Genomic DNA, 72,089 nt, shown 5'->3' on the forward strand with positions numbered 1-72,089 from the left:
GACCGTAGATACTCTTTGATATCAGCTGCTCATGAGGGTGTTGCGTCTGCGCATGCCGGAGTGTCGGCTACTGTATCTCTGTTGCAACAACGTTACTGGTGGTACCGTTTGTACAAACAAGCGCGGGCATATGTTCTTACTTGTGAAATTTGCCAGCAGATTAAGCCTTCCACTGCAGCACGTACACCACAAACACAGTTGCATATATCTAATCAACCACTCGCGTGCGTTTATTTAGATCACTGCGGTCCTTTTACCTCTGATACTGCGTACAAATACATCTTGGTTGCAGTTGATTCGTGCACACGTTTCCTGTGGGTATGGCCACAAAGGAGTGCTGATGCCAGAACTGTCATCAAGGATTTGCGTGTCTTTGTAGGGAGTTTTGCATGTGATACCCTTCATTCTGATCAGGGTCCTGCATTCGCCTCTCGGGCATACAAGGAGGCCATGAGAGATTTGGGGGTCCAAGTCAAGTTTTCGTCTCCATACCGGCCTGAGGGCAACAGTGTTGTGGAGCAGATGAACCGTGACCTAAAGCAATCTTTGACAGCGAGGGTATTAGGTACAGGCCGGAACTGGCTCTCCCACTTGTATGACGTACAACGTGCACTTAATAATCTCCCTAGAAGGTCTCTGGGTGGGAGGACCCCGTACATGATGCTCTTTGGAGTAAGAATGTTTGTCCCGGACCTTGATGGTCTAGACATGGCGGCAGCAGCCGCCCCTTTTGACCTAGATGACCACTGTGCTATATTGCAGAATCTACAAGAAGCCAGAGACACTCTAGCGAAAGGACACGTACCCTCTACATCAGAAGCTGCGCTCCAGATTCCGGTAGTCGGCTGGCTACCTCGAGTTGGTGACCTGGTCCGTGAGAAGGTGGAGAACAAGAAGGAGTTCGGCCCCTCTTATCGTGCACCGGTCCCGGTGCTTGGAGTCCTGGGTACGCGTACAGTTGTTTTACCTCCACTTCCTGGTCGCAAGGATAACAGATACATCTCGATTGACAATGTCAAGCTACAGCGGGTGGCCGATTCTCCATAGTATGACACCTTCAGTTTCTTGCCCTTCAATGCTGAGAAACTCTGTTGTGGTGCCACCCTCTAACATCTTGCCTGAAGTTTCCATTGAGCTTCCAGTTACTGGTCCTTCTATGCCATGTAATGCTGGTGGTCTACCTGATGATCCTGAGTATGCTTATCCAACAGAAGTACCTTTGCCTCTATTACATTCAACAACAATTGCCCAGTCACATTCTTCCTTTGAAACTGAATCATTGACTTCCACTGCCCCTTCCAAAATTTCTAAATTTTTTGCCTGGTTCAAGAGACATTTTTTGGTTGCACCTTGGACTTACATCTGGCTGGTGCTAATATGTATTTTTTTGTTCATGTCCATTGGCTTTGTGGTAGTGTTTTTTACATTGATCAATGGACACTACCTGAATGAACGATCTACAATTCGATTAATTGATGGAACTTTAGCCCCCCATTCCTCATCACACATCATGAAAAGGGACCAGACTTTTGTGAACATCACCGCCTGGCCTGTACGTGATGGAATTGCTTGTGATACTGTGAACTTTCAAATTCATGGTCCCACCGAAGTGATTAATGTGCCAACTGTTTTTCGTGTTTCTATGGGTGATGTAGTTAAACAGAACATCCGATCAGATGATTGGGATGTGCAAGCGCCAGAAACACTGTTTTCTGATTTGGAATATTATGCTGCATTTGATGCTGAGGATTTGTATTTAAATACTGCAAATTACGATGAACAATTTTGCTATCAACATTATGGCACACATTTCCTACACAGGGCAAATATCTTTCGGAATTTTGTTAATTTCACTCAGTGGGAACATTGTCCTGTCCCTATGAGTGGCAGTTCTGCCACTCTAGTGAAAAAATTCACTTACTTTTCGGATTTTAGTGTGTCTGACCCTAATTCTTTTTATTTTAAGGTGGCGGTAGAACCAGCTTCTAAGGTTAGACTGACACACACCAAATTATTATATTCCAAATCCTTTATGGATGAATTGGCTGTTGGAGGTTATGACCTCTGGAAAGCTACTATCGATCTTAAATCGGTTTGGGGAACTAAACCGTGGCAGGTACAAGGAACAGAAGCTTTGCATCGTGCCTGTCTTATCCCAAATCATATGTTATTTTTGAATTCAACTATGTTTCAGACCACCTGTTTTGGATTGGCTATATCTAAAAAATTGAATTCCCCCACAATCCCGGATCTGGGTGCTTATCCTAATTGGGCGAATCACACGGATCTGTCCCTTACAATGTTGCAGTACCTCGTCTCCAACACCACCTTCAATATTTCAGCAATAGATCCTGAGGGATGGTTGGTATGGCAGACGGGTTCAGATTCCTGTCAACGTCGGTTTCTGAATTTGACACCAGGGTATACACAATTTAGAGTAGACCCTCGTTTTCCATCAACACACACGGTAACTACCTACTCGGTAGGTAAGTTATGCCAGTCATGGTTGCAACATTCCACATTAGCTTCAGTTAAGCTTCATTTATCACGATTAAATGACAAAATAGATTTGAATGATTTTGTTAAGGGTCCTGCGTTTGGCAGGTCCAAGAGATGGGTTTATGCTATGTACAATGAAGTTTGGAAGTCATCACAAATTGAAGCTGCTTCCAGGTTACGTGCTATTGACCAGGCCAATAGGGAGAAAGTATTGGCTGTTATAGATAATAGTATTAACACCTTGTCTTCTAGAATTTATACATTAGATAATATTGTTTCATCTGTCATAGACATTGTGCAAGATGAAGTGTCTGTGTTATATCATGGTCAAAATCAGTTGCGTTCAATTATGCAGTTTGCATGGACCTTGCAAACGTTAAAGGCAGGGAAAGTCCCTTGGGATTACATGAATACGTCTTTGTTATTCCTTCCTTTTAATTTGACCGATAAACAGCAGTTCATGTCCATGAAAGACGCAACTTACACATTACAGCACATTGAAAAACTAGAACCATTACCTTTTTCTATTGCTGAGTTGAATTCGGCTGTGTGGCTTGTACACGGATTGATCACGTTGCCTTTCAGTAGGTTTAAGTTCAGTTCGTGCATGAAGCATTATGCCATAGGCAGATATGAACAGCTTGGTAATGCCTTCCTGCACGAAGTTTGGTCACTTCCTTTCACATATAGATGCGTGAGGGATGGCAAGGAAGTTTACTTGAAAGGTGAAGAATGTACTTCCGCTCCTGATCAATCTGTGGTTTGTAGACATATACAATTACATGGCGCTTGCAATATACACACTCCTCATTTAGCTTGTGTCCTAAAAGGTATTCCGATGCCAGTTATAACGTCTTCTTTTAAGCTGCTTGCCAACGGTAGTTATTTGCTTTTAAATAATGAAGCTTGCTGTGGGATGCTAGTGGGTATTCCTTACATAGTCACCGTTTCACAAAGGGTGGTTTACTGTAATAACGTCCTTTTCCCACCCCCGCATGGCAGGCTCGATATATCCATCTGGCCGGCGATTCCAACCTTGAACGCAGAGTTCAACAGGATGAGTAGAATAAGAGCTCTTTTGTCTCAAAGAGAGGTTTCTTTGACTTCGTCCCGTGAAACATTTCTTCTTCACATAGCAAACACACGCACTGAAGTACAAGCTCTTTTAAATACTGACCTCCAACTACATTTTGGGACGTTGATACAGACTATCTTTAATGCTTCGTCTACGACTGGCCTTGTTCATTTTTTTAAAATTGTCGGCTCAGGTCTCGTGACATCTTTCCAAACTATTTTTGGTGTGATCCCCGCATTTTTACATTCTATTTTTTCAAGTATCTTCGGAGGGTTTCCCTTGCTACTGCCTCTAGGGGCCGGGATCCTCTTGTTGATCTGCGCTTTTCGTTATGGCTGCATGCCTGGGGTTACAAGACAGAATGCTCTGTCTGCTACATCTTCGTAGCCAGATGTTTGATTACTATGGCACTTTACCGCTGGCGACCTTAAGCGTCAAGTATGGATTGTCATTCCGGTTTGCTTATTTTACCTGTGTGCAGCCTGTCTTTCATTGCCTAGATTGTCCCTTCCAATGGGCTCTGGACTTGTATCTGTCAAACTTGGTGTCACCTGACCCGGATTTTGATGAACTGATGTGTCCGTTACTGGATCATGAGTTTGCTTGTTCTGGAATTGGGTTCATGGCTTTGGGTGCTACACAAGGAGTCCTTGGTAACTGGGATATCGGAGAGGCCGCTATTGAATTCCTTGAACAAAGTTATCTCGAGGATGCTGACAGTTGTCCTGTTATGGTGCTGGATGCTCCGATAATTGAGGAACACGTGTGTTCTTTTCCACTACTAAATTGGATGGCAGATACTTTTGCGGAACGCTCCAATGATTTCCTCTTGGAAGCTGTTGCAACTTATGGTGCATATACCTTGATGGATTGACTGTTTCACATAGTCACGACAGGATGCATCCATAGATGTCATTTTTTTTATCGAAAACATTTTTTTTGATGGTTTTTTGTCTGGACATCGTTTCTATTTTTTTACACAATTGTTTTCTTCTTTTTTTTCTCGAACTTTACACTTACCTTATATGGACTTATAGTTCATGCTCTTGGTTCTGTTCTATATCACTTGAACTCTGCGTTCTTGCTAAATGCGCCCCTAGTGGTTAGTGATTCGATCAAGGGGGGGTGTTATATGGGTTAGCCACTCCCTATTTACAACACTAAGTTAGCATAACCGAGTCAACTGTTAGAAAGCCAGCTTGCCGTTTCTGCTGCTTTGCACGCGACACTGTTGTTATATGTTATTCATTTTAGAAATGCTTACTCGACTTTGTCTTACAGGATAACAGTTTATTGTTTAACATTCTTAACAGTGTGCTGCGACCTTCGTCTGTACATCATGTTAAGAACAAGGCTAGGACACTAGACGGTGCAGAGTGTTGTGTTCAGATTGATCGTACCACTTTTTAGACATATCATACATGCAGCTGCCAATATCTGAAGGACAAGTGCCTTTAATATTACCGTACAGAATGTTTTAGAATTCATTCGAACAGAAGAGCTGATGCATGAGAGAGCTAGCTGATCCTTTGATGTGATTCTACTAAGCTGATCTATACGGTATGGGGTCCCCCTGTTAGCCTAAGAGACCTTCTATTAGTCTAATAATAATTTATTAGTTGATAGAAAAAGGAGTGTGGCTGCATACCACTGTCATTATTATTATGATTGCTCCTTTTATTCTGTATGGTATTGTAACAATGCTGATGGTTTTGATCTTAACCATTTGTCTGCTAGTGTTAGCCAAAGTACTGCATCTTAGGACGCGAGGTTTATAAAATAAACTCTTTAAACTTTACCGTGTCTGTATTATTCTCTTGCGGACTGTTAAATAAGTACAAACCGGTATTTCCTGAGAAATATCTAAGTCGCATGTTCTGGTTTGTCTATACATTGGGACCGCCTAGCTAGATCTAGGCTAACGAATGGGACACTAAGCTAGTCGGATATGGGGTTCTGAGGGGAGTTTCTGGTACACCACAATTCTCTGAGGTCCTGGTTTCCTGCACATAGTTCTGTGCATACGCAGAATCCCTGCAAGAGGAGGTGGTATTGTTTTTTTCAATACTTCTACCTACATTGAAAAAATGAATATACTTTTGTCGTCCACCAGACACTATAAACGCATCATGAGAAACCCCAAAACCAATCTCAAACAACGCATCCTATCGATGGTGAAGGCAGCGGTAGATGAGAATTTCATCTGCACTAAGGAAGCTGAATTCCTGACACCCAGCTATACCCGTATGCCCATCATATATGGGGTGCCTAAAACGCATAAAAACATCTTGGACCCCCCTTTAAGACCCATTGTTTCCACAATTGGCTCGGCTATCGAACCCCTCTCTAAAAATGTTGATTGCTTTTTGAAACCTCTGGTCAGCAATCTTGAATCCTATGTTAAAGATACTGGTCATTTCATTGCCAAGATCGAGAACACTCCTTTTGATCCTGAAAGGGAACTCCTGGTCACCCTTGACCTGGAATCCCTATAAACTAACATACCCCAGGAGGGAGCACTATCGGTGATTCAAGAGATCTTGACAACGGAAACTGCAATCACCAATGCTCCTTTCATCATTCAATGCTTGAAGATGGTGCTACATGAAAACTATTTCGAATTCAACGGCAAGTACTTCCATCAGATACAGGGTGTGAGTATGGGGGCTGCCTGTGCTCCCAGCGTAGCATGCCTCTATATGGGAAAATTCGAACACATTAACATCTATAACGACTTGGCACCCTTTTACGAGAACGTTTGAGCGTGGTCACGGTTCATTGATGATATTGTCTTCATCTGGCACAGGGACAACAGCTCTCTGAATGAATTCATCGCCTGGCTGAATGCAGCTGACGCAAACCTAAAGTTTACTGCTCATTGTAGTAATACCAGGGTTGAATTTCTGGATGTCTGGGTCGAACACCACCAAAACAGCCTATGTGTGTCTCTATACATCAAACCCACCGCCAGAAATACACTCCTACAATATAGCAGTTATCACCCAAGAAGCCAGAGGGATCATATCCCTTTTAGCCAATTCCTTCGCATTCGTAGGAATTGTTCCCACATGAAAGACTTTCTACGCCAGGCCGAAATTCTTAAATCCAAGTTCCTGAGCCGAGGCTACCCCCAGAAACTCATTAAAGACTCCTTCAAACGAGCCAGATACTTCAATAGAGATTCTATGTTTGAACAAAGGACTACCAATCCTATGGACAAGTTGGTATATATTACCAAACACTCCAACATTAACAATAGAATCAGACAAACTATTAATTCATCGTGGCATCTGTTGAACATGGGCAATGATGGAATGAAAATCCCTAAACCCTTGTTTGCCTTTCGGCGTAATAAGAATTTGAAAAACTTTCTTATTAGAGGGAAAATCCTGGAGGAGAAAACAGTAACCCAGACTTCTATCCCAGGATCTAAACCCATTGAAGGAAACCATCGCTGTGGTACTTGTCAGGCATGTTCCAACGCCATCGTTGGGAACACCATCAATACCAACAATCGTACCATTATTCTTCAAGGCATGTCTAACTGCCGTACCTCCAATGTTGTTTATATCATCGCATGTCCGTGCAATCTTATATACATTGGTGAAACAGGCCGCGAAATTCGAATGAGGATCTGTGAACACAAATCTAACATTCGCATTAAAAAAACTGCTGCCCCCCTTGTTAGCCATTGGCTTGACAAAAATCATAATGAGAAGGACCTTAGATGGTCCATCCTGGAAAAAATACGTACCCCCCCTGGGAGAGATCCAACATCCCTGAGAAAAAAGAGAGAGACATTTTGGATCTTTTATCTTGATTCAGTGCAGCATGGGCTGAACAAAATAATTCAGTGAGAGAATGCCATCATGTAATCCCCTCGCCCTCCACTCTTTTCATCATAAGTATGCTGCGCATCTTGTAATCCCCTTGCCCTCCCTGCCTTTCATCTAAAGTATAATTGTTTACGCATTGTAGACTCCAAACTGGTTAGATCCCACGATTGGAAACCGGTATGTGCCCCATTTCCGAGGTTGACGGCATGGCATTCTTTGCGCGCTGCGTTTTTACATATGATACGTCACCAGTTTCTGGCCCCAGATTCTGTCTCAATATGACCGCTAACGTGCTTGTGCAATACTCTTTGATTCTTCCTTTAAAGTCCTCTTTCTACTCGCATCTACCCTTTTAGCCAGGATGATTTCTATTGGCTTTCGTGAATCCCCTCCCACATTTAAGGAAGTTCCCCGTCTGTGTATTCAGCTTAGGCGTCCGGACGGGTATTCCTGACATATCGCCGACGGATCTACAGACTCTTATACCAGGATTATTCAGCAGGTATGCAGCTCCGATTTCCCTGGGTCATTTTGCGGTATCAGAACCTTTGTTGGAGGTATTTCCTTCTCCCCGCCAGGGTTGTCATTTACATTCTTTCTTAGCGTAGTCGTACGTAGTGACTTTTCATCTGACCTGAACGGTTTGGTTGTATCAAGGCTAATTACTCTCCGCGTCACCCCCTGTATGTGGATTTAACGATATGCCTAGTTCATCTAGCTGGCTATTTTCCATTGCTAGAAACTCTTATTTTACATCCCCTATGACTCGATAAAACTAACTTTAACCGTTCTGCAAACGTTGACAGTTTTATCCTGTTTTTTCACCTTCTTACATATCCCGTAACTTCCTGCCTGTTTGTTTCCCTTGCTGCAGGTGCCCCCAGAGACCTGAATGATATCCTGTTCCCCTAGAGGTCAAATACCATCGTCTCCTAACGATCCTCTTTTGCCTTGAAACCCTCTCCATTCGTATGAACTGCTTTGCTCTTCTATCATGATTATGTCCTGTTTCTCAAGTACGTGTTTTTTATGCCAAAAGGTTTCTTGTCTCTGAGTAAGATAAAGATAAATATCTCTTAGTCGAACCTAGGGAACCCCTATCGGTTAATCTGTCCCTACCTCATGTTTTGTTTCTAGACTTGAAGGCAACTTTATAAGCTTCCTGAAGTGTAGCTTGCTTTGAATATGCTGATCACGTCTGGACTCTCGCATAAATATTTGGGAATTAACTCAGCTGGCCATCTTTATTGAAGCGGAGCATTCCCCCGATACATTGAGCTATTCCAACCTTTTGATGACTACTATTTTGACCCCCATCCTGTGGGTTGAATTTTAAGTATGTTATAACTAGTGTTTTCAGCTATCTTGTACTCCTTTTTCCATATTTTGGTGTATGTATTCTCTCTAGGTCTTACGTTGGGATTAATCTATTGGTGAATTTCTATCCTGCGTGTTATCTATTTTTTCGTAGCTCACACTTCTGTGCACTATTCTCCAAACCTTTTTCTGTGTTTCTCACATTGATCTGTTTTTTCACGGTGAAAAATCTTTTCCCCCCTGGAGGCCTGCTGTCACATAGTCTCCGCCCAGGTACCGGTTTGGACCTGATATATATAAATGTGTATTTATTTTTGTATGCTATCGCCCTTCACTTACACCTAATGGAGCCTAACTGAATGGACTAAGCGTTACATACCATATGTATATGTCATCTATATAAATTTGTTATCACATTTGCTGATTTTTTGTTGGTTATTCATGTTTGTTTTATTAACTCTAGGTATTATTATTGTCCCCCAGTTCCCAACGGTCGTCGCTCTGATGAAGGTGGGACCCATGATTGGGTCCAATACCGAAACGCGCCTTGGCGCCTGAACTTTCGGCTTTTTGTTCATATAGTATCACCCATTTGATATCTCGATGATACATGAACTTACCACCAATACAACCATATCTGGACGATTTCTTCCATATTGACCGAAATTGGCTTGCAGTATGTTTGTTGAATGAATGTTTGGTATATGAGTTGAGCTTTGTGTGGGACATTTACTATCTTTTAGATACGTAATTTTGTTGTCTGTATTATTCAACACTAAATAAATGTATGTATATGCAAATATCAACTAAAAATATTTGAATATACTTTTTGTGTTTATAAAAACAAAATAAATAAAAAATTATTTTTATATCGACACCTTCTTTTTGACGCATTAATCGTCCTGTTCGTTTTGCACCTATTGAGTGTTTGCTGGATTTAGGGACCTAATTTTCTAGGCCCATTTATAGAATCTTGGGGAGGTGGTTCCTTTTCCTTCTTGAATTTCTACTTTTGGGATTCAACACCAGTGTTGTAGCCTTTGAAACAACACAGATTTAGTATAAATGAATTGATTTCATATACTTAAGACGGACTCGGACCATTCTTTATATTCCCACATTTTACCCAGGTCCGTTGTTGTCTGTTGGGTCACCCCATTATTTATAATGACTACCTAAACCAGGCACAAACCTGCTGCCAACAGGAAGGCAGCAACGGCGACAGGAGGTGGCAGTCTAGCGCCACCAGAGGAGCTGAAGGAAACCCAGGCCACAGTCATCAGTGTGGAGATGGTGCAAGGAGTAGGGAGTACGGACACAGCTTGAGAGGACCTGACACAACATCAACAGGGAGTGCAACGAACAGGGACTGGGGGGATGGGGGAAGTGGGCACAATGGCATACATGCACAATGAGGTGTAGCACACTGCACACCCACAGTCACCCCGGTCCATGGGCACAATCCCCTTGGCACACTGCAGCACACACACAGCATGAATAGCATACCCACATTGACGACAACGAGGAACAACGCGCATAGCCGACACTGCAGAATAGAGGACACAACTTGCTCCGCACATGCAAAGAAACATGCCTTCTACATCTGACGGAGCCAGAAACTGTGAAATGGAAATGTACGTGTACAAAATCAATATCCGTCATGTAGACCAAATGTGCACTGTCCCGCAGAAGAATCGCTCCCAAACAGTCACAATGTACATTGCCATACAGTCTGCATGCAAACCTGCACAATGCGCCAACATATATGTCAACGCAAAGTCAATACGCACCTCCCCTTCACATCGCAGAGGGGCACACAACACCTTCAGCAGAGCACAGAATACAACACATCAGTGATGCTGGAGAGGACCACCAAACCGTCGACACCGACGCCCTACAAGAGCATATGGATATCCCATACAACCCCCCACCAGGACTCGGACAGCCAAGCTACTCAGAGGCGAACACCCAGCCTGCAACAGACTACACAGAAGGAAGAACCCTCGAGCACAGCTGGATCACGACACTTCACCCACCCATCCATCGCACCCAAATGCCATGTTCCTACACGCCCAAAGGAGGTGGCCCAAAACTTGTGGTTGGGGGCCAAACCCATGGAATGCGAACCAGGACACATACGTAGGTGTCCAACACCCTTCAGGGGCCACCAACACCCCACTAAGGAGACCCACACTGCCATAGAGACACATGCAGTTGCACATTCACAGTACAGAACCACGCGCAAGGGCACTCAAATTGCAGTCACACACCCATGTTGGCTCTGCGTACGATGGCCCTGGCCACTCCCCTTACGAATTGAGTGGATGACGACAAAGCTACATGTCCAAGCTCCAACCCGCTGCCTGCGGTGACACGTATGCATCCGATCTACACAGCACAATGTAATGGCGTCAGGCCCAGGGCCCTGATGCATACAACAAAACCACAGGGACACACGCAGATATCATGTTGAACTGGTTACGGGCACATGCGCCCGGCCCCTTTATTGGCAGGGTCACATGTACTGTGATGCCTGTGCTGGATGTGTGTGGGGTGAGTGTAAGCCATTCCGCACGGAATGTCTGGTGCTGGCAACCACTTGAACATTAGACACCAGTGCAACGGAAACAGAAAACACATGCATAAAAGAGTCAACTGCTGAGCAACATGGAGGGAGCCGGAGAAAGTCCAGAGGACAGCCAACATGCAAACAGAAGTGTCCGTGAGTTGCAGTGCACTGGGGATGGGACACTAGAGATGAGCGCACCCATGTGAAGAAAAAGTCTCGAATTGTGTCCCTCTGACAGACACCTGATGCAGATGCAGTGGGGTGTGTCATACCTGCATCATCTTCCCCATCAACGTCTCAGGGCCCCCACACTGTCTGAGGTGACATAGCTGCGCAACCTCTCCACAGCTAAAAACTCAATCAGTAACGGACAATGGCTTGTGGTGCACTGAGTCACTGGTACCTGGAGTGCTGAGCAGGGTATCAGGCCGATTATGCCATCCACGACAGGTCTGAGCAACTCCATAAGTCTGTCAGGACCACCGTGTCAACTGTGACAGATGGCTGTTGGAGGTGGTCCTTGCGGTGGTGGTGTGTGCCTCCTTCGGTGATGCCACGTCCGGTCCGGTCAGGACTCGATTTGGTGTGTGAGCCCTGGTGGGACACTGTTGGGCCCGGAGGCTGCTTACAGCGCAGGCCCAAAGAGAAATGGCGTTAATGACCCCAAGGCCAACGCTTCAGGGGCCATCCAATATCTCAGAAGAAGGTGTCCCGGACCTGACCAGCACAAAGTTAGTGGCCACGGATGCACAGCGGCCGGCACAGGAACCCAGCCACGGGGCGGTGACTTGCAGTGCAGTCAGATGGGCCATGCGACCTGAGCGGGTCACCATCAATGTCCGAGGTGTATGTTGCGGAGGATATCGTGGGACAGTGGAAGGTGTCCTCCAGGGCATGACACCGAAAGGTTTGATTTCATCTGGAAGCAGCAAATGGAGGAGTGGAATGCGACAGGCTCGTTGCCACCACCAATTAGGTATCAGCTACATAAGGATGAAAACTGCCCCCTAGTTCATAGACTCCGACACCACCAAAGTTCCACCAGAGAGTGTCCATGATTATCGGGGAACAGACTTAGTGGCACCGGGGCTGAGGGGATGCTGCCTGCAATGATGCTGGTACGCTGATATGAACTCAGCCATTGCAAAATGAAGAGTCTGTGACCTACTGGACCGCAGTGTAGGCTGGAGACAGTGGTCAGCAGTGGCCCACAGTCACGTGTCGTTGGCTGGCGAGGCACAGAGTTAGTGACACAAGGGCAGTTGTCGCTAGTGTTCGATCACCTCTGTAACAATGATCTTGTTCCCTCCGGACTGCAACGCGTCATCCTCTCACGCCTCTCTGTGCATGCGATGACATGTATTCCGACTTTTGAATAACCGATGTTCAGTTCCAAATCTGTGACCCACTCGTGTGCAGCATAGGCTGAGGGCAGTAGTCCACATAGGGCCACAGACACGTGTGGTTGTGATGCCATGCACAGACTTGTTGGCACCACATCGAAGTGAGTATAGTGACTTGTCCTATGCCTTAAATGGTGTTCACTGCCATGGTGTAATCAAGACTCAGTTCCAAATGTGTGACCTACCTGACCGTGGTGTAGGCCTGAAGCAGTGGTCAACACGGCCCATTCACCGAGTGTCGCCTGCATAGATTTGATGGCCCCACCGGCTTGCGTAGTTCAGGTTCAGTGGCACCACGTGTTGGGACACCTGCATGTATGTGACCCGGGTTTCATCCAGACTGAGCCGCATCTTCCTTTTACTCCTTTCTGTGTGATCACTGGTGTGGACTCTGCCATTCGTGATTTGCGCCTAGGTGCTGAATGTGGGACCTACTGGTCTGCAGGGTAGTCCTGGTCCCTGATCCACCTGTCGCCAGCTGGCGTTGAACAGGGTTAGTGGCACCACGTGTCGCCGGCTGGCGTTGAACAGGGTTAGTGGTACCACATGTCACCGGATAGCATTGAACAGGGTTAGTGGCACCGCGTGTCACCAGCTGGTGTTGAACAGGGTTAGTGGCACCACGTGTCGCAGGCTGGCATTGAACAGGGTTAATGGCATGACGTGTTGCAAGAAGCCCATATGGAACTATGCCTCGAAGGGAGTCTGGTGTTGTTGCCGGTGGCCCGGATTTGGGGTGACTGCCATTCATGACTCAGGACACAGTTTCACACATGGGTCCTACTGGGCCGAGGAGTAGGCCTGAGGCCGCAGTAGAGTATGTCAACGAAAAAGGACTAAAGCGGGCCTGTGTCGTGGAGGCCGTGATGGTCTGAAGAGCCTGCCAAGGTCATGGGACTCGGACCTGGAGCTTGAGCCGGAACGTGGTAGGCCCTCCTTGACACACGCCGGTGTCAGCAGGTGATCAGTGAGGCCTGGCTGCACAGGGGCGGGCCTGACGGGTTCGTGGTCTGGCAGGCACATGGTATCGCAGGCAACTTCGCTCTAGAGGACGGTGTGTCGGCCTCGTGGCAGGGTGAGAGGTGCCACCCTGGCAGAGACATTGAGCTTTCCGGAAGAGGACCACACCCAGGGATACGTGCAACTTATTCACACCCCTACGCTGGCGTGGCATACGCTGGGCCATCCCACTCCGGTCATGCTTAGGGGGGGCGTAACAGGCAAGATTTCCGCGAGGTCCCCCACTGGCTGTGGTGACATGGTTGCGTACACTACACTCCATACACCAGAGGTGTATGTTGTCATGGATATGGGTGTGTGCTGCATACTGCGATCTGTCCAGCACATCTCCGCCACTCTTGGCATTATGTACTTTCCCAATCATGGTACTACTGCATCCTTCACACATGCCTGTTTGCCACCTCTCCCCACATTCGGCTGTTGTGCAGCTGAGGTGCCGTGCCATTGACAGCTCATAATCATGACTTGGCCAGGTAACCATTGTGAGTTGTTCTGTCGTGTCTGGTGGGTGGGCATGTTGTTGTGCATGTTGGTTGTGATTTTACTCTTATTCTTAACTTTTTAAGCAAAAAAATCAATAATTTCCCAATAATAAGTGTAAAAGCATTAACATAACTATGTTGCTCCTGCTTACATCTCATATGCTTTACTTAATCTTCCATTCCATGTGAGTTGTTTGCTATTTCCTGGATGTTATTACTTTATTTTCCAGCCAGCACATTACTCTTGTCTCCTCTCCCTCATAACCTATTCCCCAGTTTATGGTTCCTCAGCGCTGCAAGGTCATACCAATGGCAATAGTGCTAAGCTAATATCATCACTCTACTGCAAATAAAAAAAACAAAAGCAAAACCCATTGTAATTTTCGACACCAAGAGCTCTAGCTTTCACAAATGCGAGACATATTGCATTGCAAATGCTTGTTTGAATGGTAAGCCGACATCCAATAATGCTTGTTTCTCCATGGTTCTTTTGGTACATTGATCTTCTTTACACCTGACACCTGAAATGAATAAGAATAATAAGGCAAAGGTGTATTTCAGACTAGCAGAATGTAACTGAAAATATAAAAATAATTACATGAAAATGGTGGAGAATGCATTTAGAAGTAAATAAGAATTTCAAAGAAAGTTGAGAATGCCGAAATCCTGGATACTGAGTACAGCCATACGCATGTAGAAAAGAAATACAATCTCTTTTAACCTGCTTTGGATGTCGTTCTAAAACAACTATAACCTTGATCTGATAAACAGAAGACTCGAACAAAGTCCAAGGCTGGGTTGACACTGCTAGGTGCAAAGTAGTATTAACCTTTGTAATACTTCAAACACTGATTGTTTTAGTGAAGAAACAAAACAGCAAGAACATTTCACAGGTGTTTGTTTTGAGTAAGGCCACTTTCAGTAAGTCCCCATAGCATGACAGTAGACATAGGGGGTTATTTATGAGAGCCTTGAGTCAATTTTGCACCATGTAATGTGGTACATGTGTGGCGCAGGGTTCTGAATCAAATTTATGAAGCAGTGCAAAGCCACCCTGTGTGGCCTTGAGTGGCCCTAAACATTTTGAGTAAGGCAACGCAGCGCAAATTGCTGCGTCACCTTACCCTGCGCTTGAAAGGCGTTCCATGGGCGTGGCAGTGAGTGTTCCCAAGCAACACCCATCAATTTTGACACTGCCTCAGATTTACAAATAATAGAAACCTGGGAAAGGGACAAATCCTTAAGCCTCCTGAGGTGAGGCGTAATATCTTTGTTTCTCCTTGCTTTTCCCCCTTTCTACCGCATTCTGCAGCACACATAAAAAGAGGAAAACGCCTCTTAGTATTTTTCTGTGCAGGAAGGTGCCCCTTCATGCAAAAAGAATCCTGCATGCAACAGAGCATGAACCATGGTGCAAGGGAGCTTCTGTTGGCGCTTGGCTGCCAAATCTGAAACAGTGCAGGGAGAAAGGACAGGAATGCACCATATTAAATAAATACGGTGCATTTTTGCCTTTTTACTTTGGCATAAGGCAGCACAGCAAGGTGACATGCTGTGCTGCTCTATGACAAAAACCCATAAATAAGGGCCATAGTCCTTAAGGCTTTCATTTCCATTGTCATGTAACTTATTTCTGAGGCTTTGTTTGAGCGCCATCACAAACTGATAACTGGTGCTTGTGGTTTATACAAAGGCTTGCTCTCTTACTGGAAGAGTTACCTGGATATTTTATCATTTGAATTGTTCTGCAGCACTCAAAGGTAGCACTACTTAATCCTTCTTGCAAAACCTTACTTCCCTGTTTATGAAAACTCTGATTCACCATGGTAAAGTTTTAATCCATTTTCATTTGAATGCAACACAATTATTCTCTAGTAAGAGTAAAGGGCTCATCATGTGTTCAAAAACTGAATCTAATACTTAGAAGTGGTAATGAATACATTATTTACCTGTAATCTTCATTACCCGAAATCATAGTCCTCCTCGTCCCAGTCATGATGATAATAGGTTTCCCCGCCTCCTCACAGAACCACTAGAAAGTAACACTGACAAAGAAACAGAGTTTTCTTTAGTCCTTTCTCTATCTTAATACCTACGTCATAAGAAACTCCCCTGATCCTCCCCTTTTCCCATTGATACAAAGCTAAAAAAATACCAAAGTAAGCCTGGGCAAAGCACTACGATACGCTCGCGTAGTTTGCGAAGTTCGTGCTACTTCGCACTACGCGAATTGCACGTAGCACAGTGCGAACACGCGTAGCGTAGTGTTGCGTAGTGCTGCGGTCATTTTTTGCTTGCTCGCGGTCCTCAACGTCAAGTTGGCGACTGCGAGCAAGCAAAATGACATCCCGGCGAGACTTTTTCCTTGTTCGCGATCAGCAACTTCAAGTTGGCGATCGCGAGCATGGAAAATAAACCTCCCGGCGAGATTCCCAACGCGAGGAGGTCAGGTTTCTCATTGCGAGTGGTCGCGTCTGCTCGCGACCGCTCGCGATGAGAAACCACCAGTTCGCGTTGAGAAAGCTGAAGCTCGAGTAAAAATCTACTCGAGCAGAAGAAAACTACAGCTCGCACTGTGCAAGATGCCATTTTCAATGATTGCACAGTGCCGGTTGCTTGTCCGCACTGTGCAATCATTGAAAACGACATCTGGCACAGTGCGAACAAGGTACTATGCAGTTCGCGAAGTGCTACGCGTAGCTCGCGTAGTGCGAACTTCACTTTGCGTAGCTTCGCGAAGTGCTACTTCGCGAACTGCGCCCAGGCCTATACCAAAGAAGGTACAAATATGAGGGTGGGGGGCTGGGACAAGGAGGACTATGATTCAGGTTAATGAATATTATCAGTAAATAATGTACTCAGTACCCATCATTCGTCCTCCTCGGTCCAGTCATCAGGATATGAGGATTTAGCAAGAAGACAAGAGATTTTCACTAATATAAATCAGAAAAACAACTTAATTCAGTGAACAAGAACAATTAATTCATTGTTGTGGTAAGAATAACAGATGCAAAATTTCTGTCTGATGCATGATTTAAATCAAGTCTGTAATGAATCACAAATGTTTGCAGGGTCAACCATGTCGCTGCATGACAAATGCCTGACAAAGATGTCGCCCCTGCTTCTACCCACATATCTGAAATAGATCTAATAGAGCAACCTCAAACAACTTCTGGAACTTCAACCCCTACAGATTTGTAAGTCTGAATGATGGTTTGCTTAACCCATCGCTAAGAGTAGGAGTGACAACCTATTTTCCCTTACTCACAGCACCATGAGAGGACAAAAGTGAGTTTGAGATCCTGAAAGGTGTTTTACAGTCAAGATATGCCAGCAACACTCTATTTGACATCCACAATCCTCAGTGTCAAAATACAGCAACCCAGTCTCTTGTGAAAAATAGAATTTGGATATGATTTTGGCAATAAACTTAGGATCTGGTCTTAACATGACCCAATCTGGAAGAAAGTTAAGTATGGAGGAGAAATGACCAGAGCCCCAAGCTCACCCAAACGCCTCACTGAGATGATGGCTACCAGAAAAGTCACTTTAGCCGACAACTGAAGAAAATCAGCTGAGAGTAAAGGTTCACAAGGATGTAGTTGAAGGTCTTTAAAAACAATAGAGAGATTCCAGGAGAGAATCAGATAGGGACCACCGGTTTCCAAAGTCTGAATCTTTTGGGGAGACGAACCACCATAGGAACAATAGAAGTCAGGTCTATGACTGACCCTTTCAAGGCTCTTATTGTCATCTACTGTGCAGATAAAGTGGATGGAGCCAGACCCAGGAGAAAAACATTCCTCAGAAATTCTAGAATCTCGAAAGTATGAAATAAAACAGGAGAGGAACCTTTTTCTGAACACCATTTAGTGAAAAGTTTCAAGTGTTTGTTGTATGACCTCAAAGTGGATGGCTTCCTAGAAGATTGGATGTCAAAGCCACTTGTTTAGAACAACCTAAAGTTTACATTCCATCCCTTTCAACTGCCAGGCCATCAAGCATATCTGCTTAAGAGACACTTCTGGTAGTTCTGGAAACTGAAGAGGGGAATGATTCAAACGAAGATAGAGTGTCTTCTGAATTGCCACTTGCAGTAACCAAGGGAACCAAGGACGTCATTGCCAAAAAGGGGCTTTCACCACCACTGCCACCTTCTCATACCCAAGCTTCTGAAGCACCTTCGGGAGGAGGGGAAAGGGAGGAAATGCAAAAAGTAGTTCTGTCGGCCAAGGAATCAACAATGTGCCCAGAACCTGGGGATACTAAACCTCAGTGCAGAAGCATGGAAGCATCAGATTCTGGGGAGAAGCAAACAGATTGCAACTTGGAAGACTGAAACGATCCAAAATCTTACTAAACTGAAGCGGTGGCAAGTGGAAGGTTACTGAAGATGGGAGATTGTGGCTAAGAGCATCTGCCTGATAATTCTGGGAAGCCTGAAAATAAACTGCTTTCAGAGCAACCAGGTAACTCTCTGCCCATGAAAAAAATTATTTCTGGCTAGGAAGTGGAGTTCCCCATTCCTGGTTCCTCCCTGACAGTTGAGATAACACCATTAGGAAGTTGAGTTTCCCGTTCCTGGTTTCCCCCCCTGACAATTGAGATAACACCTCACCACCTGATTGTCCATGCAGACAAGAAGATTCATTCCCTTCAACTGGTACTGAAAGGTTTTGATCCCGTCCTAAGCTGCCACCAACACTCTCCACTTGAAAGAATGTTACTTCTCTGTCCTAGACCATTGGCGTTTGACTTTTTGATGGACAAACCCAGCACCGAAGACTTGCATCAGTTGTTAGAATGGTGGTGGAGGAAGGTAAATCAGACACCCTTTGCTAAATTCTTCTTTAACAACCACAATTGGAGCTCCTTGAAGATTTGAGTAGTGACTGGAACCAAAGACTCGAAGTTCTGAGAAGTCTGATTCCAAGGGTCCAAGAGATGGCTTAACATTGACTTTAACTGAAACGGAGCCCAAGGAACCACAGACGTGCTCACAGCCATCTACCCTTGAACACGCAGCGAAGTCCTTGCTGTGGCTTCTTGTAGAGCAAGTAATCGACTTGCATTCAACTGAAAAACCTCTATTCTCTTCTGAGGAAGGAACACCTTGGCTTTCAAAATATTGAGCACTGCCCTTTGAATTTGACTTCTTAAGTTGGGAGTAACTTTGATTTCTTGTGATTCAGCAGAAAATCCAGGGACTCGAGAGTCGAACAGATTATATTGATATCTTACTGTGCCTTGAAAAGGGAAGAAGCAGACAGAAGCTAGTCCTCAAGGTAAGGAAAGACCACAGGTGCCAATACCTTTGTGAACACGTTTAGGGAAGTAGCAAGACCAAATGGAAGAGCATGGAATTGGTAATAATATCCTTGAATTGCAAAGTAGAGAAAAGGTTGACTGTTCTGATGAATGGAGATATGAAAATGAAAATAGGTATCTTGAAGTCCAAGGGTCACTACGAAATCATCTTCTGACAGCGATCCTTGTAAACATTGTGAAAGTTTCTACCAGGAGGAACATGTTTAAATCCTTGAGACTGCAAACTGGACCAAACGTTCTGTCCAGTTTCACCACCAAGAACAGGATAGAATAGAGTCCTTGATGCCATTGCTGGCACCTCTGCCTTTGATTAAAGAAGATCTTGAACACCCTGAAGCATAGCAACCTGCTTTACGGTCTTTTGGTAATGCAGTACTTCTGAACCAGGGAACCAGTAGATTCTGTCTGAATGGAATCTCATAACTATGTTTGATAATCCTTAACACCCAAGAATCCTAAACCCGAGCCACCCACTGAGGAATTAATCCTTGAGATGTCATCCTACTGCCACATTGTCACTTCTGATCTTGTGACTGGGAGGATTGCAGCTGGGATTTTCCAACAAACGTGGCTCCAGCCAAGAAAGAGAATCTCACTTTCCTTCTGGGTTTGCAAAAAAAAGGCTTCTTCCCCATCAAGAGTTTAAAGGGTTTCAAAAATGTTTCTTCCTCTGCTGACTTTTGAAGGATATCATTCAGTTTGTCACCAAGACTGGTTGCACCAAAAATATGGCAATTTGTGAACCATAGCCCTCTGCCCACCATTCAACTTTCAGGACTTCCTCCACAAAAGACACCAACCTTGATGGCTGAAACTGCTGAGGTAGTAGCTGACTAAAGGGAATCAAATGTCATACCTGAAAACATTTGAGGCAGCAATTCCATATTGGCTACAACTGGAAGATACTCTTGACCTTCCCGAAGGCAGTAGTATAATGCCTGAAAATCGGTGAGTAGCTACTAAGATGCCTAAGCTGCATAAAAATTCTGAAACATTTGATGAAGCATTCACTCTCTTTGTATAACCTTCACCCTTTTTATCTGCAGCATCAGAAAGAGTAGCATCTTCTGATGCTAAGTGAGAAGTGGAGGGCATAGACTTTTGGAAATTGTGGAAAAGATTCCAGAAAATCCTCAATTAAATATCTCTTGTAAATATTGAAAAATACAATATACGTCATGATATATGTCCATATGACAACAAATTAGCATCTCTGTTGTTGAATCTACCCAATATGACCTCCCTATCAAACCAGAGTCAAACATGCATGTTCAGGTAGGCCCTGCTATCTAGGCCTAAAGCATTTGATTGACAGATGACAGGTGGGGTGATATCTAACCCTTAGACAAATGCGTGAACAGGAAAATCCCTGATCGATCCTACAGTAGGCAGCAACACTACTGTGGGCTTAGGCGATTGGCCCCAATAAAACATGTTTGGCTGGAGGGGCACCATAAAGTCAGATGCCACACTAAGTTATGGACCTTCAGCCAATCAGAGCCCCTCATGTACACTACACACAGTGATCATGCACTCCCCATGGCTGCCATCTGGACACCTATCCACCGGCCCAACATTGTGTCCACTCAAGGTCAAGATCCATCTGCACTTCCTATCAAATGACCAGATTTATGGCTCTGTGACTAGGCCCAGATTCTTGTTCTAAAAGAATGTACAAGTTGCTTTATAACGCTTTGTGAAATGTACAAAATGATGGCCAAAACCAATGTACTATAAGACAGTCTTCGGACCCCGACTCTGTCACCTTTTCTTCTGGCTGCTGCGTTTAATTAAACCAACTTTTAGGTAAATTGCTACTTCGAGCCTGACTGCAGCCGAAGGAACAGGACCCCGCCCGTACAGATTCACATCTGCACAGCAAGAATCGTGAGCAGATGCCTCAATTGATTTGAAGTTCTTCTGAATCCATAGGGCATAGGTCTGTCCTGAAGCCGCTGTCAGTGGATAAAAGACTGGGGGCATATTTACAATCAAATGGCGCAGGGTGGCACTGCAAGCAATTTACCTGCACCAAGCTGTGTCATTTAAAAAACTCAGAGATGCACCATATTAACAAGAATACGGTGCACTCCTATGCTCTCCCCTGCGCTGGTACTAAAAACGCTGGCTAGAATCAATGCAGGCACCCTTGCACCATGGTGCAAGGGTGCCTGCGCTGCAGGGTGATTGTGTTTGTGCAGGAGGGGACACCTTCCTGCACAAAAACAATCATTAATGGCATTTTGCTCCTTCTATGTGTGCTGCAGACATAGAAGGAGCAAAAAACATGGAGAATTAAAGGTATTTTTCCTTGTTGCGCTACATTAATGCCTCCTTTGGAAAGGCGTTAGCTTTTGGCACTGCCTCAGATTAACAGATCCTTGTAAATCTGGGACATGTCAAAAAGCAATGGGTGCTGCGCGGGAACACCCACAGCAACACCCATTGCTCGCCCCTTTGTCTCAGAAAACTGCATTGAGGAAGACAATATTTATAAGGTGCCATTAAGCCATGCAAAGTGGATAAGCGCTGCCTTGTAAATATGGAGAAGACAGTATCCATAGGCTCTGGATGTGATATAGAGCCAGTATTTCGATCTTAATTTTTTGATATTTTAGACAAAAGAAGTTTTCTCAATGCTATCAGTTTCTTAACACTGGTAGTATCTGAAAGAACTGAGAGGTGTTATTCGCTTGGACCACTGGGTGTGACACAGCCTGTATGCATGAACCATGTGTGTGACATAGGGTGTAATCTGGAAGTTAGGGAGAAATTTGAACTCTGGACAGTAAGGTGCAGTTTGAGATTGGCGTAGGTGGTCCTGTAGTTGTTGTGTCGATCCTTCTTCGACACGTAAATTGTTGCTATCTATATCCTAAAGCTGATATTGACAGACTATCAGGCTCACTTAGTCCTGTGTACCACGCAGAGCCTCCCCTCATCATTGAATGGCATGTGCTAGGGGCGGGGTAGGATTTTTCGGACAGAGTCATAATGTTTTTTTCCCTTTGCTTTTACTTCTATAATGATTTTCAATTGATGCATTTTTCATGATATTGTGGAGCTGGTAAATTATTGCAACTGTGTTCTAAGTTGAATGTTATATCCAGTTAACGATTTTATGTGGGTATAAAAAAGTTGTCATTTGTTTATATTTTGCTGTTCCACTGCTAAATAACAATTCATATGTTTTGAATTAACCATTGCATTTTCTTGCAGGTAATGTTTTGAATTAATCATTTCACTTTCTTACAGGTTGCTGTTTATCACACGTTGTTTTATATACTAAGTTTGTTTCAAGCATTTTTTGTCTAAAGCTGAGCTTGTCGTAAAGTAGTTGTTGATGGCATAATCTCTTATACATATTTTCTCCACAATCAGAGTAGAATTTAGAGTTATCTAAAAAGCCTTGAGAAGTCAGAAGCAGGCCCTAGGTGAAATTGGGGAGTTCTGCTACGTGGAACTCCGCGAAGTGACCCAAAAACTCTCCTGCGTTATGCGTAGTTCAATAAACTGCGGAGTGCATTAGGTTGCGCTGTTTTTGCTAATTTTTAGTGCTGGATGGTTGTCCTACACTGGAAAATCAGTGTGAATGCCGCAATGCGCAGCGCAAGAGGGCACTGCTTCTTCTTGCCGCTCGAGTAGATGTTCTACCCGAGCGGCAGCTTCCTAAATGCAAATGGAATGTTTCTCAATCCGAGCAGTAGCGGCCATGTGTGACCGCCCGCATTCAGAGATCTCGCCCGGGAGGTGGTCTGGAGTAAGGTTTTTTGGTGCTCCTTGCGCTACACAGAACACAGAGCGGGAAACACTCCACGAGTGGAGCGCAATTTCATGCCCAGGCCTAGTAAGAAGTGTACTAGTCCCTTAAAATGTTTCTAACCCATCATGGAGCTGCCGTTAAATCACATGCAAGCTAGGTTCACCACGCAGCCTAAATAGCTATATACATTTTGCACTGAATGGAACACACAAACTACGACACATGTGATCCCCTGGCCAGAGTGGGGAACCTTCGACACCAACACAATAGAACACACAATGACAAACATTCGGGCCAAGTATGTCGGGCAGAAGAAGGCTAGAAGAGAGGTACGTTTAGAACTTCGGGCTGTCTTTGAGGTGGCCCTGAAACACAATCCTGTTCTAGAACCAGCAAGCAAAGCATCCACATCTCCCACCATACACAGGCACAGAGGGGCTCTCCCTGATGCCTTCCATCCTTGCTGCACTGGGTTACACCAATCCTCCAGTCAAGGGGGCCAAAGGGCCCCCCACTAGGCGGCAAACCACTAGATCTGTGGAAGGGAGATTGCCAGATTGGCAAACCCAGACAATTTTGGCCTAATGCCAGTTTGGTGCCCGGATTCCCCAAAGCGCGACTCCCCCATCCATAGAATGCAAACCATCAAGCCCCAGTGGCACAGGGAGCATATACTCTAACCCTTGCAATAGGACAACCTCAGGTCACTGGGTAATTCATAACCGTCCCGGACAGTGGCACTTTTAGTGCAGGTAGAGAAAAGGAGACCAGCCCTCGGGGATTTAACGCCAAGGATTCTCCACTGCCGGTCACGAACACATGGCAATTACTGACTGGTCCCGAGAGAGATAATAGCAAGAGACAATGAGGAAGACTTTGCCTCCCCATTCTGAAACCTATTAGCAGATTGGGCAAAGGAGGGGAAACAATTTGGTCGGTCCTGGCCTAATACGGGTTTATTTGAGCCAGAGGACATGGCTGTGACAAAGAATTGCATCAAGTAGGGAAAAGGAGATCCCTGGGATTTAACCTTACATGCAACAATGCCTCATAAGGCAGGAGAGAAAACAAGTCAAGAAAAGAAGAGAAACAACAGGAAATATAAAGAAGTTTGATTGAGACCAGGACGCTGCTGCAGTTTCCCTGAACAGGGAGCAGACGATCCTGTCCAGAACAGCTGTATCCGCAGTGGCACAGATGGCGACAGCACCAATGATGGTACCACCACAGAGATTCAGTAAGGACCTAGCAAGTAGCAACAGGGTTCGAGGAAGTTGTGTAGAGAACCCCCAGGGCCAGGACCGAATCACATCCTCCCCTGCCATTAGGGACCGAATTAGGCAGAACAGTCAGAGGGGGTCATTCCTGCACCCGTCAGGCAAATTAGACACTACCATTCTCACGTGTCCTGTACTATTGGTGACCTGACGTTCCGTTGAGGAGCCCACTGTGAGAATATTTATAAATGACACACCCTACAGCTTCCTGAGCTACACAGGGGCAACAAAGTCTTGTCTAAATGAAGAGATTGTGCCCCCGTCCAAAGATTTAATGGACACAAAGGAGTTCTCAGGCATGGTCATGAGGCTTCTCTTCATGAAACCCCTAGAGTTACACGTGGGAGGCAGCTGTGTGAAGGGGCAACTATTATATCACCCCTAATCCAGAGCAATCTTCTATGGAGAGACCTGATGGGCAAACTAAATATAACCATTCATTTTTCAGATAACGTGACAATGACATGCTCAATCCTGGGATGTCCCAACAAGGCTCATGCCCTTAATCTGCCCATATGGCAAAGCCAGGCAGGCTAGAGCGGCCCCCACTGATTAGTCAGCTTTCTCAAATGCCATCCTCACCCTTATTGCTGATGCGCAAAAGCTGCTTGGTCGGAAGTTGCAGTTGCCCCATGAATTTTGTTCTGCCAAGAAGGTCACCAAGATGTGGGACACCAAGGGGAAACACTACTCTGCTTGGAGGCAGTGGAGATAAGGCCTAGATACCGTTTCCTCTTGGCAACCGACCAAGCAAATGCAATGTGGACATACTTGATTATCAGTTTTTCAGTGAGTGCCCGGGGGCCTCAGAGATTGTCTTTGCTAATTCCATCCAAGTTAGGGTAGAATCATAAAATGAAGCCCCGTTGCCATTGGGAGTACTAACAAAATGGCATGACAAGATTTGGCAAAAGTACTGCCACAGCTGTGAGCCAAGGATCCATACAATGTAGGACTCATCAACACCGCAGAACCCGTAAGAATAACGTAGGTATTAGCCTTCCCACCCTATGTGTGCCAATACCCGCTATCTAAGGAGGCAGACGAGGGTTTGGCACCCATGATCTAAGTGCTAGTTGATCAGGAGGTCCACCACATAGGAGTCTCCCTCTGCAATACACCGATCTTCCCAGTCAAAAAGAGCAAAGGAGGAACTTGCCACCTGGTACAGGATCTGCACCCCCCCCTTAATGACATCATTGTCACAGAGTTCTCCATAGTACTAGACCCTTCTGTCACACTATCAAGCATGCCCGCAGATGCCTGCCACTTTTCTGTAATAAACATAAAAAGATGCTTTCACTAGCATTCTGCTGCAGTCCGACAATCAGTACGTGACTGCATTCACCTTCCCGAGGGATTCCGCTACTAAACCAGAGACTGCATCATGGGTACTGTGAGTCCCCCAGTATCTTTAACAGGATACTGAGGAAGGACCTCACCAACTTTCGATCCATCAGCACCCTTATACATTATGCTGATGACATCCTGGTATGCAGTTCCTATGAGGGCCTGTGCCATCAAGAGACGATAACCCTCCTGACTGCACTTGCCACGAAAGGGTGCATGTGGAAAATTGAAAAGTGCAATACGTACAACAGCAGGTTTGTTATTTGGGCCAACTAATCTCAGCAGCCGGTCAGCAGAGCACGCTGGAATGTGCAGACTCTGTTAGGGATATCCCCAAAAGACAAAAAAAGGTATGCAAAGTTTTTGGGACTATGTCATTACCACGGTGAATTCTACCATAGGCACATGGAGAAGATGAGGGTTTTTGAAATCAAATCACAACCCTGTCGCACACTAACTAACTTTACCTAGGCATGTGGGAAAATGTGCAGCTAACACTTGGGCGGGGACTTCGTATCTGGTTGAAATGCATTTGCTGATCAAATCGTGACAATGACAGCCTACGTTAAGATCATAGATGCATACATACTCCCCTTACAGCAGACTACAGGGACCGAACCATCACACGACAGACAGTATTACGAAATAGCAGAACTATGCTTAAGTGAAGTTTAGGAGACAGCATTGCCTGATGAAAAGGAGTGATAGCGAGTCTGGGGCGAAACACAAACCACACACAACCTTCTATACCAACACATACCCACAGGGAAGTCCGTCATGCCCCAAAGCCTATTCAGTACAGCTTTACCTCAACTGCACTTGCTCACACACATGGCAAAAGATAACCTAATAGCTAAGCTTAGAGTGACTGGTTTATTTCCAGCATTTCTGAAACTGCAACCATGTATCTAAACGAGTGCACTGTCTGCCAGCTATACTCACCCAACCTTACACTGAAGGTCGTCTCATTGACCATTACTCGACCAACAGGGCAGCTGAAGGCACTGCACATTGACTTAATCGATATGATCGACTGATGCACCAATAACTGATAGCAGTGGTCTGCCCATACTCCAGGTGGATCGAAGCCGGCCTGTGCATGCAATGGGGTGCCAAGGCAGCAGTCACCTTCCTCATCAGGGAAGTGATGCCAAGGTGTGGCGTACCGGGTGTCATCCAATCAGTCAACTGCAGGCACTTTGTCAACGCCATGTTTGACCACATCTGCGCCCTTCTAGGTATTTCACACAAACTGGCATCAGTTTATCTTTCCCAAAAGGAACAACATAGTTAAGAAACTCAACAGCCTGCTGAAAAACATGATTAGCAAAATTTGCAACTGCCTTAAAAAAAAAGTGGCTCCACTATCTACCTTAGCCTTGTCCGTGCTATGGAACATACCTAGCAGCGATCACCACCTTACACCACACCAGATTGTAATGGGCAGGCTGTCAGGAACACCCATCTCAAAACCACTGGCCAAATTGAGCACTGAGGCAAGTTCTCAGGCACTAGGAAATGACCTGCATGTGTATCTTTCTGAATTAACAAAAACTGTCAAGTTCCTGCCTAAGCAGGTCACCACTGGAGCTCTAGGTGCACCAATGCCAAGCTATCTTACCAAACACCTCAGCCTGGACAGAAAGTATACATCTGCAACTTTTTGAGGAAATGGAGACAATCCCAGTTTGAAGAGCCATACCAAGTAACATTCGTGACACCTACCACCCTCAAGGTGGAAGGAAGAGAGACCTGGGTCCACCTCTCCAATGTACGGGCCAAAACCTTCCCCTTCAAATCCTCCACAACCTGTACCTTGAACTATTTTTGGCAGGCATTTTTTACAAACGGACACTTTACACAATACCAAGCAAAGACACCCCTGGGCACCAGAAAGCTGCAGACAACCCCTACCGACAACTTCCCAAGACCTGCAATGTTCCAATAGTAATGTAATATTGCATCTTTGTACACCATCTGCTTAGCATGGGTGTATCCCATCCTTCCGAAGCGAGAAACCTGCCTAATCACTTGGTGCCTACCTCGACATTTCCACAGTGCATGTGTAAGGACCTCTCCCAGCTCACTTACACTTACTCTGAACTAAATACTAGCATTCTTCACACACTACACAGCCCTCTCTTGCACAACACAGTGTACCAGCACATGACCGCCGTGGGCACCCAGATGTCGGCTAGGTTGTGCTATTCCTACTCACTGATACCCCATGCCGTTGGTGCAGACAGACTTTATTTATCCCAAGAAATAGCCCCCAAAAAAGCAAAATGGCTCATCCACCTGTACCTATGTAGGATTAGGGCCAACCTAGTAGAGTAGAAACCCATAGAGTAATAGTAAGGATCACCCCTTATAAGACCAACCCCACCGCACTGTATCTCCTCACCAAGCCTAGCAATATTAATTCAAACAGATCTAGACAGGATGTGCAGGTGGGGACCTTAGGGGATTACACTGTTAGGCCCCGAGATTTTCAAGAAAAGAGGTTCATGGAGATAGCAAAACCACTGCACCAGTGCACACACAGTTCCATTCCCCCCTCTGTCTGTGGTCCCAGGGTAGCCCTTAGCGTGTCTGGGGCAGTCTACTTTAATTACAAATGGACCCCAAGCATGGAGTCCAGTACATGGCCATCCACCTTGATGATACAAGAGGAAATTAGTCTAGAAGGGAAGGGTTGAATGTCAGCATAGATACCCCACGTCAGGAAATCTGGAACACTGAGATAGATAGGTACACGTGGCTAGAAGGGAGGGGGAAACCCCTAATTGTATGGAAACTTACACTGTATTCTTTGTGTTTCAGAGTCAAAGGAACAATCCCCCTTGGCACAAATGAAAATTGTGAATCAATACTTGAAGTACCAGAAATGCAATGGGGGGAGTTTGCCTACGCTCAACTCATCCCCGAATGGCGTGGCCTTTACGCCCTCATAACCATACACACGCCAACCCTGGTCTTCCCTGCAGAAGACCAGTCCAAGTTGTTCAATCAACCGCTAAAGAAGAAAGCAACTCTATTGCATCAGGCTTGAGAAAAAATAACTGATTATTTTGGCTGAGCTCAGTACAAGTATTCAGGAAGAATTTCTGACATTCAATTAAATGAGGGAGAGTCCATACCCTTCTTCACTATGCAAACAAAGGCGAATGTCCGCTTGTTGCAAATAACCAGGCGGGAATTGCAGAAGATGATCAACAATAATGAGCTCAGCTTATATGCTATCAAGGGAGAACTAAGAGCCATCTGCCTCACGATGATGCAACATCAGTTTGTGTTAGACTTGATGACCGTGATGGAGGGTGGGGTGTGTGCAAAGATTGGTGCATCCTGCTGTACCTTTATCCCTGGAAATGACATGGACAATAGGATGCTAACTCTTGACATCCAAGCATTGCATCGTATACAAGCTGACATGAAGAAGGATAGAGCTGCCTCTGAGCAGGACTGGTTTATCGACTTGTTTCCTGGCTCCCCTGGTTGGTGACCAGACTGTGCACGTCATTGATTTCAATTATCATTTTTGTGTTGTTTTTGTGTGATTTCCTATAATTGGGGGTTTCCTGCTGCAAAAATGCACTCCTCAAATTAGGTTGAATGTGGGAAACATCCATTACCACGCAGGCATTGCATCGCAATGCCTTTACATCGCGGGTATTACAACGCAAGTCGACTTGCCCTGGATGGCGCTCTAACCTTAGGAATAGTATGATTTACTATACCATCACCTTCCCTACTGGGAGGAATGTAAATATTGAAAAATATGAGGTTTATGTATGCCATGATATATGTCTGTATAACAACAAACTTACACCGCTGTTGAGATATGACCTCTCCATTAACCCAAAGTAAATAATATGTGATCAGGCAGGCCCTGCGACCTAGGCCTGAAGCAACTGATTGACAGATCACAGGTGAGGTGACACATAACCCTTAGAAAAACGCGCATACAGGAATACCCAGTTCGATCCCATGGATAGACAGCGACACCGCAATGGCCGTAGGAGATTGGTACCACTAAAACACATTTTGCCGGAGGGACGCATGTTCTTTAAACACCGTAAAGTCATATGCCGCACTGAGATAGGAACACTCAGCCAATCAGAACCCTACATGCACACTACACGCAGTGATATCGCGTTCCCCATGTTGGACATCTGGACACGTACCCACTGGCCCCACATTGTGTCAACACAAGATCAAGATCCACCTATAGTTCTTATCAAACAACCAGATTTATGGCCCTGTGACTAGACCCAGATTCCTTTTCTAAAAGAATGTACAAGTAGCTTTAAAATACTTTGTGAAGTGATGGTCAAAAGCAATGTACTTTGAGACATTCTTCAGACCTCAACTCTATTGCCTGTTCTCCCTGCCGCTGCGTTTAATTAAGCCAACGGTTCCTGGTTTACCAATCACCTCTTGTCTGTAATTTTTTCAAGGTAAATTCTCATTTGTGTGACATCTTTCACATTTGAGTAACAATGTTATTGAGGAACCTTGGAATGGTGGACTTATCAATATCTTTCCACTTTTTAGTCAAAACCCTTTAGTCACATCATGAAGTCGGAGCTTGTCTGTTGGAGCCGGGGTATATTGCAAATAAAGTTAATCTTTCATTTGCATAAGCTGCTGGAAACCTAGAGTGTTTCAAATATGATCCACATCTGTTGAAGCTACTGGCCTAGCCCATTTTTCCCTTGTGGGCCAATTTCAGCATCAAACTCATTCCTCTGTCTTTTGGGCAGAGGTTCCTGTAAGGCAGAGTCTACAGACTGTATTGCCGGAGATTCCAAATCCTCTCTGGTAATAGGTAAGACTTATTCTCCAGCAGGCTAGACATTATGGGTTTTGCTGAGCCCTTGCATAATGTCAATGAGGATCTTTGCCATACTAGTGCAACAGCTTGATCCTGCATTTTACATGGTTGTCATGGAGACGAAATATCAAAACCTGAGATTTTCTATCCAAGCAACCCATGAAAGGCGAAACACCGCCATGTCCCTTCTGCTAAACGGAGGTCTCTACCAGCTGCATTTTTTTTTAAAAGGCATCAGCCAAGCTCTGCAGGGTGGTCAATGAACAAGTAAGCCTAGTTTCAGCATCATCATTCCAAAGAAGGCAGACCAATATAATAATAGAATAAAAAGATAGTGCCACACACCTTCATCCTGTGGAAGCAACAGATGAAAGAAACAGGAGAAAGGGATGGGCATGGGAGGTTCTTATGTGCGGGGGGATTGATGGGTATGTGACTTAATAACATTTTCTTTTTAATAATCTTACCTTCCCGGGTCCCGCGCCGTCTCAGCTCCTGGCCAGGTCCTGCGGTAAGGAACAGGAAGCAAGCAGCCTCTCTCCCCTTCCCTGAGCCCATCACAAGGCTGCAATGGCCGTGTTGTGATTGGTGGAGATGGTGCTGAGTCGTAAAATTCGACTTTCAGAGACCTGAGAGGATTGTGGCAGCTTTCTCAGCAAACCCCAGAAGAATTTCGTTTTATCTCTACTGAAGAAGGATGAAATCCAGAAACACATGTGTCTAGAGATTAACAGCACTAACCTGCACCAACTTTGGTGAGACACTCTACAAAATTTCAAGTAAGCATTTAAATTGAACTGCATGTACCAGGATGCAAAGGGGCGAACTGTGCTGGGAGGTAGCAGTGTGCTCCCATCCCCCTTCTGATTCAAAAAGGCTCCCTTGAGCCACTGGGCTGACGAGCTAATGGGAGGCACCTGTGCGCCAGGGAGAGGTACAGAGACCTGAGCGGATTGTGGCAGCTTTCTCAGCAAACCCCAGAAGAATTTTGTTTTATCTCTACTGAAGAAGGATGAAATCCAGAAACACATGTGTCTAGAGATTAACAGCACTAACCTGCACCAACTTTGGTGAGACACTCTGCAAAATTTCAAGTAAGCATTTAAATTGAACTGCATGTACCAGGATGCTAAGGGGCGAACTGTGCTGGGAGGTAGCAGTGTGCTCCCATCCCCCTTCTGTTTCAAAAAGGCTCCCTTGAGCCACTGGGCTGACGAGCTCATGGGAGGCACCTGTGCGCCAGGGAGAGGTACAGAGACCTGAGAGGATTGTGGCAGCTTTCTCAGCAAACCCCAGAAGAATTTTGTTTTATCTCTACTGAAGAAGGATGAAATCCAGAAACACATGTGTCTAGAGATTAACAGCACTAACCTGCACCAACTTTGGTGAGACACTCTGCAAAATTTCAAGTAAGCATTTAAATTGAACTGCATGTACCAGGATGCAAAGGGGCGAACTGTGCTGGGAGGTAGCAGTGTGCTCCCATCCCCCTTCTGTTTCAAAAAGGCTCCCTTGAGCCACTGGGCTGACGAGCTCATGGGAGGCACCTGTGCGCCAGGGAGAGGTACAGAGACCTGAGAGGATTGTGGCAGCTTTCTCAGCAAACCCCAGAAGAATTTCGTTTTATCTCTACTGAAGAAGGATGAAATCCAGAAACACATGTGTCTAGAGATTAACAGCACTAACCTGCACCAACTTTGGTGAGACACTCTACAAAATTTCAAGTAAGCATTTAAATTGAACTGCATGTACCAGGATGCAAAGGGGCGAACTGTGCTGGGAGGTAGCAGTGTGCTCCCATCCCCCTTCTGTTTCAAAAAGGCTCCCTTGAGCCACTGGGCTGACGAGCTCATGGGAGGCACCTGTGCGCCAGGGAGAGGTACAGAGACCTGAGAGGATTGTGGCAGCTTTTTCAGAAAACCCCAGAAGAATTTCGTTTTATCTCTACTGAAGAAGGATGAAATCCAGAAACACATGTGTCTAGAGATTAACAGCACTAACCTGCACCAACTTTGGTGAGACACTCTACAAAATTTCAAGTAAGCATTTAAATTGAACTGCATGTACCAGGATGCAAAGGGGCGAACTGTGCTGGGAGGTAGCAGTGTGCTCCCATCCCCCTTCTGTTTCAAAAAGGCTCCCTTGAGCCACTGGGCTGACGAGCTCATGGGAGGCACCTGTGCGCCAGGGAGAGGTACAGAGACCTGAGAGGATTGTGGCAGCTTTCTGAGCAAACCCCAGAAGAATTTCGTTTTATCTCTACTGAAGAAGGATGAAATCCAGAAACACATGTGTCTAGAGATTAACAGCACTAACCTGCACCAACTTTGGTGAGACACTCTACAAAATTTCAAGTAAGCATTTAAATTGAACTGCATGTACCAGGATGCAAAGGGGCGAACTGTGCTGGGAGGTAGCAGTGTGCTCCCATCCCCCTTCTGTTTCGCCTTCAAGTGGTTATCTTCCTTTCCTTCGAGGATCTTAATTCAGATCTCCTACAGAAGTGGGAACAAGTACTAGTGACCTTATCCTGTGGGATGATGGATATTTTGATCAGAGATGCTGTTTCAAAAAGAGACAAAATACTCAAAGAGATCAATGATCAGTAGGATTAAATCAGGGAGGCCAACCTATCTGAGCCTGCTGAAAAAAACTACAAAATACTTTAAAAAGGTCCTACAAAAACATCAATTGTACATCAAAGACAAGAAGATGTGTAAATTACTCAGAAATGATAATGACTACAAAAACAGTAGGGTATTTACATATGTGCGAAAACTTTACATCAGACCCAACACTGGTAGGAAAAACAACGAGAATAGGGAAAAGAATCTGGGAGCTACTGGTATCTCCAGCGAGTCTAACACATCGAGTGTCTTAAGCATTACTAGCCATGAATCATCCAATTTTGCAGGTCCACACATATCTACTTCTCTAAATAAGTCACCTTTTTATTATAACTAGAGAGGTACCGTAGGGGAGACCAGCATTCATATCAGAGGGTGGATACATACACAAAAAAAATGAAGGGGAAAAAACAGATGTAGGGGAAAACAAAAAGAGAGAGAAGGAGTGACCACGAGATCCAACTCAAAGAATCAGAGTTTTCAAAGAGAAAAGGGTCCAAACCAATTATACCCTGGCTCCACTAAGGTCAGCACTGAACGTTGCGGCCAGACTAGTTACTGGTACCAAATGTAGTGAGCACATTTCCCCAGTCCTAAAATCTCTTAAATGGTTGCCCTACGATGCTCGAATTCAGTTAAAGATTGCCGTCCCAGTGCACAAAGCCCTGCACACCAACACCCCCAGGTACCTTGCGCAAAAGCTTGAATTATCCTGTGGCGAGGGAGCCTCAAGAAGCAGTAACAATTTCCTCCTGAAACCACGTATCATGAACAAAAAGAGAACTTGTCGTCGAGCCTTCTCGGGGGCTGCCCAAAAGATCTGGAACTCACTTCCTCCTGATTTGCGCAGAATCTCCTCAATTACTGCTTTCAAACTTGAAGCCAAAAGATTCCTAATGAACAAATTCTTACCTTAATTTGGGTTAGGTGCATTTGCTTGTAACCAGTGATCCCTCATGTAGTGCACCAACATGAGTTGCATTGACCTTACCACCTTTTTTTTTCTTTTCAAAATTGTGTTTTCGGTTGTATGTTTTGCCACAGTAGCATTCTGTTATTTACCTTTTAATTCTATTACTTGTTGTGTACCATTTGTTTGTGATTTTTGGGCCTACGACTGTTTAGGACTGTCACTTGACATCGTTACTGGTTTATTATTTCCCCCTTTCATCCTTGTGTAAAACGCTCTGATATCCCTCGGGATCTTGTTCACGCTATATAAAACTCTATAAAATAAAAATGAAAGAATAGACAAATAAATGCCAGACACCAATGACTGCAATAGGATGATTAGGAACCTACGAGACATACAATTACTGCTGTCCCTTGAGGACACCACCAATACCACCTCTTCACTCCCACATATCCTAGAGGACTTGGGCATCAATCTGAAATTGGACGCAGACAGTACTATGAAAACTAAATCCACTTTTACTTCTTGTTTTCCCTCTGATAATCCAATTAACATATTTAATATGGGGACAACTAAAGAACTATACAGATTAGAGGACAAATATTTCATGGGCAAACTTGCTAAACACAGTATCAATAAGGAAGACTGTCACAGACATATGACATTACGATCAAGGAGGCTGACAAAGGAGACAACATTATGGTCATAAACACATGCAACTATATCGCAGAAATTGATCAACAGCTAGCAGAAGAAACGGCATATCAAAAAACCTCACTTGCATGTTTTAAGGCTACCAACCTACTCATAGAACAAAGGATGAAACACTGGAGGGAATGATGTCTCTTAATGGATACAGAATTGTAATATCTGTTTAAGCCCACAACCAGAACACCTAGCCTTTACATTATCCCTAGAGAACATAAACAGGACAATTTCCCTCCAGGCTGACCAATAATATCAGGTATAGGCTAACCAACGGAGAAATTGTCGGAATTCATTGACCTATATCTACAACCCTTTGTGCACAACTTGCCATAATTCATGAGACACGAAGGACCTTCTAAGCAAGCTGCCAGAATTTGAGTAGACTGAAGGGAACATCTTGGTGACTTAAGATGTGTGCTCATTGTATACCAAAGATCCAACATTTTCTTCACAGGAGAGATGCACTAGGAGATGCCCATTGACCTGATTTCCACTGTCCTAGAAAACAATGTTATCACCCACAATAGCAAATGGTTTCAACAGACTCAAGAGGTTGATATAGGGGCCAAACATCGCATTGCACATTGGTTAGCCTTTTTTTACATTCTAACATCGGTAAGAGGGGCTCGTGGGGTCTCTTGCCAAGCCGTTACCTGGGTCTTAGCCGGATTCCCCGGTCCTGGTTCATTGGCAGCCTTGCTCCCCCGATTCCTCATTCTCCGACTTGGTCTCACGCGGCAAGTGCTGTTAGAGCAGAGGACGTTCCCTAGGCACCTGACCTTCGCTCACTTCCGGGATGGTCAGACACTTCCGGGCAGTAAGCGGGCTAGTCTTTCCCGCTGCACACCCTACATAGACTGATGCCAGAGCAGACGAGCAGCGGGCGCGCCACCGGTGAGCAGAAGGCGCGCCAAAGGCAAGCTTGTCTGCGCCCGTCCAAGCCTGGACCGCGCCTGGACCGGGTCTAGAGCCAGAACCCCTGCACGGGTTTTTTACGAAGCAAAGAGTATAACTTACACCAGAGAGGAAATATTCAGGCTGAATACAAACTACATAAATGACTGTTGCCCACTACTAGATCTCCAGAAAGAACCTAATCAGTGCCAGAACTGCAAACTACAGCTCAGTTTCACTAAAGTTAAGGCTCTCAAGCCGCAACAAAAACCATCACATAAAAAATCTACTAAAGTCTTTCAGGCCATGTTGATCAACATTCTGTCATCACTGAAACATAATTCCGAGGTTGCGGAATTGATAGGCACACACAAGCTTGATTTGGCATTCATTACAGAAACTTAGGCAGATGAGTCTTCAGACCCTGATCTTGCATTAGCACTACCAGCAGGATATACCATTATCAGAGCAGACAGAGCTACCAAACGAGGGCAGGATTAGCTATCATCCTTAGACAAGATATGAAAGTGACGGTATCCTCAGCTGAAAGTTCCCAAGACTGTGAAACATTAACATTTCAGATCTCACTCAGTAATATTTACACCCTTTAAGGCCTTCTCTTATACAGGCCTCCAAGGGCACGGACCTCTTTTTTTAATGTTATCAGCCCCTTCCTTGAATCCAGTCAACAGGCATACAGAAAAGTTGGCAGATAGTGATGCGATTACTTGTCGATTCACTGGCTAGTTTTTCACTAACACAGATCGTCAAGCAAGATACTCATGCCGCTGGACACACCCTAGATGGGATCTTCACTTCTAATCCTTTGTTTAAAGTATCAGAAGCAAATTCCTGTCCCCTGGTCAGACCATAAAGCCATAATGTTTTTCCTAAGCACAGATCAGCACCCTCCGATAGCCGTAAACGCACCAGCTTCTGTCACCCACCAACACTGGGCCAACATTAACCCTCCTACCCTACAAGCATTATTACTTGGCACTAAATCAGACCTTATGACAGACATCAACGCTTCTGTCCATAGGCTATCCTCATGGATCAAAACAGCGGTAGACATCCTAGCCCCTACGAAGAGCTGCCTCCACCGGTGGAAAAGTCCTTCTGATTCGTGGTTTACAGATAAAATTAGAGCGCAAAAACAAGCGTGTAGAAGGTCAGAAAGAAAGTGGGGAGTAAACTATGATTTGGATGAAAAAACTAAGTATGCACAATCATTGGCAGCTTACAAGAAAATGATTGTAGAGGAAAAAAGTAAATACTTTACGGCAAAAATCCTTGTGGCAAGGAATTCTTGCAGGGAGCTCTTCCCAACAGTTAAAAAATTAGATAAACTACCAGTAATAGCGCAGATGGAAAGCAACGCTGAATTCTGCAATATACTGGGACAGTCGTTCATAGATAAAGTTGAGAAAGTGTATAAATCCTTTAGGGATAGTGTTAGCTCAGTCGCCAAGATCACTCCGACAGCCTCAGATCCCACTACCGCCATTTCAGCTTTCACCTTCTCCCCCCCACACTAGAAAGAATCATTCAGGTGGTGAAAACATCCAAATCTGGAGCCTCAACAGACCCCTGCCCTCCTAAAGTACTACATATGTTCCCAGAAATACTAAGTGAACACCTACGTTTGGTGTTCAATAAGGTAATTCTGTCAGTCCCAGATGCTTGGAAAATAGCCTCAATCCTTCCTCTTTTTTAAAAAAACGGACCTTGACCCTAAGGACCCCAGCAGCTATCATCCTATCTCCAGAATTCCATTTCTGGCTAAAGTACTAGAGAAACTACTTAATGCACAGCTTACTGCATTTATTCCTTCCAGGAACCTACTGGATCATTCACAATATGGGTTCCGGGAGGGACATGGAACGGAGACAGCTTTGTTCATGGCGGATGAGGAACTTAGGGCAGCAATACTAGATTCAGGGGGTAAGGCCGCCTTGATCTTGCTAGATCTATCGGCAGCCTTCGATACAGTGAACCACAAAATACTAGCCAGTCGACTAGCGAAGCTGGGGATCCGAGACACCGCCCTCTCACTGTTATCATACTACTTAGCTGATAGAACCTTCTCTGTTGAACTGGGAGCCTTCTCATCCAAGTCTTTCAAACTGCCTTGTGGGGTGCCTCAGGGCTCATCTCTGAGCCCTACATTATTTAATGTATATGTGGCTCCTCTGGCATCGATCATTAGCAGTTTGGGTTTTGGGTTGTCTCGTATGCAGAGGACACCCAGTTGGTGGTGTCAGTCTCAAGCAACGTGGAGGGGACCGCCGACCGTTTCAACGGCTGTATGTCGCAGGTCAACCAATGGATGCAGTCCAACTGCCTGAAACTGAACGGTGGAAAGACTGAAGTCTTGCTGCTGGGCTCAGACTCATCTTTCTGGTAACCCAGATTGTGGCCTGCCAGTCTGGGTGACAGCCCAATCCCAGTGCCCAATGTCAAAAACCTTGGAGTCATCTTTGACGATAAACTAACATTCAATAGTCAGATCAACAGGCTCTCCTCTATCATCTGGTTAATTCTAAAAAGGATCATAAAAATCCGTCCATTCATCCCTCCAGATGCACTAAAAAGACTGGTTACAGCATTGGCCCTCTCCAGATTGGATTATGGTAATGTCCTATACATGGGGATCTAATCCCAGCATCTACCATGACTGCAGCGTTTGCAGAACGCAGCAGCCATAATAGTACTAGATATTCCAAGGTTTGAGTCAGTCTCCCATTGATTAAGAGCCCTCCACTGGCTCCCGGTGGACAAAAGGATTAAGTTTAAATCCCATTGCCTGGCCTTCAAAGCTCTACATGGCACAGGGCCGCAATTTTTGAGGACGCACCTGAAATGGTATGTGCCGGCCAGAAGTCTAATATCTGCTCATACGAAACTTCTGCAAACACCTAAGTTTAAGGAGGTCCGCTGGGGTGAAAGAAGCTTCCTGTTAGGGACAGTTAAGACCTGGAACCTACTTCAAATCTCCACAAAGAGCAGCTCATCGCTTCTGTCCTTTAGAAAGGCGCTAAAAACCTGGCTCTTTAAAAACTGATCCATCCTGTATACTCCACCAGCACCACTCAGATCTACTGACTCTAGCGCCAAGACGCCCTCGGAAATTCGTGCACTCTACAAATATACCAATCAAATCAAATCAAATCAAAGGTTTCCCCATCTTTTCCTAATCTATACATGGGGTTCTTGGAGCACAAACACAATTCTTATCCTCCTCCACCCACCTTTGTAGGTTTGATCCCAGAAGTAACTTGTTCCCCCGATTCTCTTGCAATTTTCCACCGCGTGATACTTCCTGCCTTGCACTGCAAAAGACTCTATTTGGTTCCCCTTATTTCTAACAGGTATATTTTTAGATTAATATGTACTTCTGTCATACAGATCACAGATGCTGCACACCAAGTTCGCCAGCTCTATTTCTCATTGGGCACTCTCAGGTTGAACTCACTTGAGTCGTCTCTATACTTAGCATGCTATTAATTACCGCTTCACTTCATGCTGATGTGCTATGAAACTCTTTCCTAAACTTATCTTAAACTATTGGGATTTCTCTATGGAGTATCTACAACTTAATTCTATTTATACCAACTATCTTCATGACTCTTCACGGCCAAACATTAAAGTCACTACGCCATAACTTTGAGCACCCATGGTGTTGGACACTGTTTCCATCTTGCACTTATGTCCCTTACAAGCTGTACACATGTACAAATTTCATTTTTTAATACCATTTTGTAGCCTTGAGGAAGTCATCAGATGAAACACGTCGCAGCTGCCTATCTGTAAAGAAGAGTGTACTTATATTGAATGGCTACATGCCTGTACAGATAGTAAAGCACCTTGAACACTACACTTCTGAAACAAGAAGATTGTTGTATTGAACGTATACTTCAAGCATGGACTGTGTGTGTGTGAATGAATGAATAAAAGATTTATATAGCGCATAGTTACCCTCGGGCATCTCAGCGCTTTGTCCAGGGTGGCAACCGTAAGAAGTAGACAGTTCAACAGCATCCTTGTGTGTGCTTCAGCATTTCCATTACAACTACACTGGTGTTTGCGTGTTATTATATTCACGTACAAAAGTGTAGAGTTACATCTTGGCATACATTTAAACGCAGAAATGATGGCTAGTAAAATAAAAAGTGTAGAGTTGCACTTAGGCGTGGTGCTAAATATACACATGAGTAAATATAAACATGCCTACTTATCTTTGTGAAAAGGCCATGCAGAGTTGAATTGGTTCAACGGCGTATGTCTAGATTGATTGGTTTAGCACTGGTGCTCAAGTGTTGGTGTAATACAAGATATTAAACAATTCATGGAATGATATAGAATACTACTTGCAAAATGCAATGTTATTTTACGGTCAAGATAACTAAACAGCAAAGAGGGGTAATCCGCCAACGATGCTACTTTGTCCTTCATCTTGGTCTCAGTCCTCTGGTTATAAGAGTTAATCAAGGCTGGGAAGCGAACATCTCATCTTTACCTTTGGAGTGTACTAGGCTTGTTAATAACATCCTTTACACTGAGAAAATTGTTACCTGACCTCTGATACAAACATCTAGTTTTTTTTCAGTATTGAAACAATAATCCAATGAACTTGATGCTGCTCTATATTTAACTTGGTTAGCTTTCTAGTATTGTTTGTTTTAAGATTTTGAAAGGTTTGTATGTGTTAGAAAAGGTGTTGGATCTATAATTGTCAAAAGTTCATCAAGAGGTGTCTTGCCGTTGAGGCTGATATCCTGAAGGCTCAGATTTAGTTCGGAATTCTTACAGTGGCAAACACATTTGGTTGCTACTCTATCTCTGCTGCGCTGCTAGGGGTGGTGTACAAGTGCCAGGTCTCGTTTTAGTTTCCTTCTTCATTCTGTGTCAAAGGCATCGTCAGTTCTGCTGAGCTGGATTGCCTTCCATCCCTCTTGTTCCATAGTCTCATCGTAGACATTATCCCTTCCTCAGTTCTGGAGACAGGAAACTTGTTATTGCAAGCTGCATGCCAAACCTCTTCTACAATGTTCAGTTCTAGGGGTTGTAGTTTTTGTTACAGAAAGCGGCAGAGTATATCCTGCAAGCTCACTTCCCATCTCCTTATCTTCTTTAGGGTTTGGGAAATATTTATATATGTTGAAACTGTGAAGCTTTGTGCTTGGAGTGCAGATTTTGCTGTGCAGGTTCACTCCACTCACATCTCAGGAATAGGAAGAGTGCTAAAATCACCCCTTTGGGTCTGATTTGGGAAATCTGAGGATACAGGAACTGCTAGTTCCTCACAAGAAGGTTTTCAATTGGGGAAATCAATATTCAATATGATCTTGATTTGCTTGTGAATACGACCACACGTGTTTAGATGGCATTTTGCACAAAATAATGGTGGACTTGGAGGCAGCCTTGAATAATTTTACCAGTGGCAAAGATGAATTAAAGCTGTACGTTTACCACTTTTTTGCAGTGCGACTCAGTAAGAGGAACGTTTAGGCCCAGGCGTGGGTCCCATGTACACAGTGCCACTGGAACCAAGTGATACCTGACTGATGAGCTCTAATAAGGGCAAAACCGTTCTTGGGTTGCATGTGTTTTGGTTCAGGGAAGGCCTGGCCAGGCAATTCAGGCTGGACTGTTCGGACTGGACAGAGTCAAGACTGATTTGCATAAGACTGGGTCCAAACTGAGGTTCATTGTGTGCAAAATAAAGATGGACTGCCATGTGTCTCTGAGTAATTATCAGTGGCTGAGATTAATTAAAGCATTACGTTCATCCGTTTTTTTCAGAGCCTCAGTAAGAGGGAAGTGTAGACCTGGGTCTCCTGCATACTGTGGCATTGGAACCAAGTTATACCAGAGTGATGACCCCTAATAAGTGCAAAACTGGCCAAGGGTTGCTTGTGTTCTAGTTTATTGAGGATCTAACCTTGCAGTTCGGGCTGAACTGTTCCAACTGGAGCAGAGTCAAGAATAATATGCATAAGGCTTGGTGTAAACGGAGGTGGCATTGTGTGCAAAATAACAATGGACTGGGAACTGGCATAAGTAATTGCCAGTGGCTGAAATTAATCAAGCATTTCATCCATTTCTTTTTTGCTTATTATAGTGAAAATATGAAGCAAACAATGTCACACATCGCAATAAATTCTTCATTGCCGCTGGATAGGATTATAACTTGTTGTGCAGGAGGTAATCCTTCCACTAAAGCTGTAATACTACTGACATAAAAGAAATACTTCTGCATTGCGTAAGTAACTTTCAGTATGCCAGTGATACTGTTGATAAAATCAAAAGGCTTACATTGTATAAGATTGTCATTCTATGCTGCTTTTTTCTTTATAGCACAACTACAAAGACTTTCTTTTACAATGCCAAAAAGTCCTAACATTGTGTCAATGGAGCTAGCCACATTAAGGGTTGACTCTTCCTTTTAAACCTACTCTTTCTATCACAAGCAATGTGATGAGGGTGACAGGTCGCTGACAGTCATAAGTGAGGAGGCACTGAAATAATCAAGAAAGAAGAGGAAGCCAGTGGAGGGTCATTTATTTTAACGAAGTTTCAAGGTGCATGACCAGAATGCGAGAATAGGAGCATGGTCAAACCACCTCCCCCTGACGCCATACTCGTGCCCGCCCACACGCCAAAACACTACACACTGCATTGGAGAGAGGAGCCTTTGGAACTCCAGGAGGAAATCTGTGTGTGCTTCAGCACCTTACCCCAAAAAAACTCCAGACTGGGCTACCACACCACTAGCAACTGGCATTGTTGCAGTGCCACTGAGTGTACCACTTTTGCTGCTACGGCCCACCACTGCACCTGGCCTGCTCATGGAAGTGGGCGGGCTCAGGTGTAGGGCAGGGTGGTCAGACTTGTGGGCAGCAGCAGTATTGGTTGCAGGCAGTTGCGTGCTGCAAGGAGGGTGTCTGGCTGGCTGTGGTGCCACAATTGGTGGCATAATTCTAGGTTCTATTTCACACAGGTTTTGAAGACTCTCTTGTCTCTCCTTGGCCCATCTAGCTGAGCTGTTTTAATTGAGCTGCAGGGGCAGGACTTAAGGGCTAAGAGCCTAAGCTATCCATAAGTAGGCTGATTCTGGCTAAATGTGAGGCTGCCAGTTTTGAGTACTGCACCCGAGGCCACTATTGCCATTTTTGCCATTTTTCATCGGCAACAGCCCTTCGTCTCGTGTGGGTGGAGGCAACAGCTACAGCCAGACAAGGAGGAGGAGGTAAGTGGCTAATTGTAGTGTTTGTTGTTGTGCTGTTGCTGTTGCTGCGATGTGGCTCTTCTCTCTGGCTATATTTTGATGAGGTCTACTGATTGACTGGTCTCCCGCTGCTGAGGAATATTTCTATTCAAAATGGCCAAGAGAAGAGTGAAGACTCTGGGTACAACCCCCTCCAACACCACGTTTCTTACGTCGGCTATGAGGGCCTTGACTACTGATATTAATCTGGCTGAGAATCAGATTGAGGCTGTTCAAAGACAAATTGTGGATCCAGCGCCTTCAACTGATATTCTCCCAGTTTCCTCAAATATGCAACAAGATGTCACTATCGCTGAGTCCACGGGCCAACTGTCCATATCTCCTAGCAAGTCTCCTAAAAAGCAAAAACAGCAGAAATCAAAGAATCCTTGCTTTTCTCACAGCAGTATAAATGAGATTACCACAGATTCATTAAACGTTACCCCCCACTCCTGAAAAATCTGCCTCCTTCAAAAAGGAAGAAGAGTGAAGGGAAAGTGTCTGGTCATCTTTTGGACAAATCCTCAATTAGCTGTCAGCCAGCTGCGTGTAAAAGTAGTTCAAATAATACCTCCAATAAATGTTGTCAATTGGCTATCGCTGCTGTGGGAAAAAGTTTTTCAACCTTCCCAGAGGAAATTATGGTTCAGGTGAAATACTTAGCAGTCAAAATTCAGGCCCTAGCAGCGGCATTACAAGGAGTCATAGTTCTGTCCGGAGGAGAGAGAGTATTAACCTGTTCTAAATACAAAACCACTAACCAGAGCGATTGAGATGCCCCCCAGAATACTCAGCCCCCATGCAGCATGCCCCAGAACTCAAGCTCCACCTATGCAAGCCAACATGTTAGGGGATACCCATCGGTGCCTGCAACCTCTCAGTAGGTGGTACACTTAGTTTCTGAAAGCTGATCTATGAATCCACATCTTCAGCCAGAAAGAATTTCATATACAATTATTTTAGAAGGGGTTACACCCTAGCTGAAGAGTCCATTGAGCTTTACAAACAAAGTCGCACATTGGTGTAGGATTAACGCAGGATGCCATTTTGACTTGGTGGACAACATTAATATGGCCTGTAGAGTGAACTGTGATGGTCCCTCAAGAACGACCACACAAGGTGACTGTAGTCCTGAATTTTAGAGACCCAGGGTTGGTGCATTTATATGTTGACATGCCTGAATTCTTTTACACCTTTTATTCCTCTCACCCAACATGTCCGGTCCCGTCCGCTACAATACTTTTACTACCCCCCAACTCCAACATCAATAATGTTGTGTAGTTCCCACTAATCCATAGGAACTGCACATTTGTTGGACAACATAAACTTGGGGTAAGCTGCCTAGACTGAATCAGAGAACACCTGCACGATATGTTAGTCTAGGGTCCAGCTACTTCACAGAGCCACCACAAGCCTCCCTAACCTTACCAGGAAGCCAATGGTTTCTGGCAACCACTGAACATGACAATCAGACCCCTTAGGGATTGTGGAAAAAGATCAGTACCTTTCGCTCAGTCACTCATGCTTATTTGTGCTCAAAGAAATATACAGAGAATAAACAGTGGGGCGTTTTCAATATATTTATTGAACCGACGTTATTCTTGTATAAAATACATGTGCTGCGATAATCAGTAGACAGAAGCAGAAGAAAGTGATTACAAGCACCAAAAGAGTAAATAGTAGATACAGTTCTACAATGGTTCAAAACAGTGTATATATGTAAGCATATGATACAAGGAAGTAATCAGGTGTACTCCTAATATGTGAACCCTACTCTGCGTGTACCTAGAGTCTGTATAGGTGTAGAGGCAAGAACCCCCCCAAGGGATGATTCAACCCCATTACCTGGCAGGAGAGAATGTAGGAGTCCATCATGGTCACAAACTGGACACCCCCTCACTGAGATTTGAGACTGCTGCGTGGTGAAGTCTCAGCTTGCAGGGACCCTCGGCATCAGCTGAAGTGTCTTCTCTGCTAATCTTTTCGGATGCTCATTATTTATAATAGAAGCCATCTTTATGATGTACGTATAGATTTGCAATGTTTTGGATATGGAGATAGCCCTGTTGCCCAGTGGATGAAGATATAATGACATTTGTAAATAGTGCATAAAGAGACCTTGTACATGGTGTTTGAGGCATTGTGATAATGTTTTGCGAAGAGAAGCTAATCCAACATTGTTGCGCATACACATATGTGCAAAATGTCACCGCAGAAATTTTAGCGTGCAAAATTACGACAATGTAAGAAAATGTGCAGCTTCGCTATTTGAGCCTAGCGTGGATACATAACAATATTTGATGATGGATGCCCCATCCAAATCTGAGGTCAGACCAAGGTGAGGCTCTAGGCCAACCTATAGCTCTGTCTAATCGATTTGAAGCACTCGCCAGCTTCAGGGAAAATGATTGACTGCCCAATACAGGTGCAATAGAGGGAGAACATAATTGTGCGGCCCTAGATATAGCCTGCGAGCCCAGTTAACTACTGTTAGAAATGGGATTTCCGGTTGGCTAGTGCATGTGCCTAAGCCAGGCGGAAACCACCACTCTAGTCAGGGCAAGGGAGTTACACAATGAAGATAACCCCTGCTCACCCCCTTGGTACCTTGGCAGAGCAGTCAGGCTTATCCCAGAGGCAATGTGTAAAGCGTTTGAGCAACACACTCACACAGCAGCGACACACTAGGCACACTACAAAAGAAACTCCACACAAGGTTATATAAAATTAGCCTTTGTTTTTTATGCATAAAAACACAGATCACGTATCTACACCGCGCCACCAGGCACGTGTCATGACTTTATAGGTATTACATACACCAATAGGCCAATCGGGTCACTGTCATAATCATTACAACTCACAGTTAGCGAGAACCACCAATAACTACTGGTAAGGGTGCACTTAGGACACCACCTTTAGGCAGAAAATACCATCAGCAATGCACAGTGGGAAACACTTGCAGATGCGCACATATTGCAAGACCATAGGCATAACATAATTTTCGACCTTCCCTCTACATATCCTGCAGGTCCTGTAAAAGTACTCATTACCCTGGGATGGCAGTAACTCTCCACTCAAGATGGAGTACAGGCATCTCCGCACCCCCATTTGGGAAATGTGATAATGCACTTGGGCTCCATCCTGGACTCACCCCGCACTGCCCATTTCTAAAGTGAAAGCTTAGGCCAATGGGCAAGCCGTGCCCCTAACCAAACAAGGCTGTATTTCCCTTCATACACATACCCCTGAGGGCAGGAGGATTTAGCCCTGGTCCTGTTTTGGAAGAAATGGCCCGGCAGTCCAAAAGCTATGTGGGGGAACTGCCAACAGCAAATGTGGCATGTACAGGCCCCTGATGGCGGGAGGGACACACACTGTCCACTCCGGCGGGGTGACCTCCCTCGGCCACCCTGCTGACGTCAGAAATGCAGGAAAAACAAAGGCAACAGGGCTCCTCACCGGGGTCTCCTCCGTCACTTGCTGGTGAGCAGACCCTTCTCTGGACTGCACCAGGAGCCCGCAAGGCTATGACTCGTTCTCGCTGCCGACCCTGAGCACAAACAGGCTCAGGCAGCATGTGGGGCTCTCCCCTTCCTTACGGGAGCCCGGCCCAAGACTAGGCATCCTCCGACCGACTTCCTGCCTCCTCTCACGGCTCCCTCGTTGCTACGCCAACTCACAGGGGGTCCTCTGTCGGAGACAGAGGCAACTTCTTTTGGTAAGATTGAATGCAGGGCCAGGAGCGCTCCTCTCCCAGTGAAGAGCTCTGCACATACTACAGCAATACAAGCCCATGCCAGGGGCTCAAGCACACAAGAGCAGGAATCCTACAGCGCTCCAAGCCCAGGTCCAGGGCAATAAGATAAATATGAAGCCCCCCACCTGTCTCCCACTTAAAAACCAAACAGGGAGCAGGCAGTGCTTTCCCTCGCAAAAAGCGCTTCACCTGTGCTAAGGCTCCTCAAGGCAAGGGACAACAGCAACGCTCCAGCTGGTAGGCCAGCACAAGGGGCCCCTCAGGGCAGGGCTGCAGTCCTCTCCGAAGCCCAAAGGGCAACAGGTCAGGAGTCCAGAGGGGCAAGGCCCCTAGGCGGTTCCTCCAGGCTTATAGTAGACTGTTGGTCACAAGTCCCCAGCAGTATCTTCAGTCCCCAGAAAAACACAATTCCATGGGTTCACAGCCCCAATATTTATACTACACAAGAGCTTTGTTCTGCACTGGTACAGGGCCCTGAACCCAGTCCAAACCAGTTCTGGGGGGCACTTGTCAAGTGCACAACACTCTCCATTGTTAGTGAAGGCCCAAGCCCCAGACACACCACAGGGGGGCGGAGCCATCATTCTCGAAGACAGGCACAGCCCTATTCAGGTGCTACTCCTCCCACTACTCCAAATGCAGATGAGATCTATTCAGCCTAGCACTGCCTCACCCAGACTCTCTGTAGCCACTGCACCTCCCCAGCCCCTGTCACTCCAAGGCCAGACAATCAATACACAACAGGCAGGCACAAAGACACATAGCACACATAAATGCCTACTTCTAAAAGTGGCATTTCTAAAATAGTGATAATAAATCTGCGAACACCAGTACGCAGCATTTATCACCACTATTCCAAACATACCAACCTTAATAACGTTACTCCTCTCATGTCAGTAATTACCACTGAAGCACATATCAGGGAATCCCCATATGCATCTCTATGAGAGGGCAGCCTTACAGCAGTGAGAAACCAAATAGGATGTTGTCGCTACCAGGACATGCCACACAGTTAAGGCACATGTCCTACCTTTTATCTACACCACACCCTGCCCATAGGGCTAGCTAGGGCCTACCTTAGGGGTGACTTATATGTAGTAATAGGGGAGTCACAGACGTGGCAACCACATTATGTGCCACGTCACAGCAGCAGTAAACTGTGCGGGCAGGCCCTGCAGTGGCAGAGGCCTGAGACAGGTTTGAAAAGCCTGGGTTGTGCAAGCAACGCTGCAAGCACACCAGTAGCATTTAATTTACTGGCCCTGGGTATATGAGATACAAATGTACAAGGGACTGACAAGTAACTTAAATATGCCAAACGGGTGTAGACGAATCTTCCCAAGTTTACCATATAGAGCACATGCACTTTAGCACTGAACAGCAGTGATAAAGTGCCCAGAGTCCTAAAACCACCAACAACAGGTCAGAAAAATACTGAAGGAAGGCAAAAAGTTCTGGGATAACCCTGCAAAAAGGGTCAAGTTCAACACACACCTAAAAGAAAGTAGGGTCAACGGTTGCAAGTGATATCAAGGAACATCACTGGGATCCGACAGAAGATGACCAATGAGGATTGGGTATCCCTTATACATACATTCGATATAGTATTCTGTCAGGAGACATGGTTATCGATCCCATGCACATTGATGATTTTAAATCTTATTATTGTCCAGCAATTCCGTCACCAGCAGGTAGTGGGAAGGGGGGTATGGCTGTTTTCATTTTGGTAAAATCTGAGAATCCTGCCATCAAAATATTAAAGATTAAGCCATGCTATTTGATTTTACATATTTTTTCTGGGAGAAATATTGGCAAGCCATTCAAGCCACAATGGATGCTATATACGAATCATGTGGGTTAGTGATTTTGATATTAAGCAATGTATCTTCAGTATCAATTGTATATGTGGAATCGCCAATGAAGAAAGGGAAGATGCAACTCATTTTACACATATGGCATATGGGGCTGCACTAAACAAAATGATCCTTATAATATGATGTCATTTTCATCTGACTTTAATAGTGAAAATATCACCAATGTGCCCATATTTGTAGGTAGAGGTAAGGGCAACATGATTGATTTTGCGCACATTTCTAAAGTTCTCACCAAGAAACTATTCAAATATGAGGTGCGCCTCCCACTAAACAGTGACCACAACCCTATCATTCTAAGTTTTGATATCCAACTGCTTTTAGGCTCTAGTGATTCACCAGACCTCCCAGTTTACTACTCCCCCAACCAGGCAGTATGGATAAAATAGGATCGTATTGACCCATGTAAATTCTTTGAAGACTAAGGGCCCCATTCTGATCTCGTTCGGAAAGTATACCAACCAAATCGGTTCAGGAATGCTTTCCGTACAGCTGGGATCGTGGGAGTGCTACCTAACAAATACAATGCATCCGTATGCAACCGGATACAATTCGGGCAGACTCCCATTGGCTTCAATGGGACCCTGTGTTCCAAAAGTGAACACTGGCTCCCATTAAAGAAAGGGGTGGGTGGGGAAGAACCTTGCACCCTGTGGCGGGCACCCCATGGTGCTTGCCACACTCTGCATGGTTGGAAAGGGTGGACATATGGGTACCCCCACAGGCCTGACCCGGGGGCCCTGGGTGAAGGGGGGCCTGCTACGTGCCCCTAAAGACTGATTCCGGCAGTCGTTTTGTTCCGGGTAAACTGATTCGGAAAGGTTGTCCGATTCGGTCATCGTACTCGCTCGTTTGGAAACCATGTCCATAGAGCTGTACAAATCAGCTCCGGAAAAGCTGACCTGTTCGAATGCCTTTCGGAACCGATTCGATCAGCCCGAACAGTTTCCAGGCATCGTACTTGGTCGTTTGGAACTGAGAGCGAGTCGGTCAAAAACAAGGGCTCCGGATATGATTGGGAAAACCCGAATCCGATTCGGAGCCCTTCGAACCGATATCGGAATCGACCCCTAAGTAACAGAAGCTAGCCTTGGTGTTTTTCAATGTCTCTCCTCTGATGGTGAACCTAGTAAGTTCTGTGATAGCTATACAGCAATGTGTGAGACAGCTACACGACTGCTAACAAACATCAGGCCACCTAAAGACCATACACAGCATCCATGGTTTTATTCGGACTGTACCTCAGCCGTAAAACCCTTAAAAAAGCCATCAATACAATCCAATGCAATATTGAGGCAGGAAGATTAGCCTGGAAATGCTGTAGAAATGCACTGGAAACTAGGAAAAGGGAAATTAGGGACAAGGCGTGGAAAGACCTAGATAAAGCGGTCCATCTAAAAGACAGCAGGCTTTTTTGGGAGGTTATCAACTGAGTGGGTAAGTCGCTTCTCCAAACATTTTAGCCCTAATGACCAACTTGATGAATATCACATGAAACCAGAATTGATTCACTCCTTTTTGATGATGTTTGGCTAAGCGCATTTATTGATCTAACAGCAGCCACTAAAGCTTTCCAGGGCATTGCCCTTGGCAATGCTCCAGGCCCGGATGGAGTCCCCATTGACATGCTAAACTTCAAACTGGAATTCTGGGGCCCCTTAGTGACTAATATCTTTAAAGCAGTTGTGAAGGGGGCCCCAGTTAACACTTGGAGGGAGTTCACTTTAGGGAACAGGAATTGCCTCACTTGCTATCGCCCAATTTCTTTGTTAGATGCCACAGTGAAAACATTAGGATGCGTTAGCTTGAAAAAGCTGGAAGTGTGGGCTGAAATAAATGTCCTTTTTCTCAAAGGCTCAATATGGTTTCCAAACAGGCTTGGGACCATCAAGTAGGCTCTTAACTTATCCTTTAGTACAGGAAAATGTGTCATTGCCAGGAGAGGTTCATTACACATGGCATTTATGAACCTCTTCTCTGCTTTTGATTTGGTGGACAGGGTAAAGTTGCAGTCTCTGATGGAGGCAGCTGGAGTGGACTAGCCATTGGTCAACCTTATTAGTGGTTACACTGATATAATAGCACCAAGGTCCATTATACGCAACAAGGTGATTGTACGCAACCTATAAATGTAGTCAGATGGGTCAGGCAGGGCTGTATAATGGTACCTTTTTTTGTTTTTTTCTATATTAATGGTTTAGAAAAATCCCTGAGCTTAAGTTGTGAAAATACCTCTAGAATCACCTCTCAACCAGTCACAGTTCTTTTATATGCCGATTACAAGGTTTTAATTTCACAAACAGCTATTGGCCTCCAGGAACATTTAAATGGTTTTAAACATTTATTTTAGAATTTGGTCCAATAAAAACGAAAACAAATCCTTTTTTATTGGTGAGATCCTGATCACTAAGGTTTATTATTTCAATCATCCAGGTATTCTGTTTGAAGCAAATTTGTCGTTGGGCATGACCAACCAGAGAATACAGAAAATGGGAGTAGTGTGCAAATCTATTTTTAGATACGCAAAACATTGGGGCAAAAGCCAATTAAAGAGGCGGTCCAGCTGAATAAATGCAAATGTCTGGGCCTGAAAACATATGGAGCTGGTGTGCGGGGCCATGAAATGCCAGATAGAATGTAGGTCTTCAAAAAGAAGTTCCTTTGCCGGATACTTGCCATCTTTAAATTGGCCCCAAGCTTTATCTCCCACAGTAAATTGGGTATCGCCTATTCGGAAGACAAAGTTAAAATGGTCCCCCTTTTACACTGGGTTAAAATTTGGAGTACCCCACCGCAAGCAGGTTTTTCGAGAGACATTCTGATCGATTGCCTGAAGTTGGACAATAGATATTCTATCCCTTGGCTGGCATATGTCAGACAAAGCTTTAATGATATGCACCTGACTAATCTGTTCGAATTTCCAGATTGTATTGGGCCCCAAACTAAGGCCATAGTTAAAGAAAAAATTCTCATGATGAATGAAGAAATTAGAATCACAAGATCAAGCCAGTTAACTTTAGTTCTCAACTATCTGCCAATTTCCACAACACCTGAGAGACAGCAGTATTTAATTTGGGTGGTAAAACCAGAACACAGGTTTAACCTCACGAGGCTCAGGTTACATTCAATTTACTATTTGGTCACTTTCCCTAACTCTGGCTCCTAGTTGGAATCCCTCCCAGGCTGCCCATGCAACAACTCTGCACCCCACACGACAGCACACGTTATGCTTTTTTGCACTCCATATAGTAGCATGAGAAGACTTTTCTTATGACCACTTTTACAGCACAAGCACTTTACATCTCACCAAGAGGGTCGGATCTTTTTAAAATGCTCTGTTGTTAAGTATATCTTGTCTACAATAAAATTAAGGAGGAGGTATGCTTCATAAGAATATTTTTTATCCCTGATGTGAATGTTAACAGTCTTTAAATGAATGTTAGCCTCCATGGGTGCTCATCAAGTAATTTTTATATAATTTGATAAATGTATACATAAATTGTAATTGATGATTTTTTTAATTCACGCTATTTGATGTGTGGTGTTTGCAATAATCTTTGATTCAGGAAATCTACATGATGTCAAATGTATTTTTAAATATGTGTTTTTATGGTCATTGTTATGACCGAATAAAGACTATTGAACCAAAGGGGGTGATGGACGGAGCGTTTGAGCAAATCAAACACTCACCCCCAGTCAACTGATCTGGGTTAAATCCATCATCATTCTTTAACTCACTCCACAGACATGGCCATATGCAAATCAGTCTGCCCTGTGCCTCATAGGAACAGTCCAGCCTGAACTGCCAATCCATGTCTTCCCTGGACCGGAAACAAGCATCCTGGGACCGGTTTCGGGATCATAACTCTCATCAGCCAGGCTATCTTGAATCCAGTGGCAAAGTGAGCAAGGGACCCACGTCTGGGCATACCCTGCCAACTTAGGGCGAACAAAGCGATACCACTGGAATCAAGCTTTCCTGGCTGAACAGGGGTGAAACCCCGAAACCGGTCCTAGGATGCTTGTTTCCAGTCCAGGGAGGACCTGGCTTGGCAGGTCGGGCTGGACTGTTCCCATGAGGCACAGGGTCAAGACTGATTTGCATGTGGCTGGGTTCAAACTGAAATGGCATGGTGAACAAAAAAACGATGGATTTAGGCCCATATCTCTGTACTGGGGTGAATGTATGACATTGTTCTGCATTCTGTCCATCAACTGTTGTTTTTGCATTTCTCACTCCTTGAAAGCATTGTAAATACAAGTGCTAGTAGGGTCATCTCAAGTCAATCATACCATGACATCAAACCTTATTCACAAATGTCTTAGTCTCATGCTTGAATGGTCTAAATATTTAACACAAATCTTGAAAGCATTTTCCTAACCAACAAATGTATGGAAGGCAGACAAACTCAGAGAAAACAGTACTTATTGTATACAAGTATCTATTTGCAAACAAAACTTGCATTGAAAATTCAAGTGAATATAGATGCAAGTCAATATTATTGACCTTAACATTTTTACATACAATTACTAGAGAAATCTACCTATCACAATGAACTGAGGTAAGTCAGCCGGTGACAACGCCATTGGCTAAGAGTAACCAAACTACAACTTTTAGTGCCATTAGCCCATCCTCAAATTTGAAGCATGCCTAGTTGGCATGAGAGATTAACCATTATACACACCCATGTCAGTATAGCTACCATTAAGTGTTTGGGAAAGACCCTTTCAGTGTATGACATTAACTAATAAGGCCTTCCCCTCATTCATAGTTCCTAAGCATTTCGGAGGTAGTAGATTGAACTGAGATATGCAAATCAGTCTTAATCCTTCCTCTTACTAGCAGCACAGGTCTTTCTTAAAGAAAACTATATTTTAGAAACTGGGAGTTCCATCTTCATGAATATTTGAGATGCATATGTTGTATTTTCTTTCCCTTGGCACCTAAGGGTTCTTGGGGTTTTCTTCTTATCTGTATTATGGCTTTTTTTCAGTCAGGGGACAATGTCATTCGTTGGCTGAATCCCTGACTACTCCAGGTCTTGGTGGCTATCAATGAATCAGGATTTGTGAAGCGCGACTTATCATCCTGCGGGGTTTCCAGGCACAGCAGATGGGCTAATTAGTTGAACAGACAGGTCTTGAGTGATCTCCTGAAGTCGGAGAGGATTGTGGAATGATAGAGGTGGAAGGGCAGGTCATTCCAGGATTTTGCGACAAGATAGGATAGGTTCGGCCCCCTGCTCAGGCCCGATGGATGCGTGGGGTGTATGTGAGGGCTAGGTGGGCTGAGTGTAGTTGCCTGGTGGGCTGGTGGAAGGTCCGTCGGTGGTTAATGTAGGCTGGGCCTATGTTTTGGAGGGCCTTGTCTGCATGTGTGCGTAGATTGAAGTGGAATCTCTTTGTGATAGGGAGCCAGTGGAGGTTCTTGAGGTGGGGGGTTATTCCTGACCATTTTGAGAGATCTAGGATGAGTATAGCATGGATCTGGCAGCTGTGTTTTGGATGTTCTGGAGCTGTTTCAGCAGTTGGGTTGTGATTCCGGCATAGAGTGTGTTACCGTCAACCTATCAGCTGGTGATGAGTGCATGTGTTACTATTTTCCTTGTGCTGGATGGGATCCACAGGAAGATCTTGCAGGGCATTCGATGGATGTGGAAGCTTGAGGAGGTTACTGTGTTCAACTGGCGCTTCATGGAGAGTTTGCTGTCCGGTATGATGCCTAGGTTCCTGGCCTGGGTGGTGGGGGCTGGTGCCGGTCTGAGAGCTACGTGCCTAAATTTGTCTTTTTTTAAAAAAAATCGTATTTCATTTTTGGTAAAATACAAGAAAAGTTATTACATCAAAGATAATATAACAAAGACAAAAATAACAAGATGACAAGTCATTGAGGACAAACATCATGACAAGCAATGTGGCATACTGTTCATGAGCAGTAGTTAAAGAGTGAAAGGTACATATTTAAGTAACTTGTAACAGCATAAAATAAATACGAGGAAGCACCGTATCCCTGAAAAGGAGTTCATATTAGATACTGTCGACAGGTAAACCCCCTTTGACACCCCTCTCAAATGTATTGCCCAAATGTTGTAGGATAAAGGTGGTAAAAAGTGGTTTCAAATTGTGACCCAATTTTTGGGGGCTATCTTATTTTGCAAACCAACTATGCATTTATAAGTCAGTTCTCAAAATGAGAATCATAAGGGCCCTCCTATGATTAGTTAATGGGAGGTGGCCCTGCAAGAGGCAGCAGACCACCATTCCTGTGAATGCATTTAAAAATTGAAATCTTTTGGTTTCAAGCAGTCCGATAAGTGAGCAGGGCTGTATTAAAAAAGAAATCAATTTTGAAAAACTTCAATGAGATTTACAAGTGGTTCCTTGGGCCACAACTATTCCCCATAAAGCTGCCACCCTGTTTCCAAAATGGGAAGGAGTCCAAAGAGGAGTCTGAATACTTTGCAAATCAGTTTTCACCTCAATTTGTGAGTCTGTCACTTATCAGTGGTTTGCAATAGGTATTACAGTTGCACACCGTTGAACATAGGATTCCGATTTGGTATTTGGAGGGGATATCCAAAACCAGGGCATTCCAAATGCTGAATAGGTAACCCATTATAAACTCATGTTGCGATTCAATAATGGCTTTACAATTCATAAAATTTGTTTAGTACATTAGACAAAAACTGTTTTCTAATCGCAAACCATCTGATTTACATAATCAGAGGGTTTATGACCAGTTAAATGCATTGTGCATCAGGCCCTTGGTCTGCAAAGTATGCCAGATTCAACTGTTACACTGAAACATGTGGAAATCAGGGGTTCCAGCCCTTAACTTCTGACACATTGTGACTGTGTCTTCAATATACCATGAAGGGGATTCACTTATCCATCTGATGTAAAGTTTGGGGGAGAAGCACGACAAACGTTTCTTTGATATCTGTGCAATAAATAGACCAGGTCATGCACCCTTGTCCACACAGTTGGTGATGGGTCCCTGTCCCGGCTCATTGCCACTCCTCTTATAGATGATACCAGTATAACAGCAGTGAATCTTCAATAAGCCATTGCTGAAGCGTTTTAGGATTTTAAGAAAGATAATGCAATAATGTGCAGAATCAATATATAGTCTTTAGGGAAAATAGATCTGAAATGCATAAATTGTAGTAGGCAACCATATTTACTCATACTAGGCCTGCAAAAGCTGACATGACTAAAGAATGGTGACATAACCGATTTTTTTTTTCTGACTTTCATGTGGACATGTTTTTCATAATGAATAATGGTTGCATACATGTTTTCATCTAACTCTGCATGGGTTTCTACTTACAAAAGGATTATTGTTAACGAATGAATGGATATTTGTTATTAAGGGTGGTAATGAAGAATTTCACATACGAAGATGCAGCATTTCTAAAGAGAGGGAATTATGTGAATATGTACGACAAATAACATTCTATTTGATAAGAAAAGTTTCACTCAACACTGCTGTTTAAGTTCATTGTATTCTTGGTGAATAGACGAGGAGGGATCCTGTTCCAATGAGAGCATTGAAAGATGATTGACTGACTGTAGACGAAAAGAGGTGACTAACTGCAACACTGAAAATATGTATTTTTTTATATAATAGTGTGTGTTCCTAGATTACAGCCCAGATGACCCATACCACACAGTCCAGGACAGACCCACCTTGCCCCATTTTATGTTTCATTTCGCTGCTCTGAGACTCTACTGAGTTTCTTTTTAAGTTCAAGAAAATTTTATTAGGTAATAAAAAAGGGAAAGTCATACATAATATCAGCTAGGAGAGGGAATGGAGAAGGGGAAGGGAGAAGAAAGAGGGGGGGAAGGAGGAAAAAGGGGGATAACAAAATGTAATATGTAAGAGAGAATATACAACAAAACAATAATCATGGGCATTTGAAAAGAAGCATAAAAGGTACATCAATCAACAGTTAAACAGCTAATCGTAAGAAGAATAAAAACAAAACAGTATGTCAGAAAATCTTAAATGTGAAAAGGGTATCATGGGGGTTTAGGAACTTCTTGTTGAGCAGGCGTTGGACGATAGGATCGAGCAACACAATTATCTAAATATAGCGTAATGGGGAGCCATAGGTCTGCACGTTTAGTTGCTAACTGAACAGGAAAAACAAAAGCATTATCAAGTCTATGATTGTGACAGACATTGTACCACCACGCTTTGAAAGAAATATTGGACGCATTTTTCCAATTGACAGTAATCTGCTGAAAGGCTACAGCCAAAAACAAATCAACAATGCGAACATACATATCTATATTATCCCAGCTAGGGGATAAACTACCTAAGAAAAGGTGAGTAAGAGAAAAAGGAATACAAGTATGAAAAATAACATTGACTTGAGCCCACACCTGTAGCCAAAAATCATGCACATGCTTACAAAGAAATATCATGTGAAGTAAGGTAGCATTAGGGGATCCACATGACCAGCAGGTGTCTGGGGTATTAGGAAATCGCTTGTTTAGTGTAGAAGGAGTGTGAAGTAATCTGTTGTAAATAAAAAAATAAGGATTGCGTCAGGGAGGCCGCTCTGGAAGTTTTACGAAGTTTTGCCCAAATCTTATCCCATAGAGATATTGGCCAATCTGTTCCGAGATCAATTTCCCACTGATGTTCAACCTTGGACTTAGGTCTGAGCAACTCATGTGTGTGAAGGTATTTATAGATAAGAGATGCTTTGGGGGTACTACGCAGGAGAGAATGAAGTTGAAAAATGGGGACGTGCGGAACAGGAGAAGGAGGAGAGCCGGAGAGCTGCTCATAAACCTCCAGGACAGCAGCTTTAAGTAAAAGATATTTGGGGAGAGAGGATAGGGGTAAGCCAAAAGAAGAACGAAGAACAGGAAAAGAGAAAAAGGTGGTGCCAGAGAAGAGCTGTGAGATCCAAATCAAACCTCGGATTCTCCAAGATTTCCAGTAAAAGGGCTTACGACCAATTTAGAGATATTTATTATGCCAAATGGTGGAAGAGAGGAAATCAGCGACAGTCGTAGGGGGACCAGGGGCAGCAGACAATAAAATCTTAAGGGTATATTTGTGGATAGGAGTAGGGATCGAAGAAGGTTTACTGGAGAAAGCAAGATATTCTGCAAAGGAAAACGGAGAAAGGAGAGTACGTTCAACCTTAATCCACAAAGGGGAAGGGGAAGTGGGACCCTGCAGCCAGAGGGAAGCTTGACGTAACAAAAAGGCCTTCTGATATGCAGGAAAGTCAGGAAAGTTGACACCACCCTCAGAAGCAGGACGGATAAGTCTGGCAAGAGACATTCTGGATTTTTTAGAGCTCCATAAAAATGAGGATAACGTTGAGTGAATCTTTTTAAAGAACTTCGTTGGGATAGAGACTGGGATATTGGATAACGTATAGAGAATAATGGGAGAGATCATCATTTTAATAGTGTCAAGATGACCCCACCAGGATAGGTATAAAGGATGCCACCTTGTAGTGAGGTCCGGAATTTTTTTGTGCGCATTTGGACATACATAAAGAGACAGTGTCTGGGATGGAGGAAGTGATATATAATCCCAGATATTTAATGTGAGAGGGACACCAAGTAAACTGAGAGTCACTAAATTCTTGTTTGAATGTGAATTTGGTCATGGGTAGAATCTCACATTTATCATGATTAAGCTTATACCCAGAAATAGAGGAATAATTTCGGACTTCGTCCAAAAAAGCAGGGATAGATTCTGCGGGGTTGGAAAGGAAAAGTAAAATATCATCTGCATAAGCAGCGAGTTTAATATGAAAGTCTGCAACCTGGAAACCATGAATGGCGGGATTCTGACGCAATCTGGACAGAAAAGGTTCTAAAGCAAGGTTGAAAAGAAAGGGGGATAGAGGGCAACCCTGGCGAACGCCTCTGCCTAAATCAAAATAAGAAGAAATTTGACCATTTGCAAATACGGCAGCTCTGGGGTGTGAGTATAACAGGGAAACTAAATAAATAAATCTAGGACCAAAACCAAACCAAGTAAGGGTATGAAAAAGATAACGCCACTCAACCCGATCAAACGCCTTTTCGGCATCAAGGGCTATCGCTGCAAGTGAGTGCTGACAACGGGAGGACTTTGACAAGATGTTAAATAGAAGTCTAGTGTTGTCCGTAATATGACGGCCCTTAACAAACCCGGATTGCTCTTCACCTAGAAGATCGGGGAGAAGGTGATCCAATTGGACCGCCAGTGCTTTAGCGAAAAGTTTGTAGTCAATATTGACTAAGGATATGGGCCTATAATTTTTGCAATATTGTACATCCTTCCCTGGTTTAGGTATTAAACAAATATGAGCATCTGAAAACGTCCCCGAGGAAGCACCTTGGGCAATAAAGGTATGAAGAAGGGAATGCAATCGTGGAATCAACAACTTAGAAAAGTGAAGGTAAAATTCAACGGTAAAACCGTCAGGGCCGGGAGCCTTATTGAGTTTGAGATGTTGCAATGCAGTGAGCAATTCCTTTTGTGTAACATCAGATTCTAAAGAGGAAAGGTCAAGGGGGAAATTGGGTGATGTGTGGATGGTGGAGAAAAAACGAGCAAGGGAGCTGGGGGAGGGTTGGGTTTCAGATGTATACAAAGTCTCATAAAAACGTGAAAACTCAACAAGAATATCAACGTCCCTGTGTTTCAAGGTGCCATCAGAGTCATAAACAGATTCAATATTTAACTTATTATGTTTAATCTTCAAATAATTAGCTAAAAGCTTCCCTGCCTTATTCCTACCCCCATAAAATGTAGCAGTGGACTTCAACAAATACAGGGAGGCATCCTCCGTAGATTTCTCATTAAATTTCATTTTTGCAGCAACAAGGGCTGTCAAGCTATCAGCAGAATGGGAGGTGAAATATGCATGTTCCAATCTCTTAATGTCTGAAAGGAGATTTTTGGTGAACCGTCTAGCAGTCTTGCGTTTGCTCGCAACGTAACTAATAATAAAGTCACGTGCTGCTGCTTTAAAAGCATCCCAGATAGTATGTTCCGGGAGAGCAGGGTTATCATTAATCAGAAAAAATTCATCAAGAAAGGAAGTGAAGGTAGCTGTAAACTTGGGGTCAGCAAGGAGAGAGTTATTAAATCGCCATCTTCTGGGGCCATCAATCTTAGGGAATACATCAACACTTGTAAGAACAGGAGCATGATCTGAAAGCAGTATCGGGCCTATCTCGGAGTGTAAAAGAGATTGAGCGAGGTTGTGGGAGACAAATACATAGTCTAGTCGTGACTGGGAACGGTGACAGGGAGAATAAAAAGTATACTCCCGTAGTTGTGGATTACAAAGACGCTAAGAGTCTACTAACTTATGCTGCGAAATGGCATGGCTAAACAGCTTGTGAGGTTTGTTAGGAATATAGGGGGCCATGGACATCCTATCAAGAAAGGGATCAAGAGGTTGATTACAATCTCCCGCCAGAATAAAATTGTGGTCCATAAATTTAGTTAGGAGTGGAGAGAAATTAGTCCAAAAAGAGGGTTCACCCGTGGTTGGGCCATAAACACTAAGGAGAGAGATTGGAACACCTCTGAGTGATAGCTTGGTATAAACCCATCGACCAAAATCATCCGATTCTTGAGTAAGAACCTGAAAGGGGAGAGATTTGCGACAAAGGATTGCCACACCATTTCGTTTGCCATCCCACTGCGAGTAAAAGAGTTCACCCACCCATCCACGTTTGAGCTTAACAGATTCAACATCAGTTAAATGCGTTTCTTGGAGAAATGCAATATCGACGTTCAATTTGGCTAGGTTTGACAAGATCCTTTGACGTTTAATCAGGGAATTAATACCCTTCACATTCCATGACAATATATTCAATGACATGACAGTAACATATCCACATAAAATGTGGAGAACATAACTAACGAGTTAAAAACCCATGGAAAGGAGAGAAGAGATAAAGAAAGAAGAAAAACCAGTGTAGATATGCTGGAATAGAGGAAAAGAAGAGGGTAAACGAGAGCATGAGCACTAGCAAAAAAAAAAAGAAGAATATAAGGAAACAATAGAAAAATTTAAGCAAGAAGCCGGAAATAAGGAAGAAGTTGAGAGACAAATGTACCTAGAAGAACAGGGAATGTAACTCTTACATAAGCAAAAGGTTCCGAGCAGAGGTAGAAAGATAAGATAAAAACAAGTGGACAAGAACAAGAACAGGGGAAGAGGAAAGAGGGAGGGATAGAAGAAAAAATCGTCGGATGCACAGGGAAGACAAATGAGGGAATAAAGTAAATACATACCTACAGAGGAAGGGTACGAGAAAAGGTGGAGGAGGGAAGGAACCACATGGGTGAGGCAGCACATCCAGGGGCAACGAAGCAGGGACCGGGAGACATCATTAAACACGAAAAAAGAATTCCTGTAAGACGAAAAAGGAAAACAAAGGATTAAGACATATCAAAAGAATATGTTGAAACCAAGACTAGCAAACAGAACAAGGGACAACCATCATGCATAAACAATAAAGAATCGGCAAAGTGGATAACCGGAGAATCAGAAGAACTCAAGTTAACTGCAACCAAAAGAGAGTCTCTGCCATAAGAAAGTCATAGAAGCACTAGTCAACCAGGAGCAGAGGATGATGGTCCGGAGGCATCCATGGTAGATGACTTGTGCGCGTTAATGAAACTTTGTAAGTGCACTGGATCTTCATAAGTTGTAGTCTTATTATTATAGGTAACTTTAAATAAACACGGGTGATAAAGGCCGTATATTGCTCCCATCGCGCGTAGATCTTCTCTCAAGCTCAGAAAAACCTTACGACGGTTGGCGGTGGCCTTAGCATAATCCTGTGCAAAGAACAGGGACGAGCCAGACCAAGTCAGATTCGGAGAGGATTTGGCCACTGCCGAACACCATCAAGAGATCTGTATATTCCAGAAAGTAGATGATGATTCCTCTGGGCCTCTGTGAGGAAGAAGCAGAAGAAGGTGGCCGACCCAGTCTATGGGCACGTTGAATGTTGAGGACCTTGTCCTGTGGCAGATGTAGGAGCTTGGGGAGGAACGACTTGAAGAAAGTAATTGGGTCAGACCCCTCGAGTCCTTCAACTAGGCCATAAATACGGAGATTGTTGCGCCTGTTTCTGTTTTCCAACTGCTCCACTTGTTGTTGAAGGTCCGAGACTTGAGACTTCAAGTTTGAGACAACCGAGGATGTCTCTTGGAACGATTGAACAGATTTTTCAATCGATGTTACCCTCGTTTCCATATGCGACCAATTATCCGTAAGGAGCTGGAGCTTAATGTTAGTCTCTTCCATAAAAGGACGCAAGGATCTTATTTCTTCTAACAATAATTCCATGGATACTGGTTCCGAATGCTTTGGGGGTGAAAGGGAGCTCGACTTAAGCCTCTTCGTGTTAGTTTTAGAGTTATCCTGCAAGTGCCTGGAAGGATGCATTGATGAGTCTGAGCCAGACGAGTTAAGAGAGTCTTCCAATTGTGAAAAAGCAGAGAAAACCTTGGAGTTCTTCACAATCTGGGGTTTGGTCGAACGAGGCAGGTGCGACATTGAATTGAGTCTACCCATGTAGCAAAGCCATGGAATGGTTGACACAGTAAAGGTCACAGGAAACTGAAATGAAGACAACACAAGATAGAGCACAGCAGGAGTACGAGGGTGGTTGAATACGTCATGAAGGGAATGCAGCCAGCTCCATAACACTCAGGTGTGAGCAGTCGCCGAGGCGTTTATGAAGGAACAGAAGGAGCCTTCTATGGTAGAACCAAGGTGTTATTCATATGGCATTATACTGCAAACAGTAGGCACCAAAGCACTGCTCAATGTAAAGTGAGTGCAGACAAGTTGACAGGAGATGAAATGGAATGTCCCCTCGCACACCTACGCAGGAGCCTGCCATAAGTAGTAGCATTTATAACATAGAAACAGCCAGGCGTGCTGCATTGAAAAAGTTCACCACTTGCAGGGAAGTCAGAGAGTAATCCACATAGGGCGCTGGTAAAGTCATGAGGTGAAAAACAGGTCAATAGCAGTCGCAAGACATGAGGGTGCTTCATGAAGGGACATTGTTGTTGCGCTATATAAATAACAAGCGCTACAAATAGAAGGCAAACAATGCTGAAATTCGGCGTGAAGAAGAAGAAATGACAAGAGGGTAAACTATGAGCCCACAAGAAGTATGAGATGTCGTGCACTCATGGCGCTGAATTAACGGTGCAGTATCCGCGGCACAGCGCGCGTCACTCGGCGAACCTAAAATGGCGGCTACAGCCGAGCAAATCCTGTCAAGACTCACAGGCGCAGTTACAGCGTCGCGGAGGCATGAAAAGTCTTCCGCTGATGTCGAGAAGAGTCAGGGCATGGTCCGACGCTCTTTCAGCCGTTCGCCTCCAGGATTAGCAAGCAGGAACCGGCTTGTCTCTCGGCACCGCCTCGGAGCCTCACACAAGCGCCGCCATCACTCGCGGGCGCCAAGCCACGCCCCCCCACTCTACTGAGTTTCTTGAACCTCTCTTTATGAGAGGCTTTGCTTTGATCGATTAGTGACTTATTGAGCTGAGGCATTGGGCCAGATGTACAACGCTTGCATTTTGCAACTCGCAAATTGCGTTGCTTTGCAAACATTATTAACGATTCCCAATGGGGTCGCAAATTGCATGCCTCATCAATATTCATGAGGCAAGCGCAATTTGCGACCCCATTGGGAATAGCTAGACCTCCCATGGATGGCTTCCTGCTAGGGTCAGCAGACCACCATGTCTGTGACAACTTTTTACATGAAGTAGTTTATTTTTTTAAATGCAGCCCATTTTCCTTAAAGGAAAACGGGATGCATTTAAAAAAGAAAAATGAAACTTTTCAGTTTCAATTTTTAAGGGTGGGCAGTGGTCCCTGGACCACTGTCTGCTCTTAAAAAATATTTTCACACTCAGTCACAAAGGGCAAAGGGTCCCTTCGGGACCCCTTCCCATTTGTGAAACGTTTACCACCTACTTGAAGTATATGGTAAACTGCAAGTGTTTTGTGGCCGCAAATGCGGTAGCAAAACCATAGGTCATGGCAGTGAGTCTAACTATTAGGAAAGGACGACCCTTCCTAATAGCGAGAGTTGCAAATGCTATTTTGCCAGTCAGTGACTCGCAAAATAGCTTTTGTACATTTCATGTTCCTTTTTTGCGGTCGCAAACAGGACGATCTCCCGTTTGAGAGCACAAAAAAGGGTCTTACATCTAACACTTTATGCTTTGTTATTTCTCTTGATATCAGAACCCTTTATGGGTTCCTATCTGACAACTTTTCCTTCTCATTCCTAGAATAGGGATTTTCTTTCCTTTATGGAATGCGCTTAATGTACTTAATTGCAATTTACTGATTACGTATTGATTATTGATTTTTAATGAGATTCTAAAATATCAGATTGATGAAATTAATTTGTAGTTTAAAAAAGATGGCTTTCTAAGACTGGATAATAAACCCTTTTGATCATACTCAGCTCTCATTATTGACTGAAAGAAGTTTAGAGACTGTAATGACAATTTATTGTGATGTGCAGCTCCAGGTTAATTTCAGAAAATGACCAAGATCCATTGGCCATGATTAACAGTGAGGATTTCTCTTTGATGCGTGATAGATACTTCTCGTAAACTGATAATTTAAATGAGATTCTCCATTCCAACACCTTCGAAAATTGTTAGGATTCCCCAACAGAACTTCCAAAAGAAACACATATATGGCAATTCCGATCATAGCAGAGAGTTCTGTGAACACCTCCAACAGTATTTCAATATAGGAGGGTAGCTCCATGCAAGCTGCATGAAATCAGCGACCTGGCAATGACAGTATACTGGAGATGTTCATATCTAGTTTCACCAGTTAAGTTCACAGTGTATAATAAAATGTAGGGACAAGTTTAAAATGGATCAGTCTATGTCTGTTGTACAGCAACACCTCCCTTGTTTGTACACAGCAACGTTCTGGTTGCACACTGAACAGTTCAAATATCCATTCTCTTCTCTTCCTAAACACTGTGCCATTCATTGCCACCATCCTAAGGAAATCATTTTATATATCCAATATTAACCGAAAAGATTCAGATTTTAAATCACATTCATGAGTATCTCGGATGACTAGAACTTTGATAGAATGGAGGTGCACCTTCTCTTAACTGGCTGCACCAATAAGCGAACCTGGGCCTGCACCCTGCATTGCAGCCATGCAGGCGATGCACCCCGAGCAGCTGCAGTCACAATGCTAAACAAGCTCGCCCATTGTGCACACACTGACCTGCGGGCACTCCAGTGCGGGTCTGGAACCTCGGTCTACCCGGCCGCATCCAAGCATCCCCATCACCCCTTTTGCATCTGCGAGGCTGCCCCCGCGCGGCGGGTGGGAGCAGGGACTGCTGCTGCCGGACTTGCTGCGCCAGGGCTCTCGACGCCAGAGTTCTTCCACTCTGCCCAACTCTGTGGAACAAGAGCCCCAGCGATAACTTGAACCACATACCTGGCTGGGAACCCTCCTACTGCACCGCGGGGGACCAGAGAACAAGATTCCCTGTGCACATAGGCTCCCGGCTGCTGCCAGGCTAGCAAATTAACTTACAGACGGAGTGAGGGCATAGAGGGCAGCCATCTCATTCACTGTGGTGCCAAACGGGCATGTGAGGGCCCCGCGCCTCCCAGGTCCTGAGCCGCTTTACTCGCTTCACGGTATTAAGGAGCTAATGAATGAATGAAAGGAAATTTGTAAACGCGCTACTTAGCCCGAAGGCATCAAGGCGCCTAATCAAAAGAGATTCAAAAAAGGCAAAAATCAAATCTAAGAGTAGGCATTGGCAAATAGCCACGTCTTAAGGGCCTTCTTAAAAGCATGCACGGAGGGAAGAGATTTGATCTCCAAAGGCAAAATGTTCCACAGCTTAGATGCATAGCCCTGGGATACCTTGCCACGTAGAACGCTGCACGAACACCACATCGAGACGTCATGCTCACTGGATCGCCCATAAAATATCAGAGCTCATCAAGGCACTCGCTGCGTATCCCGAAGCCACCGGAACATGGCTAAGCCTGGCTGTGCGTAGGATACCTGTTAAATGACCGCCTGGGCCCCTGCCACCTGTCCAAGCTGGCGCGATGATGGGGAAGCCGGATGGCAAACAACTCAAGCTTGCGTTTGATTCCCGCAGAATGCCCAGAGGTCAGCCACCTGCCATGGATCACAACGGCACGGGACAAGCGAACCTAAGCACGGATGAGGTGGACATGAAGACATTGCCCCACACAATGAAAGCTAGCTTTGCCTCTATCGAAGGGAAAATGGACTCCATGTGCGCTAGAATGGATCAGATCACGCAAAAGATCGAAAAGCAAGACAGCAGAATAAAAGAGGTTGAAACGCGAATCTCCACTCTCGAAGACAGACACGAACAGGCAACTGGGCAGCTCACGGATATAGATTGGCGCCTAAAAGTGACCGCTGCAAAAAACGAGGACATTGAAGCCCGCTCAAGGGGGAATAATATACTGGCGTCTTGGAGACAACAAACACAGGAAAGCTGGAAGACTACGTTGAAAGGCTGCTCATCACCTGCTTCGGCCAGGAGTCCTTCTTACGAATGCTCATCGTGGAAAGGGCGCATCGCACACTGGCGCCGAGGCCCCCTCCAGGAGCGCCGCCCCAGCCCATAGTCGCTAAAATACTCAACTACCATGACCGCGATACAGCTTTACACAAAGCAAGGGAGCTGAAAGACGTTATCTTTGAGAACAATGCTTTATCCCTGTATCCCGACTTTACACTCAACGTCCAAGAGGCGCGGAAGAAATTCGTACCTATTAAAAAGAAGCTTCAGCAAGACGGAGTGGAGTATGCTATGCTCTACCCCGCACACCTACGGATCATCTACAATGGCAGGCACCACATCTGCAACACACCAGAACAGGCAGCGGACCTCTTCAAAAAGACAGTGCTGGCTGCCAAGAGAGCGGTGCGATCCCCGTCAAGCGACAGGGACGGCTCAGCGCATCATGAAGAGGACTAAGAACTATCCTGCGAGCCTGTTGACCACCACCTACAGGTTTGAATGGGGACACTGAAAGCATAGCCGTACGTTCCAAGTGGCAGGTAACAATGCATGTTGTCCTTGAGTGACCTCCCGAACTGGCACCAGTTTACACATAGACAGTGAGCCCCCAGCAGGATATCGAACCTATGCTCCGGGGACCCCTCCTGCACGACACGTTGGAGCAGGAGGCGCCGCCACGCCCCCTTGGACTCAAGCCTCCAAGGATGCTCCCCTTTCTTTCTGTACTGGGAACTGAACTGTTAGGCTGTTGCCTTTGTTGTTATGTCGGGGGGATAGTTCAGATATGGCTCATCAGAGACCCCGGGATCCGACCACTATCCATCCTCCACGCTAGTTGCACCCACATGTCATTATGCAAATATTTCCTTATATCGCCCATGCTTTGTAATTCTGCAACATGGATGGCACACTGTCTATACGGGGGAACTGTGACACAGATTCTGTGGGTTTTACTAGATATGTTGGGAGGGGATGAGAGGGTGGGAACCATGCACGGCAAGTTGGGGTCGACTTTGTGTGAGGATGGTTGGGGAACCAGGGTGGGCATTTCTAAGCTTGCTCAAGATAACAGGCTACGTTGGTACAGTACATATTCAGAAATAGTTACACCTATATAACACATACAGATGCACGTGACATTAGGCAATGGTGGGTGAGGGACAGAGAGCTGATACCACAGTGCACATGGGTCTCCTCACATGGAATGTTAGGGGGCTGGGCGATCCCAGGAAAAAACAACACATATTAGCATATTTGGACAGGCACCATGTCAGCATCGCTATGCTGCAGGAAATGCACACACTCCCTACACAACAGTCTCAGTTCACCTCTATTTGGGCCTTCCATAGATACTTTTCCTCGTACTCAGCCTTCTCGAGAGGCACAGCTATCCTAATCAAAAGAACGGTGCCATACATCGAGGAGGGCTCTGCACTCGACCCCCAGAGCCGGTACTGCATGACATGGGGTAGGTTGGCATCCGCTTCCATCACATTAGTGTATAGCTATGGGCCGAATGTGGACGACGAAGACTATTTCATCACCTTATGGGCGCGCATAGTGAACATAGGCTCAACCCATCTCATATGGGGAGGGGATTTCAACTCAACACTGTACCCCACACAGGAACGCTCCCACCCACTGCCGCACCACTACTCCAAAGTGCAACGTCAACTACTGCAAATATTAACGGACAACCTGCCAGTAGACGTCTGGCGCCACCAACATCCCACCCAGCGCGAGGGAACATTCCACTTGGCAGTACACAACATCTGGTCAAGGCAGGATCTTTGGCTTGCATCACAAGACATAGCAGTACATGCTACCTCCACTTGTCATCTAGCGTGCACTTACTCAGACCACTCCCCGGTGCTTATGCTGCTGATTCCTCCGGGCTTATCACCCCAACCCTGACTGTGGCGTCTACAACCCACAGCGCTCCTTGCTGTGGTCTTTAAGATGGAACTGGGGGAAACTTTAGAAGAATTCCTAGGACTCTACATAGACTCATTGCCCTCCTTGGTCACCGTGTGGGAGGCGCTGAAGATTACAGTTAGGGGACTCTGCATGGCTAAAATGGGGGGTATCCTTAAAGACATCCGTGCAACCATCGCCAGCCTGGAGCACCAGATCAAGCAGCAGGAACCAAATGCTCAAGGGGCACACACGGGTCTTGCCCTGGCCAAGATACGCAAACTCCTTACAGAGTATCCGGCCGAAGCGGAACCGGAATGCCTATTCCGCAGTCAAGCCAAAACTTTGCAATACTTGCAACAGATAGAAATAGTCTGGCTAAGTAAGAGGCGGCCGATCTTGAGGTAGACGAAATTCGGGAGGCCATCATGCAAATAGGGAATGGTAAGGCGCCGGGACCTGGCGGCCTTGTCATTGAATTTTATAAGACCTACATTGATGTGCTGGCTCCCTTCCTGAAAGAGGTATTTGAAGACGCGGCCCAAACAAGAACACTCCCGCCCATCATGTGGGAAGCAATGCTGGTCTCGCAATTGAAACCCAGGAAACCCCTGACTGCCCGGACTCGTACAGGCCTCTGTCCCTAATAAATTTCAACATAAAGATATTAGCCAAAGTGTTGGCCAACAGGCTCACGCTTTTAATGGCAACCTCATCAGACCGGTCAAGCAGGTTTCATACCTGGTAGGTCAACCTCCCACAATCTACGGACCCTCTTCTCCATAATGCATGCCATCGATCAGGAAGACCAGGCGGTGGCAGTCTTCCTTGACGCCACCAAAGCTTTTGACTCCCTGGAATGGGAGTACCTCTTTGCGGTCTTGACACATATGGGATTACCACCCGGATTCCTCATGTGGATTAAACTGCTATACCATTTTCCCTGTGCCACACTGCTCCTGAATGGGGAATGCTCTCCCGCCTTGAGCATCTCCAGAGGTACGCGGCAGGGGTGTCCCCTCTCACCCCTGCTATTCGCGATAGCAATGGAGCCACTAGCTTCCATGCTGTGACAGCACCATCAGCAGAATGCTCTGGACTACCCTACGCGGCCCATTTTCATTTCGCTGTATGCAAACGATATTACGCTATATGTGCGTAATCCTGCAGAAGATTAAAACGCCATGATTTCCGAAATAATAACATTTGGGGCCTACTCGGGCATCACTATAAACTGGGGCAAGTATCAGGTCATGCCGCTCACCAGATGTACCACCCCTTCCTAATGGACTACCCGCTGCAATGGTGCGAACATGAGGTCCGTTATCTGGGCATCGACATAACCAACGATAAAGATTAACTATTGAGGGTAAAGAACGGAGTGGTCCTCAGCAAGGTTGAAGACATGATCACCAGATGGATAGCTCTTCCGCTTTCCCTTGCAGTCCAAGTTGCTTTAAATGGTCATCATGCCAAAATTTTCATATCTATTTATAAATATCCCTTTCTCCCCTGGCTGACCCTTCTTTACAAAACTGAAGATTCAGCTCATTCCTCTGGCATGGGGTGGGAAACAGCCTCAGATTGAATGGAGTACCCTCACGCTGCCGTTCGCTCAGGGCGGGTTTGAAGCGCCCGACCCAGAACTTTACTATCTCAGCGCTCAGGCACACTACGCTGCGTATTGGCTTCAGCCCCCGCCCTTCATGACGCACTTGGCGATGGAGCAGGGGCTCATGGCACCCATACCTCTCACAGGGTTCCGAGGCGCAAACTGTAAAACAGCTGGGGGAAAACGGTCCACAGTAGCTTGCACTAATAATGCATGGCGCGCTATAGCTCAATGGTCCCAAACTCCCATGCTATACTCCCCATTACTTCCCCTACGAGATCAACATAATCTTCCGGTCATGCACGAAGGCTTATGTAAGCGCATGCTCCTCAAACTAGGCATGAACACCTGGGGAGATATGTACTAATTGGGGCAATTCAAGGACGCAGCAGAGTTTTTCAGCGACACCCCCCACCACTATGGCCCGATTCCTATACATCCGCTTGTGACAGGACATTAAGGCAGCCACAACTGCATTCCCAGAGGAACCCCCCCCACACTGCTTTCACTGCACTAAACGTTGCATGCAGGAGCACCACATACCGTGTCTCATGTCTATAAAGCCATAGGGGCGGGAACGCACAATACTCTGAAAGCAAAACAGGGGTGGGAAGCGGAACTGGGTCCCCCAATCACGGAGGAAGCCTGGGCGTATTGCTGCCAGCAAACTGAACGAATCACAGCCACCAGTAGTAGTGAATAACTTTTTTAGTTAAATAACCCTCAAAGTACACACAACAAATAAAAACAAGCTCAAGCAGACAACCAATTCACGGGAAAAGATATTGAGTCCTATATACACCAATACAGCCTCACTATAATTATCAAAAAACATTTCAATCAGTTCATTAAGATATTCATAATAGCAATAATGTTCATAATTTCAACAGCCACCAGTAGATTTTAGATCATACATTTCAAATATCTCCACAGAATGTACTACACCCCAGTGAAAATGCACAACTTCAATTACGAGATAGCAACAGATGAGACCGTTGCCAGCAGGAGTGAGCAGGTTTTTTACGTCGCATGGGACTGCAGGCCTATGGCGAAATACTGGGATGACGTGGAGGCGGCCTTGGAAGACATGATTGGAGGGCGGCTTGAGCTTACACCTGAAATGGGTCTCATAGGATACCTCCCCGGGTACAAAGGCGGTATTAAAAGGTTCCTAGCGATGGGCCTCCTCATTGCCAAACATAAAATCGCATGCAGATGGGGGAGGGGCAGGGCGCCTAAATTTAAGGACTGGCTAGCAGACCTATTGCCAGGATCAAAACAACATTTATGCTGAGCTGATCCCACCCCACTCACGGCCATGTGGCATCTGGAAACCCCTTCCATCTACCTACTAACAGGGACTGCAGGCGACACAGAAGATAGCGCCTCATTGGCATAGATTAGCTGACAAACTGAGACCACTAGGCCGTAAACGAGTGGGGTCGACCTCCAGTACCATTGTCGTGCAACTTAATGTACCCTCCAAGCCTATGCTAGATATACTGTGTTGTGTACTGCATCTTCAGACCCATTTCTTACACTGTACTGATGTATCCACGAACCGTAACTGTAATGCCTGCCATGTACTGTATGTGTCTTGTAATTGAAACCAAAATGCCAATAAACAAAGTTTACAACAAAAAGTCACCCTAGGGTAGGCCCTAAACAGCTGATAGGGGAGGGTTCAGTGTAATAAGAAAAGTTGGCCATTTACTTTTAAGTTTTACATGTCCATGTAGTGAAAAACGATTACATTCGTTTTTTCACTTCTGCAAAGCTTGCCTCTTCCATAGGATAACATTAGGTTACCTTATTATATTTATTAATGATAACTTTCAATTCCGAACAAGTTGGAATTTTGGGTTTGGTGTCTAGCAAATTATAATTTAAAATCCTCATTAATGGTCAAATTGAATTTTAAGACACTATTTTGAAAATGAAACTTTTAGAAAGTTGTCATTTTCATGTCTATACCATTTTGTGTCTGCAACCTGTATCTTGGGTCACATGACTAGGTGTAGCGGACAGTTGATCTTTGTGTATTGCTCCCAGGTAGTGAGACAAAGAGGGAACAGATGCTGGCAGGCTAGGCCGTCTCTGATCTGATAAGTGGAGGAGCTGTCACCTACCACACTTACACATCACAAAGGCTCTGCTTGAGCACACTTATATAGCATTTGACACTAG

This window comes from Triturus cristatus, chromosome 1_2 (assembly GCF_964204655.1).
Source record: "Triturus cristatus chromosome 1_2, aTriCri1.1, whole genome shotgun sequence".
Lineage (NCBI taxonomy): Eukaryota > Metazoa > Chordata > Amphibia > Caudata > Salamandridae > Triturus > Triturus cristatus.